This window comes from Salmo trutta, chromosome 35, assembly GCF_901001165.1.
Source record: "Salmo trutta chromosome 35, fSalTru1.1, whole genome shotgun sequence".
In the NCBI taxonomy this organism is placed as follows: Eukaryota; Metazoa; Chordata; class Actinopteri; order Salmoniformes; family Salmonidae; genus Salmo; species Salmo trutta.
This window is the reverse complement of record NC_042991.1, coordinates 12,440,619-12,512,707: the sequence shown is the minus strand read 5'-3', so window position 1 is coordinate 12,512,707 and position 72,089 is coordinate 12,440,619. Positions and strand designations below refer to the sequence as shown.

General features: G+C 41.3%; 3 protein-coding genes across 12 annotated transcripts in view; all 3 read left to right on the top strand.

Moving 5' to 3' along the window:
• Window positions 1-21,471, top strand: part of LOC115174628 (probable G-protein coupled receptor 132) — a 21,990-nt gene extending 519 nt beyond the window's left edge. Inside the window, exon 2 of the mRNA XM_029733356.1 lies at window positions 18,781-21,471. Coding sequence (XP_029589216.1) covers window positions 18,781-19,850 — 1,070 coding nt within the window. The 3' untranslated portion in view covers window positions 19,851-21,471. The remainder of the gene's footprint in view (window positions 1-18,780) is intronic.
• A 15,290-nt stretch (window positions 21,472-36,761) lies between these two features.
• cdca4 (cell division cycle associated 4) lies at window positions 36,762-46,206 on the top strand. Of its 8 annotated transcripts, XM_029733348.1 has the most exons (4): window positions 36,956-37,336; window positions 41,391-41,507; window positions 42,925-43,810; window positions 44,119-46,206. In XM_029733348.1, exons 3-4 carry the CDS (start codon window positions 43,746-43,748, stop codon window positions 44,930-44,932), a joined length of 879 nt encoding a protein of 292 aa, XP_029589208.1. In that variant the 5' UTR covers window positions 36,956-37,336; window positions 41,391-41,507; window positions 42,925-43,745; the 3' UTR covers window positions 44,933-46,206. The 8 variants fall into 8 exon arrangements, with proteins under 8 accessions (XP_029589210.1, XP_029589214.1, XP_029589208.1 ...); XM_029733350.1 differs by lacking the exons at window positions 36,956-37,336; window positions 41,391-41,507 and adding an exon at window positions 36,762-36,946 and having other exon boundaries at window positions 43,534-43,810; XM_029733349.1 differs by lacking the exons at window positions 36,956-37,336; window positions 41,391-41,507 and having other exon boundaries at window positions 41,514-43,016; window positions 43,534-43,810.
• Window positions 46,207-55,917: 9,711 nt separating this feature from the next.
• On the top strand, window positions 55,918-69,025 carry si:dkey-177p2.6 (SERTA domain-containing protein). Of its 3 annotated transcripts, XM_029733346.1 has the most exons (3): window positions 55,918-56,375; window positions 57,524-57,658; window positions 64,743-69,025. In XM_029733346.1, exons 2-3 carry the CDS (start codon window positions 57,633-57,635, stop codon window positions 65,419-65,421), a joined length of 705 nt encoding a protein of 234 aa, XP_029589206.1. In that variant the 5' UTR covers window positions 55,918-56,375; window positions 57,524-57,632; the 3' UTR covers window positions 65,422-69,025. The 3 variants fall into 3 exon arrangements, 2 of the variants coding, with proteins under 2 accessions (XP_029589206.1, XP_029589205.1); XM_029733345.1 differs by lacking the exon at window positions 57,524-57,658 and having other exon boundaries at window positions 55,919-56,375; XR_003871810.1 differs by lacking the exons at window positions 57,524-57,658; window positions 64,743-69,025 and adding an exon at window positions 58,920-59,435 and having other exon boundaries at window positions 56,236-56,375.
• Window positions 69,026-72,089: the final 3,064 nt, after the last annotated feature.

Here is a 72,089-nt window from a genome sequence, read left to right as displayed (position 1 = left end):
GGTAGTTTGCTGTTATTGTAGCCTACATTTGCGTAAGGACATGAAAGAAAATTGTGAGTTTATTGTTGGTTATTTGTTATTTATATTTTATTATAATACTATTAAAAAGCAACTGTGATTAATCATACCAGACGGCTTTAATTATTAAGTGTTCAATAAGCAAAGCATAGCTGTTCACCAGGCCACCTTGTTCGACTCAGTGGGTAGTTAAATGTTGTATACATTTTTTTGTAAACAACGAGATGATCAATATTTAATGAATAGTTTAAATGGTGAAAATATTTTAAATCAGTCATGTTGTTTTAGGAACCTTGCAGTGCATGTTGTTTATGCCAATTCATGTGATTACATCTGTCGCACGAGCGCTCCCGCACACTCAGCCGGTTATATCTCAACCATAGTCTCAGAATATTGTGTGCGCCTTCAGGTAGGCTACGCTAGCCTAGACATAAAATAAGATAATGTAGCACACCCACTTTAGGTCTCCCATACAAACTGTCAAGTGAGTTGAAAGAGGCGCCTCCTCAAAAATCCCCGGAGCACCGAGATTAACGGGGGTGAAATGAATGTGCGCTACCGTCACTAATGGCAGGCGACACATAGAGCAAAGGTTTCATTTTCTCCTAGAGTCATCGTGTTCATCCTTAACATAAATGTATGTCAGGAAAGAGGGCATGTGACACAATGAAGACAAAGCCTTACAGCAGGCGGAGGAGCCAGCCCCTCTTTCAATATCGATCAAAAGTGTCTAGTCGGGTGGTAGATTCCCTTTCAGCACACAAACTCAGTTTCAGAGAAAATGGTCCAATAGATATATGTAGGCTATGCACTTACTGAACCAGTGTGCTGGTCCATGGTTCTGTAGAAGCTACAGCTTCTGGGCTATAATTTATACATTCTGAATTGTAAATGCCATGCTAAATGCGTAGGTTCCTTGTACTACTATGCATTAATGATTCAAATTTGCATTTGTTTTATATAGCCTATCTCCTAGTCTCGTTTGTCAGGCAGCAGTTCCCTGATGCCTATTTTCCCAGCCTGGTTTCATAGACTAGACGAACATGGTAGACGTCACATAGTAAATGTAAATCCGAGATACTCAAATTAGGGAGTTTCGAGTTCCAATCTCATCACTGACAATTTTAGCTAATGAGCAACTTTTCAACTACTACTTTGCAACTACTTAGCATGTTAGCTAACCCTTCTCCTAACCCTAATTTGTAACACTATAACACAGCGTTTAATTTGTAACATATACCAAATGGGTGATGGACATCCAAAAATGAATACATACCATACGAAACATAACATATCATCTTAAATGGGGCGTCTCGGATTTACATACAGAATAATACAGAATGCTCTGAGACCAGGTTGATTTTCCCAGTGCTCTAGTGATCCATTCATTCACCCCTCTCATCATAAATGTGACCGACCAGCTTGATTCGGTCTTATGTAGCAAAAATTGAAATTGTGTTTTTACATTGGATAAAAGTAGAGACTCAGAGCTAGAAAATTGTATATCATATACTACAGTTAAGGAACAATGGGAAAGTAATTATGCTTTGAAAGTTGATGAACTTGTAACCCCACTTTTGAGAAAATGGCCCTTGAATGTTTTGGTGCACCTACTGGAGAGCTGTTCTTTGTCTACACACATTCAAATCAAAAACAAATCAAATTGTATTGGTCACATGCGCCGAATACAACAGGTGTAGACTTTACAGTGAAATGCTTACTTACAAGCCCCTAACCAACAATGCAGTTTAAAAAAGTATGGATAAGAATAAGAAATAAAAGTAGCAAGTAATTAAAGAGCAGTAGTAAAATAACAATAGTGAGACTATATAAATGGGGGGTACTGGTACGGAGTCAATGTGCAGGGGCACTGGTTAGTTGAGGTAATATGTACATGAAGGTAGAGTTATTAAAGAGACTATGCATAGATAATAACAACAGAGAGTAGCACCGGTGTAAAAGAGGGGGAGAGTGTGGGGGGGCAATGCAAATAGTCTGGGTAGCCATTTGATTAGGTGTTCAGGAGTCTTATGGATTGGGGGGTAGAAGCTGTTTAGAAGCCTCTTGGATCTAGACTTGGCGCTCCGGTACCGCTTGCCGTGCGGTAGCAGAGAGAACAGTCTATGACTAGGGTGGCTGGAGTCTTTGACAAGTTTTAGGGCCTTCCTCTGACACCGCCTGGTATAGAGGTTCTGGATGGCAGGAGGCTTGGCCCCAGTGATGTACTGGGCCGTTCACACTACCCTCTGTAGTGCCTTGCGGTCGGACGCCGAGCAGTTGCCATACCAGGTAGTGATGCAACCAGTCAGGATACTCTCGATGATGCAGCTGTAGAACCTTTTGAGGATCTGAGGACCCATGCCAAATCTTTTCAGTCTCCTGAGGGGGAATAGGTTTTGTTGTGCCCTCTTCACGACTGTCTTGGTGTGCTAGGACCATGTTAGTTTGTTGGTGATGTGGACACCAAGGAACTTGAAGCTCTCAACCTGCTCCACTGCAGCCCCGTCGATGAGAATGGGGGCATGCTCGGTCCTCTTTTTCCTGTAGTCCACAATCATCTCCTTTGCTTTGATCACGTTGAGGGAGAGGTTGTTGTCCTAGCACCACACGGCCAGGTCTCTGACCTCCTCCCTATAGGCTGCCTCGTTGTTGTCGATGATCAGGCCTACCACTGTTGTGTCATCGGCAAATTTAATGATGGTGTTAGTGTCGTGCCTGGCCGTGCAGTCATGAGTGAACAGTACAAGAGGGGACTGAGCACGCACCCCTGAGGGGCCCCTGTGTTGAGGATCAGCGCGGCGGATGTGTTGTTACCTACCCTTACCACCTGGTGTCGGCCCGTCAGGAAGTCCAGGATCCAGTCGCAGAGGGAGGTGTTTAGTCCCAGGGTCCTTAGCTTATTGATGAGCTTTGAGGGCACTATGGTGTTGAACGCTGAGCTGTAGTCAATGAACAACATTCTCACATAGGTGTTCCTTTTGTCCAGGTGGGAAAGGGCAGTGTTGAGTGCAATAGAGATTGCATCATCTGTGGATCTGTTGGGGCGGTATGCAAATTGAAGTGGGTCTAGGGTTTCTGGGATAATGGTGTTGAGGTGAGCCATGACCAGCATTTCAAAGCACTTCATTACTACAGACGTGAGTGCTATGGGCTGGTAGTCATTTAGGCAGGTTACCTTCGTGTTCTTGGGCACAGGCACTATGGTGGTCTGCTTGAAACATGTTGGTATTACAGACTCGGACAGGGAGAGGTTGAAAATGGCAGTGAAGACACTTGCCAGTTGGTCAGCGCATGCTCACAGTACACGTCCTGGTAATCCATCTGGCCCTGCGGCCTTGTGAATGTTGACCTGTTTAACCTCCCTTGGCAAGGTGGGACATTTGCGTCCCACCTAGTCAACAGCCAGTGGAATCGCGTGGCGCGAAATACAAATACCTCAAAAATGCTATAACTTCAATTTCTCAAACATATTACTATTTTACACCATTTTAAAGACTTGACTCTCGTTAATCTAACCACATTGTCCGATTTCAAAAAGGCTTTACAGCGAAAGCAAAACATTAGATTATGTCAGGATAGTACCCTGCCAAAAATAATCACACAGCCATTTTCAAAGCAAGCATATATGTCACAAAAACCAAAACCACAGCTAAATGCAGCACTAACCTTTGATGATCTTCATCAGATGACAGTCCTAGGACATTATGTTATACAATACATGCATGTTTTGTTCAATGAAGTTCATATTTATAATCAAAAACCAGCTTTTTACATTAGCATGTGATGTTCAGAACTAGCATACCCACCGGAAACTTCCGGTGAATTTACTAAATTACTCACGATTAACGTTCACAAAATACATAACAATTATTTTAAGAATTATAGATACAGAACTATTTTATGCAATCGCGGTGTCAGATTTTAAAATAGCCTTTCGGCGAAAGCACATTTTTCAATATTCTGAGTACATAGCCCGGCCATCACGGCTAGCTAATTTGACACCCACCAAGTTTGGCCCTCACCAAACTCAGATTTACTATAAGAAAAATTGGATTACCTTTGCTGTTCTTCATCAGAATGCACTCCCAGGACTTCTACTTCAACAACAAATGTTGTTTTGGTTCCAAATAATCCATAGTTATATTCAAATACCTCCGTTTTGTTCGTGCGTTCAGGTCAGTATCCAAAGGGTGACGCGCGAGCGCATTTCGTGACAAAAATGTCAAAATATTCCATTACTGTACTTCGAAGCATGTCAAACGCTGTTTAAAATACATTTTTATGCTATTTTTCTCGTAAAATAGCGATAATATTCCACCCGGGCGAAGTTGTATTCATTCAAAGGCTGAAAGAAAAAAATTGAGAATTCACATGAACGTGCATCTCCAGTGTCACTGTTCTCAGCCTGACCACTCACAAAATCTCCTGCTGTTTTTCGCCCAGAGACAGGAGACAGGACGTCATCGATGCAGAGACAGGACATCATCGATGCACTTATTGATGAAGCCGAAGACTGATGTGGTGTACTCCTCAATGCCATCGGAGGAATCCCGGAACATATTCCAGTCTGTGCTAGTAAAACAGTCCTGTAGCTTAGTATCACTTTCATCTGACCACTTTTTTATTGATCTAGTAACTGGTGCCTCCTGCTTTAATTTTGGCTTGTAAGCAAGAATCAGGAGAATATAATTATGACCAGATTTGCCATATGGAGGGCGAGGGAGAGCTTTGTATGCGTCTCTGTGTGTGGAGTAAAGGTGGTCCAGAGGTTTTTTTCCCTCTGGTTGCACATGTAACGTGCTGATAGAAATTTGGTGAAACGTTTTTAAGTTTCCCTGCATTAAAGTCCCCGGCTACTAGGAGAGTTTTCTTGTTTGCTTATGGCGGAATACAGCTCATTCAATGCTGTCTTAGTGCCAGCCTCTGACTGTGGTGGTATTTAAACAGCTACAAAAAATACAGATAACTCTCTAGGTAGATGGTGTGGTCTAAAGCTTATCATGGGATACTCTACCTCAGGCGAGCAAAACCTCGAGACTTCCTTAGATATCGGGCACTAGCTGTTATTTGCAAAAATACATAGTCCGCCACCCCTTGTCTTACCAGACGCCGCTGTTCTATCCTGCCGGTGCAGCGTATAACCAGCCAGCTGTATGTTGATAGTGTCGTTGTTCAGCCATGACTCCGTGAAGCATAAAATATTACAGTTTTGAATGTCCCGTTGGTAGTTTAATCTTCCGCGTTGGTCGTCAATTTTATTGTCCAAAGATTGCACGTTTGCTAGCAGAATGGAAGGAAGTGGGGGTTTATTCGATCGCCTATGAATTCTCAAAGGCAGCCCACCCTCTGGCCCCTTTTTCTCCGCCTCCTCTTCACTCAAATCACGGGGATCCTGGGCCTGTTCCCGAGAAAGCAGTATATAGTTTGCGTGTGTTGGACTCGTCAAACGAAAAAAAGGATTCTGCCAGTCAGTGGTGAGTAATCGCAGTCCAGATATCCAGAAGTTATTTTCAGTCATAAGAGACGGTAGCGGCAACATTATGTACAAAATAAGTAAAAAAATAAGTTACAAACAAAAAAATTATCAGTTGGGGGCACGTAAAACGTCTGCCTTCTTTTCTGGTGCCATTTTAGTGCAGGGAGCTATGATATGGTCATTCAGCATTGTTCACACCCTCTTAAACCTTAGCCCCAGCCATCTCTTTAAGGATTCACATAGGAGGCCATGTGCTAAACAGAGTGAATATGGTAGTGTACTGAACAACCAACGATGTCAAGACTAAAGGCTGGTTTATACTACTTCTATCGACATGTCTGTAGAGGGTTGTCGCAGTGACATCATGAACATTCTATTGTCGCCAGACATCAAACTTGTTGTTATAAAAAAGTATTAACTCAAAATGACAGGCAGTCTGTTGGTCCAAAACATCATAATTGGTGTATTTTAACACCAATAAACCTATCCTTTTAAAATTGTATTTAGAATATGTCAATCTAGCAAACCAGGCAACTAAAATAAACCTTCTAAACAAGGTTTTGGTTAGTTTCTAGTTTGTTAGCCAGTTCAAATAATGACCATATCATAGATCACAACGCCTTAACTATAACACATTTTTATTAATTATTACAGTAAAATAAACTCACAACAAGATAAATATTTCAAGTTAATGGCGAGCTAATTATAGAAAATAGCTTACGGTTGTGAGTGTGACAAAATAAAAGCAGGGCATTTTACTGGAGCATTTTAGAACTTGGACACTGTCTAGTTGGCCTAACATTATATCCTAATTTGACTTTGGTGCAGGTCATGTTTTTCTTCACATTACTGTCTCTGGTAAACACATACTATATCAAATAAAATACAAGTTTATTTGTCACATGCACAGGATACAGAAGGTGTAAACGGTACAGTGAAATGGTTACTTGCATAGTGGAGCCTTTTGTTTAGACATGTAGGTAGGTAGCTAGATAGCTGTCCCAACTCATAACCTTACTACCATGGATGAATCTGCAGGTAGCTAAAGCTAACCAACCTGGTTCAATGTTAGCTAGCTGGCTAACATTAGGCTATAACTAGCAATGCAAATGGCTTTGAGATGAGATGCAAATAATATTACTAACATTAGCTAGCTAGCTAACAGTATTCTTTAACTTGCAATGTAAACGTCTATCTGAAAACGTATGTAGCTAGACTCTCTTACCTGTGTGTATAGAAAGTGAACACCCCCTTTAAAAATGCTTTGTTGCCTAAAAAAACATTTTAAAAAACCCTCTAATAAACAGTAAAATACCCTATTTGGATAACACCCCCCAGAGTTAATACTTGGTGGAACCATCTTTTGCTTGAATTACAGCCATGAGTCTTTGAATACGTCTCTACTAACTTTGCAGACCTAGACTGTGCAATATTTGCCCATTCTTCTTTGCAGAATTGTTTAAGCTCAGTCAAATTGCATGGAAATTGCTCATGGACTGCACTCTTCAAGTCCTTCCACAGATTCTCAATAGGATTTATGTCAGGGTTCTGACTAGGCCACTCAAGGACTTTCACCTTATTTTCCTTCAGCCACTGTACGGTTGCTTTGGCAGTGTGCTTTGTTTCATTGTCATGTTGAAAGGTGAATCATCTTTCCATTTTTAACTTCCTGGCAGAGAGCTGCAGGTTCTCCTCAAGAATCTGTCGGTATTTTGCACTGTCCATTTTCCCTTCTATCCTGACAAGTGCTCCAGTTCCTGCTGAAGAGAAACACCCCCACAACAGGATGCTGCCACCGCTGTGCTGTGCTGTTGGCATGGTGTTCTTTGAGTGGGAAGATTTATTGGGTTTTCACCAAATATATCGTTTTGCTTTCAGGCCAAAAAGTTCAATTTTGGTCTCCTCTGACCACAGCACCTTTTGCCACTTAGCCTTGGAATCTATAATGTGCTTTTTGACAAAGCTCAAACGAGACTTGAAGTGGCTTTTTATGAGGACAGTTTTTTTTATTGCCACCCTCCCATAGAGGCCAGATTTGTGGAGCGCTTGTGATATTGTGGTCACATACACACATTGACCAGTCTTTGCCATAAAGGCCTGAAGCTCCTTCAAAGTCGCTATTGGCTTCTTGGTAGCCTCTGTGATCAGTCTCCTCCTTGCCCAGTCATCCAGTTTGGAGGGATGGCCTGAACTTTGCAGGTTCTGGGTGGTGGCATATGCCTTCAATTTCTTAATAATGGTCTTAACTGTGCTCCGAGGTATAGACAAAGCCTTTTAAATTGTTTTATATCCATCCCCTGACATGTGCCTTTCCACAACTTTATCTCATAGATCTTTTGAAAGTACCTTTCCGCCCGTAGTGGATTCTTTGCTTTGAATTGCACTACTAAGCAGTGGAGTCCTCTACGAACAACTGCTTTTATTCTGAACTAATCAAAGTCACTAAAATTGATCACAGATGGAAGCCAATTAGCCTGATTTGTGATCTGGAAGGTGTTTGATTATACTTCAGAAAGTTTGAAATTGCAATTCTAAAGGGGGGGGGGGGGTTCACTTATTCAAGTATGGTATTTTACTGTTTTACTTTTAATACATTTAAATATATTTTTTCTCTACTTGGATATTGTGGGTTACTGTGTGTAAATAAAGCCTGAAAAAGTCAAATGTTATGTGTTTTCATTTCAGGCTCTAAAGCAACAAAAGGTGAACATTTTGAAAGGGGGTGGTGACTTTCTATACCCACTGTACATGGATGAACGCTTCTCCCTCTCTGTCACGGATGCCATGGTTGCCCTTAGTTTGAAGATGTAATCCGGAGACAGGTGTTTTATACAACAGCCTTCTGTGTGTTCTCTTTTCAACTCCCTCCGCATATTTGCAATCAAACGGCAGAATTTTCTCCATCTCTTTAGCTGTCATACTCTGCTTCCACCGGGCAGAGCTAGCAGGAAGGTTCTTGTCTTTTTCTGTGGTTAAACCAACAAGGCTTGCAATTTTAACAATTTTATTCATATTTACAGATGGCAATACAAGTTTGTTATTAAGGCAAATGAAAGTTCACATCTTCCAGAAGGCATTTTTGCCAAAAAACACATTTTGATTAAAAAATATATATGTTAAAGTCAAATGCATACACTTAATTTCCTGAAACAAGTCACAAATGTAACTGGGAAATAAACAATTTATTATTTAAGCATCCATCTTGAACAGCTATAGGGTAAAAAGTATGCTCTGCCACACAGGAGAGTGTTGCTTTAGTGTTGCTCTTGTAAAAATGTAAATGGTTTAACAAGGCTTCTTGACCCACACTCATTTCAGAAGTATTTTTTGGTCAAGTAAAGACTGGGCTGGTCCAATTTGTTAATTTCTCCTCTGCACATCACAGGGACTGAGTCAACTGTGTAGCTGCAGGGTTAAATCTTTTTCAGTTAAAAAGACAAAAGCAAGATGTAACACACTCTTTGGCTGAGTCTTTGCCTTAGAGTGCAGTTTAATTATATAACTGCTTTGACACAAGTCACTCAACAATTACACTGTATAGAATTACACAAGTCACTCTCTAATATTAAGGAAGTCTTGGTTCTGCTCACCTGAGTTCGAATACCTCATGATAAGCTGTAGACCACACTATTTACCAAGATAATATGTATGCATATTTTTTGTAGTATTTATTATTTACCACCACAAACTGATGCTGGCACTAAGACCGCACTCAACGAGCTGTATAGGCCATAAGCAAAAAATAAATAAATACTCACCAAGAGGCGGTGCAGGAAAACTAAAATCTGTTTGATCTAATTTTTACCAGCATGTTACCTGTGCAACTAGAAAAACCTCTAGATCACCTTTCATCCACACACAGAGAAGCATACAAAGCTCTCCCTCACCCTCCATTTGGCAAATCTGACAACAACTCTATCCTCCTGATTCCTGCTTACAAGCAAAAACTCAAACAGGAAGTACCAACTCAATATGGAAGTGGTTTGATGAAGCGGATGCTAAACTACACGACTGTTTCGCTGAGATTCATCCGATGGCATTGAAGAGTTTAGCACATCAGTCAATGCTTTCATTAATAAGTGCATCGACGACGTTGTCCCCACATTGACCAAACGTACATATCCCAACCAAAAGCCATGGATTACAGGCAACATCCGCACAGAGCTAAAGGCTAACATTGCCGCTTTCAATGAGCGGGACACTAATCCAGACCCTTATAAGAAATCCTGCTACGCCCTCCAACGAACCGTCAATACAGGACCAAGATCGAATCCTACTACACCGGCTCTGACGCTCGTCGGATGTGGCAGGGTTTGCAAACTATCACGGATTACAAAAGGAAAACCAGCCCGAAGCTATCCAATGGCATGAGCCTACCAGACAAGCAAAATACGTGTACCTTCTAAGCACGCTTCTAGGCTAGCAACACTGAACTATGCATGAGAGCACCAACTGTTCCGGAAGACTGTGTGATCACGCTCTCCGTAGCCGATGTAAATAAGATCTTTAAACAGGTTAACATTCACAAGGCAGCAGGGCCAGACGGATTACCAGGACACATACTCAGAGCATACGCTGACCAGTTGGCAAGTGTCTTCACTGACATTTTCAACCTCTCCCTGAACCAGTCTGTAATACCTATATGTTTTAAGCAGACCACCATAGTCCCTGTGCCCAAGAACGCCAAGGTAATCTATCTAAATGACTATCACCCCGTAGCAATCATAGCCATGAAATGTTTGAAAGTCTGGTCATGGTTCACATCAACAACATCATCCAAGACACTCTGGACCCACTCCAATTTGCATACCGCCCCAACAGATCCACAGATAAGGCAATCTCTATTGCACTCCACACTGCCATTTCCCACCTGGACAATAAGATCACCTATGTGAGAATGCTGTTCATTGACTACAGCTCAGCGTTCAACACCATTGTGCCCTCCAAGCTCATCACTAAGCTAAGGACCCTGGGATTAAACACCTCCCTCTACATCTGGATCCTGGACTTCCTGACGGGCCGACACCAGGTGGTGAAGGTAGGCAGCCACACATCCGCCACGCTGACCCTCAACACGGAGGCCCCTCAGGGGTGCATGCTTAGTCCCCTCCTGTACTCCCTGTTCACCCACGTCTGAATGGCTGCACATGACTCCAACACATCATTAAGTTTGCAGACGACAAAACAGTGGTAGGCCTGATCACCGACAACAATGAGACAGCGGAGGAGGTCAGAGACAGCAACCCCCCTCTCAAATTCAGCAAGAGAAAGGAGCTGATTGTGGACTACAGGTTTTCGGTTCTGTTCCCTGTACTGGTTTTAACCCCTGATCTAATCAAATATATTTGATTAGTTTTTAGGCAACAACACAACTCCACGAGGTGAGATCTTGCATGGTGCCCCAGGCCGTGGAAGATTGACAGTTCTTTTGTGTTTCTTCCATTTGCGAATAACCGCACCAACTGTTGTCACCTTCTCACCAAGCTGCTTGGCAATGGTCTTGTAGCCCATTCCAGCCTTGTGTAGGTCTACAATCTTGTCCCTGTCATCCTTGGAGAGCTCTTTGGTCTTGGCCATGGTGGAGAGTTTGGAATCTGATTGATTGATTGCTTCTGTGGACAGGTGTCTTTTATACAGGTAACAAACTGAGATTAGGAGCACTCCCTTTAAGAGTGTGCTCCTAATCTCAGCTCGTTACCTGTAAAAAAGACACCTGGGAGCCAGAAATCTTTCTGATTGAGAGGGGGTAAAATACTTATTTCCCTCATTAAAATGCAAATAATTTTATAACATTTTTGACATGCGTTTTTCTGGATTTTTTTGTTGTTATTCTGTCTCTCACTGTTCAAATAAACCTACTATTAAAATTATAGACTGATCATTTCTTTCTCAGTGGGCAAACGTACAAAATCAGCAGGGGATCAAATACTTTTTTCCCTCACTGTATATAGACAGGTATGTGCCTTTCCAAATAATGTTCAATCATTTGAATTTAACACAGTCAAGTTGTAAAAACATCTCAAGGATGATCAATGGAAACAGGATGCACCTGAGCTCAATCTCAATTTCGAATACTTATCTAAATACGGTATTTAAAAAAATAATAATCTAAAAATCTGTTTTCGCTTTGCCATTATGGGGTATTGTGTGTAGATTGATGAGGGGAAAAAATATTTTATCAATTTTAAAATAAGGTTGTAACCTAAGAAAATGTGGAAAAAGTCAAGGGATCTGAATACTTTCCGAATGCACTGTGAATTGTCCATAGTTGTCTGTCAATGGAGGTCTGGTGTTCCTCCTCCCTGGGGCCTGTGCCTCTTGGGGGGTTCGGTCTCTCCTGGCATGGCAAATTTCCTGAACCAGTTCTTCCTGCTAAGGAAGCCATCTTCTGATTTGTGTCTTGGAGGCCCTCTAAAGCTATAGAAGATGACGGCGCTCGCCGTGCCTCGCGATTTGTTGGGGGGGTTGGGGTTGTTTTTCCTCTTCTTACCAGGTGATGGCCACATTAATCATATCAATGAAGGGCAACTTTTTTTCTGTTAGGACCATCTTCATCTCCCGATGAAGGCCATCCTCACGGAATTCCAACATCAGCTGTTTCTTGAGTATTTCTTCCGGCTCTGTAACATAGTTGGGATTTTTTTTTATCACTCTGTCCAACTTTGTCTGCAGGTCATATGCATAGGCCCAAATGGTCTCATCAGCTCCTTGTGTCTTCCCATGCAACTCCTTAACCTCTTGCATCTAGACGTTCCGCTAGCGGAACCCCTAGCCAACAGCCAATGGCATCGCACGGCGCAAAATACAAAACCAACTAAAATACCACAATTCAATTTTCTCAAACGATCAACTATTTTACACCATTTTAAAGACAAGACTCTCGTTAATCTAACCACATTGTCCGATTTCAAAAAGGCTTTACAGCGAAAGCAAAACATTAGATTATGTTAGGAGAGTACATAGACACAAATAATCACACAGCCATTTTCCAAGCAAGCATATATGTCACATAAACCCAAACCACAGCTAAATGCAGCACTAACCTTTGATGATCTTCATCAGATGACACTCCTAGGACATTATGTTATACAATACATGCATGTTTTCTTCAATCAAGTTCATATTTATATCAAAAAACAGCTTTTTACATTAGCATGTGATGTTCAGAACTAGCATACCCACCGGAAACTTCCGGTGAATTCACTAAATTACTCATGATAAATGTTGACAAAATACATAACAATTATTTTAAGAATTATAGATACAGAACTCCTTTATGCAATCGCTATGTCCGATTTTAAAATAGCTTTTCGGCGAAAGCACACTTTGCAATATTCTGAGTACATAGCTCGGCCATCAAGGCTAGCTATTCAGACCCGCCAACGTCGGGGCTCAGTAAACTCAGAATTACTATTAGAAAAATTGGATTACCTTTGCTGTTCTTCATCAGAATGCACTCCCAGGACTTCTACTTCAACAACAAATGTTGTTTTGGTTCCAAATAATCCATAGTTATATCCAAATACCTCCGTTTTGTTCGTGCGTTCAGGTCACTATCCGAAGGGTAACGCGCAAGCGCATTTCGTGACAAAACATTTAAAATATTCCATTACCGTACTTAGAAGCATGTCAAACGCTGTTTAAAATCAATTTTTATGCTATTTTTCTCATAAAATAGCGATAATATTCCAACCGGGCAACGTTGTATTCATTCAACGAGAGAAAGAAAAAAATGGCGAGTTCTCGTGACCGCGCATCTCCAGTCTCACTGTCCCCAGGCTGACCACTTAAACTCTGCTCCTATACTTTGCCCAGAGACAGCAGACACCCCATTCCACTTTCTGGCGGCTTTAGAGAGCCAATGGAAGCCTTAGAAAGTGTCACGTAACAGCACAAATGCTGTAATTTCGATAGAGATGCAACAGAAGGACAACAAATTGTGACAGGGCACTTCCTGCATGGAATCTTCTCAGGTTTTTGCCTGCCATATGAGTTCTGTTATACTCACAGACACCATTCAAACAGTTTTAGAAACTTTAGAGTGTTTTCTATCCAAATCTACTAATTATATACATATTCTAGTTTCTGGGCAGGAGTAGTAACCAGATTAAATCGGGTACGTTTTTTATCCGGCCGTGAAAATACTGCCCCCTATCCCAAAGAAGTTAAACAAGGTCCCCAGAGGAACCTTACCCCCGTACATGTCCAAATGTAACGCAAAGATGCCGGCAACATCCTCTTCATCCTCCTCTACCATCAGCTTCACCGTTTCACTGGCCTCTCCTTTCAGGTGCTGTCTGATTAGCTCCGCCCAATCACTTACCAGCACACAGGAGACCCGTAAGCTCAACTTCACCAGGGCTATCCATTTCTCAAGTATCTGCTCCCAAGAGGCCCCACTGAAGTCTGATAGTTTTAGGTCATAAGGAATATACACAGTTGGTGCAGCAGTTAGGCTTGGGCGGTATCCAGATTGTCATACCTTCATACCGACCTTGTGCCATAACAAGATATTCAATAAAACCGACACTGGGGGCGCTGTTTTCAAACCCCACTGATACTCTGAAATCCAGAGGTTAGCAATTCAAACAAGAACATATGACATAGAGAGATGCTAACGAGCGCATTGCGAACATTTTGTACAGTTTCTAACCTAAACTATACAAGTAACTCAAAAATGCTGCACAAAACAAATATTAGCCAGCAAGGCTATTGATCCAGGAGGGGATTCTCTGCTGTTACGAAGCGAATATTTGATTTTGGGAGAAGCTAACCACTTAGCTAGATAGCTAACTAGCTACTAAATTAGCAAACCAAATGCAAAACTGCAGAGCATTTAGCACATTTTAGACTGTTAACTTAATAGTTGTAAGATGGCAAACATTTAGTTTTGAATTCCATACTGTAATTATATCACCTGGCGCATACTGCACAACAGTGAGTGACTCACAAGGCTCCAGTCTCTCGTTGTTGTGTGCTTGCAAACAAACACCACGTGACTGGTGATTATTGTAAGCTTCATAATAATGTGACAGGTGAAATTAAAAACTCAATGTTCTTTATCTCCTAACATATTACACATATTAACTGCAGGTATTTACTTAAAAAGTAGCTACAAATATTCAAATGTACAAAAAAAAACTTCAAAGAAATAGTTTCAACGGTATTGACAGTATTGAAAAACCATCCCGTGGATTTTTCCAAATAACCCGGTATACAGTATATACTGTATACCACCCAAGCCTAGCAGCAGCCTTCTTTTGCTGCTCAATTATTGCGTGTGCAAGTGGCACAGCTTCACGCTGATCCACACAGGCCTGCTGAAGTGCTCTGGATTGCTCTTGCGATCTCTCTGTCAACTCAGCAACTTCTTTAATTCTTCAGTTAGGGCTGTTATGACCTTTCCATTTGGGCTGTTATGACCTTTCCATTAGGGCTGTTATGACCTTTCCATTAGGGCTGTTATGACCTTTCCATTAGGGCTGTTATGATGACCTTATTACCGCCACTCCGGCAGTCACAAGTCATGACCGCAGTCAAATTCCACGTGACCGTTTACTCACGGTAACTAGGCTTCTCTAAATGATTCTGCTGATGCTAGTAGCCTACCAAACTTGCTAACTGCCTGGTCTTCAGCACTCTATTGTCCCTCTAATCACTCTCACATCAATGCAAATATAATTGAAAATCAAATCAAACACTTCATATGAGCTCATATTGCGCAACATGTCAATAGGCTCTGCAATTGCATGAGAAAACAGAGTGTTGGTGCCACAGAGTGTTGATGCATGATAATGGTCCATTCTAAATCAAAACTAATTTCACACATATATTATTTAGTATATGTAGAGACTGAAATATCACAAGATTAAATCAAGAATAGTGTGATGGGTGACAATATTAGCTTGTGAATTATATATTATCACTTGTGAATGATGCCCAGCTTGTGTCCAGTAAGGCAAGAAACAGCACATGCATTTGTTTCCTCACTTTTTCAAATCATAGTCCCACACCTCATGTAGCCTAGCCCATGGCCTATATGTTTTGATAAAGTGGCCAAATAACTTCATAAAATTAAGCACATTAATCCACTTTACAAACAGTGGAGAGCCTAACTGGCATACATTGGCAGTGTGAGTTTCAAGTTTGGGGAAGATCATTTTCACCATAAAAATGTACCTTTATAATAAAGCATTACATGCATAATCGCATTTGCGGTCACTTTTGAGAATGGTGTTTTCCTGATAATTTATTGCATTTTGGAACATTCGCGCTAATAGCCTACTGCCGCGTGTGCATTGCAGTGCATACAACGTGAAGAAATAGCCTAATAGTTTATCAACATTTTAAGCTAAACGTTCTGATCTTTCTCGCACAGAAGGACAAGTTGACCAATAGAATAGGTCAACTTTTGTACTATGGGGGATAGTAGATTGACATAGGCTAGTGCTTTTGCTGTTCATTAGGCCTACTCATCTTGTTACTTTGGAGCTGAGATGCCTGTCAGAAGAAGAACCCGATCACGTGACAGGCATTGGCTAATAAGAATTGAGGTATCTGAGAGAGCCATGTGAGTGAGTGGTGCTTCGGAGCACACAGCTGGGAGAAGGGAATTATAATTATTATATTCAGCTCATGGGTACAATGACCACTGGCCGCAAAAGGCATGGATCTTTTTGGGGCATTATGGCCACACAAGGGGGATGGCGCTGGGAAATTTGAGGCATTATCAAGTGCTTGTCAAATTGTGAATGAGAGACTGATGAAGTGTGTGCAGCCTGTGCAAGAAACAAATCAGAGCTCATGCCTTTCATGCAACGTTTTTCAAATCATTAGTCGCATCATGAAGCATTAAAACGAATAAAAAATTAAAACATATATCCCAATGTTTGTAGAACAACTAAAGTCACATTAATAACTCTAAATTAAGCATTTAGGAGGACCAGTTTTTTTGTTAACCGCTCAACACAGAATAGCCACATGTGCACACTCCCTCAGAAATCGTTTGGAGAAAATATCCTTTCTATTTAATTCAGCTATCTTCAATTGTATTTTTAATAATATCTCTTACCTTTATTTAACTAGGCAAGTCAGTTAAGAACAAATTCTTATTTACAATGACGGCCTACCCTGGCCAATTGTGCACCGCCCTATGGGACTCCCAATCACGGCCAGATGTGATGCAGCCTGGATTTGAACCAGGGACTGCAGTAATGCCTCTTGCACTGAGATGCAATGCCTTAGACCACTGCGCCACCCGGGTGCATAATAATAATAATAATAATAATAATAATAATAATAATAATAATAATAATAATAATAATAATAATAATAATAATAATAATAATAATAATAATAATAATTCTCAGAAAATCTTGTCTGCTAAATTAATTAGCATAGCCCACAGCCAGATAAGGGCCTAACATAAGGACAACTCAGAGTATGCTATTCTTTTCTTCTGAAATAGACTACATTTTCTTCATATCATGTTTCTTTAGACCTGTCTAAAATAAACAATGGATTTATTATGATGGTGCAGGCTATATTACATGGATTTATTAGACTTTTTAAAATGTAGATATTCCAAAGGTCTACATCAGTGGCTTGTAGGATATGTGTGGAAGCCAGGAGATGTTAAATGTGTTTATGTTAATTAACGGTCAATTATCATGAGACCGGCAGTTAATTGCTTGACAATCACCTGGTGACAAAATGTCATGACCGCCACATCATCCAACTTAGACTGGGACCCCTTTTAGTTTAGTTTAGTTTATCTAAAAGGGGTCACAGAATAGTTCACAAAATAGCGTACTGTAACCTACCTCTCGTGCACGTGTAGCCTAGTTTAAAGCCAACCAATGAAAACATACCAATACCACCTAGAAGTCTTAGAGCATTTATATCAGATAGCTCAATATCAAAACAAAACAATAGGGAAAGCCACATCTCTCAACTCCGACACACATATCTATAGGCACCTTTACAGGTGTTTTCCCATTGAGAGACTTCAGAGTTGTTGCAGGTAAATTATATTCATTACTCACAAAGAATTGTCTGGGTTGTCACACAGTTCCAGGCTGATAAATGGAAAAACAAACAATATAGTCCGGGGGTTCTAACAGGTTCCAAGATGGTAATGATGTCAAAAAAAGTTAAACCCATGAATGTAAAAAAAAAAGAATGCAAGATAAATTAAATGGTTTACATGGTTGAAAGCTGTTTCTCTTTGGCATCTTCCATACAGGTCTCCTACACTTCTTCCAATTATACTGAGGCCATCTTTACCCATAATCCCTTTATGCTGTCCAACAAGCCATTAGGTGTCGCAATAGTCATATAGTTGGGTTTCTGTACATACAATAAACAGTTGTCATACAATTCTATATTCAATAACAAATCAACCCAAATATTTTATACTGTACATTTTCTTTATGTACCAAAATGGGTCTAACAATGACCATCAAGGTTGATGACTAGATGAGTCGTCATGGTTAGTCAACAGAAAGTAGTTTTCAGTTGAGATGCACCAACTGGGAGTTGTGGTATTACTTGTCCATTGTGTGGTTTTTGGTTGCTTGCTAATTGATTCTCAGCAAAGAAGCACTTTAACATGCAAATGACTCAACATGCTAAGGGCCTTGACAAATCAGATGTACATTTCCATAAAGCCGAGGGCTGACTTTAAACCATGTTGCCGCTTTTGGACAGTCGCACATAGTCATGTATGTGTGACTCACTATGCACATAACTCAGCTTGTGTCCTTCGAGCAACTCACTCACTCATTCTTCCTTTAGTGGCCCCTAAGGGTTTTTCTGTGAATACAGAGTAATTATGTTTCTGTCTCTGTATGTGTGTGTAAGTAAGGTAAAGTCTATCACATTAGACTACAGTGGCTGTAGAGTAGACAAACCACGAGAATGAATGGATGTGGCTTACATATTAGGGGCCTACTGTAGGTCTAGAATTTTGTAAAACACAAAGCTGTGAAGCAAGCCAGAAAAACGCCTTTTGCGATCAAAATTAAAAAGCCCTTGTTAGTTTGCTTACTAGGCCAATAGGCCATCTTCAAGCATGATTTGTTCCAGAGATATCCAACCAATATGAATGACATGTAAACATCTGCGGAAAAATGCTCTGCAAATAGAGTGATTTAGAGTTAATCTTGTGATTTCCTCATTTGTGTTTGCATACATTCAAAGGTTTTATATATCACACAACCTGCATACCAAAATCGGAAATGTGACTTTGCTTTTTCTCTCTTTCCCTCTCTCTCTCTACCCTCCAGACACTATGCATGAGACGACCGTGACTCAGATCAGCGTTGGGGCCACCAACTGCAACCTGACCTACTTTGATGACCGCGTGCCCCTGGTTGTGCTTTACAGTGTGGTACTGATTATCGGGCTGCCCGCCAATATCGTTACTGTCTACCTGACCTTCCTCCAGGTGCGCCGCAAAAACGTCCTGGGCATCTATCTGTTGAGCCTGTCCGTGTGCGACCTCATCTACCTCTGCACCCTGCCCATGTGGGCCGACTACGCGAACATGGGCCACCAGTGGCGCTGGAGCTCCATGGCTTGCAAGGTGACGGGCTACTTCTTCTTCAACAACATGTACATCAGCATCTTCCTGCTGTGCTGCATCTCCAGCGACCGATATGTGGCCGTGGTCTACGCCGTGGAGTCGCGCGGCCTTCGCCAGCAGAGGCTGGCAGTTGCGGTTACCATGGTAATCGTCTTGGTGGTGTTCATGGGCCACGTGCCAGTTTTTACCATGATGGAGGGCAACACGGTAGAGAAGAAATGCTTCGAGCCGGGCCAGAGCACGCTCACCGTGACGGGTTTCAACTACGCACGCTTCGTCATTGGCTTCTTGGCCCCGCTGGTCGTGCTGGTGGTCACCAACCGTGCCATCCTGGCCAGCGTGCAGGCCAGCACGGGGCTGCAGCCGTGCCAGAAGGAGCGGGTGCGCTACTTGGCGATTGCCGTGGTTATCCTCTTCCTGGTGTGCTTTGCGCCGTACCACATCATCCTGCTGCTTCGCGCGGTCACCTTCCACATCCCTAAGCTGCAGAAGACATGCAACTTCGAGGAAAGCATCTACACCCCTTACACTATCTCTTTGGGCCTGTCCACCTTAAACAGCGCTATCAACCCCATCCTCTACGTGCTCTCCAGCGACAACATTCGCAAGGAGCTGCGTTGCGGCCTGAAATACCTCCGGGGGCGGGCCACCCTGCAGGCACGTTCCACCGACAGCAGCCAGCACAAGATGCACAACTCCAAGAACTCGTCAGAAGTGGCGGCCGCCATACTGGATGTGGCGAAGAATGGCAGAGAAAGGGTAGGAGTTTGATATGGGAGCCAGAGGGGTATGCAGATATGACTGCTGAAGGAACCCTGGACTGGTGACTTGCAGGTACTCTGGAATATTAAACAGACTCAGCATAGAGCCAGGTGGAGCCCCAAACATAGCAAGAGCAATGGGAGACAACGTATTCCAGCCATCCCAGAAACTGACTGGAATGTAAATGATTGAAATGTGTCAAGCAGGACTTCAACCCAGCTTTAAGTTAATTTCTGCCTCATTTTTTGCTGTTCGTCTCCGGTTGAAGAAATTTGGTCATTCCTGCTATGCGGTATCCTTTGGACCTCATAACTTTTGTATTATATTTTTAGTGTACTATCAGAAAAAGGGAAACATATTGGTCAAGCTCAGGCACTTACATTTTTTCAGGTGCATAATCATAACAGGGTGGAACATAACAGGGTGGAAATGTGGAGCCTATATTAGCCATAGCGCTGGGAGTGAGCAAGATTGAGCTAGCATAATGGTGAACACTTGAACAGGATTTTAAATTCTCTTAAACATATTTTAACATTTGTAAATGTTTTGATTTCCTCTAATTTAGCCTAACAGGGTGGAAATGTATGAGTGGCACATGCAGACTATTAATATTTATTTAGCCATGCACCATTGTTTCCCCACCAAAGAAATGATGACTCTTCCTAAATATGGTGTCATTGTAGGAAGGGGTTGTTTTCTTAAGTGGAGAATTAGGACAAACTAACAGGATGGAAAGTGAAATCAGGGACATACAGAAATAAAGAAAATGATAATAAATAAAGTAATCATGAAAAAAACGTTATTGATGCGAGATAATTTAACTAGGAGTATAAAATAATGAAAACATATTTTAAATAGTGTATTTTATGGCTAATATTTCTCATGGAAGTTGATGAATAACAACCGGGGACAAAAAATGCCTACATCTACTGAAGAAAAGTGTTCAAAATGCATAGAATTCCCTTTCAATATCCATATTTTTGTGTTAAGGTAAAGGACACCTGACTTTATATTTAAAGCCTTTTAGAATTCACATTTTACACTGAATAAGAAGTAATATACTGAATTCTGGGTGACAGAAAAGGCACCACGTAGTTGTAGGAATGAACCAATTGTCAATGTTTGCCAAATTCAGCATTTATTTGTGTCCATGTGAAAGAAAAGTTTGAAACTTGACTGCTCTGGTGCTAATGTTGGAGTGAGAAACAGATTTTCTATGAATGGAAAAATTGTGTTTTCCTTTGGACAAACAGTATTCGTTAAAGAAATTGTGCAAAATGTGATACGCTGCAATACATATTATACATATATTGTGTTTGTCTCTAGAAACATAGGTGATTTCACTGTAGATGATACATAGATCAACAGCATGCTCTTACAGTTTAATATTTTATTTTGAAAACAAACATTTTTAGTGTTCGTCATGTTTTTGGTGTTGTGTTTTGCAACATGAAGATATAATCTTCCTATAACCTTTTTATATACATTTAGTATTTTTCATCCTGTTGCAGACCTTTTTAAAAGTTTGTAAAAAGCAAAGGCTTGTTCTTTTTATTGAAACATTTCATCTCGATTAATATTATTTATACTGTTTCTGTACATTTTTAAATAAACATTTGAAGTAAAATGTGACATTTCAGTATCATTATTGAAGTCTGTCCAGATTTGAGACGTGGTGAGACATGATTTTCACACTATAAGGGGAACAAACAAAGAGGGAGAGTGCATAGGCACTTCAAAGTATTGACACAAAAAAATAGCATAATAAAAGCTTTATTCCACTAATACACTGTCAGGTTTTTTTAGTTTGCACGCATAGCCTATATTATGTGGGGTTTTAGTGTTGTGACATAGAAAAACTGCGTTTGATGTTAAAAGAATCTGAACATGCAGATGAAAGTGTGTTTAGGAGCTGTCTCAATAGAAAGAGCATCCGGTAAGCTTGTGGTTTGGAACGTCGTTATTCGCGGCCCAAAACATGCATAAAAGTCACGTCTAGCTGTTCTTGGGCATTCATTTTGGTTGACACAGTCACGGATGAAAAGTGCATGAGGTGGAGAGATTGCGCAGAAACATGAGAGATGTGGGCCATAAAGTTGCAGGAATTCTTACCATTCTTAACCCATTGAATGGTTTCTCTTGTGATGCTCTGTGTGTATGAACATGGTTGCTATTTGACATGCGGGAGTAGCGACACCTGCAAAAACATCTGCTAAATATGTGTATGTGACCAATACAATTTGATTTGATTTAGTTCATCAAAGGCAAATGCACACAAAGTGGTGACTACCATTGAAGAAATCCCAGCATAGATGTTTCCACATGTAGTCTAAACTAGACCAAGTTATTATCAATCAATCACATTTATTTATAAAGCCCTTTTTACATCAGTCGATGTCACAAAGTGCTGTACAGAAACCCAGCCTAAAACCCCAAATAGCAAGCTATGTAGATGTAGAAGCACGGTGGCTAGGAAAAACTCCCTAGAAAGGCCGGATCTTAGGAAGAAACCTAGAGATGAACCAGGCTATGAGGGGTGGCCAGTCCTCTTCTGGCTGTGCCGGGTGGAGATTATAACAGTACATGTTAAGATCTTCAAACGTTCATAGATGACCAGCAGGGTCAGATAATAATAATCACAGTGGTTGTAGAGGGTGCAACAGGTCAGCACCTCAGGAGTAAATGTGTTGGCTTTTCATAGCCAATCATTCAGAGTTAGAGACAGCAGGTGCGGTAGAGAGAGAGTCCAAAACAGCAGGTCCGGGACAAGGTAGCACGTCCAGTGAACAGGTCAGTGTTCCATAGCCACAGGCAAAACAGTTGAAACTGGAGCAGCAGCATGACCAGGTGGACTGGGGACAGCAAGGAGTCATCGGGCCAGGTAGTCCTATTACAGCTTTGTATATCAATCAATTTATTTTTTTACCTTGATATATGTATAGGGCCATGAAAGGTGTTATGAAAACAGACTGCTATATTCAAATTCAAACAGACACAGGATGTAGGTGTCTGATGGTGCTGTATACTGTGGCTCTATATAGTCTGTTGCAAATACAAAAAAGAAATTTGCTAATGTTTTTTTTATACAAAAACAATTTAATAGAGTAATATAATATGGAGTAATATAATAGTCAGAACAGTTAACAGGGTCTGTTTCCTGTACTTCTAAGACATGCCAGGGTAAGATATGTGTCACACGAGTTCACACTTTGCTGACGTGGAAGAGACAAGCTCGGTGAATACACTGTGTGTGTGTGTGTAACTAGAGCTTGTAGTCTCAGTTTTTACAAGTAGCTGTCTAGTCAGTATACAGGATGTAAGAAAGTACCTGATTTGCATAGCAGACACAAATTCCTGACATCTAAAGTTTTTTTTCTAAAGTCTTAAAATACATTTGGGAGGAACTTCAAATTAAATAATTTTAGGCTACTTCACATGAAATATCGATAGAGAAAAAAATACATCTACAGAGGAAATCGCAAATAATTTAAAAAAAAAAATCAATCTTTTCATTTTGTCAACAGATTTCACTGCAACTGCATTTCTCATGGGAAACATGTCTATATTAAATAATGGCTAAATAAACTTCCATTGTGAAAGAAAACTATGCACAATGGCAGCTCTGTGTACTATCCTCCAAAAAGGATAAGCACACGCATCAAAATGAATTGAATATATCTGTTTAAGAGAAATCTTTCTCACTTGCCAATCATCCTTGTGCCCTGCTTGTGTTGTTGAGCATACATAACACAAGCGCAGTCACTCTGTGAGATTTCAGACCTTCGCCACGTCAATAAAACATGCCTCACCTCTTTCACTAGCATAACACCCGTTTATACCAGTTATAGCTCAGCCCTGTTGCTATTACAGCCAATCCATCCAGGCTAAAAATACATCATTTGGAAAATGATATGACTATGACTAACGTTTTTTCTTCAGTTTGCTGATGTTGTTTTATGACCAACAGTTTATTTGTTAGACTGACAGCTTTTCTCTGTGGTTTAGTAGCTGCACATTCGAGTGTGAACTTATGAGCTGTGTTTTTCTGCATTTTCTATGTGTCTGTTTCCTCCCACAGAATCACAAACACTGTCCAAGCAGCATTAACATTATTTTTAAGTTATTTTGCTGCGAGGTTGATGGACTGACTACTCTCACCAAACAGCCTTTCCACCTCGTCAGCCTGATTCCAGTAATAAGCCCTGAATATACTGTACAGTGCTCATAAATAATAGCTTTTAAAATGGAAACCTTGGCAATTTGTTTTTACTGTATCAAACACAATAGGACAAGGAGGCAAAAGGGCAACTCTTATGTATAGCATCTTGCCAACAGGTAAGATCACACAAATGGCTTCGGGTAAATAGAAAAGCAGTCGGTAATGCCATGACACGCGTAATCTGGAGAGAGTATTACATAAAGAGACGGATATGACAATAACGATATTCAGAGGGTTGATATCTTTATTTCGTGATGACACATAGTAATACTGATAGAGCGTGATCACATATCAGACTATAGAGAATGGCCAATGGGATACAAAAGACCATACCCACCATCACATACGGACATATTCAACCTCCCTGTCCTAGTCTGTAATCCCCTCATGCTTCAAGATGTCCACCATTGTCCCTGTACCCAAGCAAGCAAAGGTAACCTGCCTAAATGACTATCGCCCTCCATGTCATCAAATCAAATGTAATTTGTCACATGCGCCGAATACAACAGGTGTATCCTTACTGTGAAATACTTACTTACAAGCCCTTAACCAACAATGCAGTTTAAAAAAATAGAGTCAAGAAAATATGTACTAAATAAAAAAGTAACAATTAAATAACAATAATGAGGCTATATTCAGGGGGTACCGGTACCAAGTTAGTGTGCGGGGGTACAGGTTAGAGGTCATTTGTACATGTAGGTAGGGGTAAAGTGAGGGGGGGGGGGGGGTCAATGTAATATAGTCCGGGTGGCCATTTGATACATTTTTCAGCAGTTTTATGGCTTGGTGGTAGAAGCTGTTAAGGAGCCTTTTGGACCTAGACTTGGTGCTCCGGTACCGCTTGCCGTGCGGTAGCAGAGAGAACAGTCTATGGCTTAGGTGACTGGAGTCATTGACAATTTTTTGGGCCTTCCTCTGACACCGCCTAGTAAATACGCTACCGTTCAAAAGTTTGGGGTCACTTAGAAATGTCCTTGTTTTTGAAAGAAAAGCATGTTTTTTTGTCCATTAAAATAAAATACAGTGTAGACATTGTTAATATTGTAAATGACTATTGTAGCTGGAAACGGTTGAATTTTAATGGAATATTTACATAGGTGTACAGAGGCCCATTATCAGCAACCATCACTCCTGTGTTCCAATGGCACGTTGTGTTAGCTAATCCAAGTTTATCATTTTAAAAGGCTAATTGATCATTAGAAAAGCCTTTTGCAATTATGTTAGCACAGCTGAAAACTGTTGTCCTGATTAAAGAAGCAATAAAACTGGCCTTCTTTAGACTAGTCTGGAGCATCAGAATTTGTGGGTTCGATGAAAGGCTCAAAATGGCCAGAAACAAAGAACTTTCTTCTGAAACTCGTCAGTCTATTGTTGTTCTGAGAAATGAAGGCTATTCTATGCGAGAAATTGCCAAGAAACTGAAGATCTTGTACAATGCTGTGTACTACCCCTTTCACAGAACAGCGCAAGCTGGCTCTAACCAGAATAGAAAGAGTGGGAGGCCCCGGTGCACAACTGAGCAAGAGGACAAGTACATTAGAGTGTCTAGTTTGAGAAACACCAGTCTCAACGTCAGCAGTGAAGAGGCGACTCCGGGATGCTGGCCTTCTAGGCAGAGTTCCTCTGTCCAGTGTCTGTGTTCTTTTGCCTTATAAATAATAAAAATCTTTTATTTTTATTGGCCAGTCTGAGATATGGGTTTTTCTTTGCAACTCTGCCTAGAAGGCCAGCATCCCGGAGTCGCCTCTTCACTGTTGATGTTGAGACTGGTGTTTTGTGGGTACTATTTAATGAAGTTGCGTGGCAGATGTGTTGTTGTCTACCCTTACCACCTGGGGACGGCCCATCAGGAAATCCAGGATTCAGTTGCAGAGGGAGGTGTTTAGTCCCAGGGTCCTTAGCTTAGTGCTTTGAGAGGCTGATTAAACTCCACCTCACCCTGGACCCATTACAATTTGCATACCAACCCAACAGATCCACAGATGACGCAATCGCCATTGCATTGCACACTGCCATATCCCACCTGGACAAGAGATATACCTATGTGAGAATGCTGTTCACTGACTACAGATCAGCTTCCAACACCATAGTCCCTTCCAAGCTCATCATTAAGCTTGGAGGCCTGAGTATGAATACTTCCCTCTGCAACTGGATCCTGGACTTCCTGAAGGGCAGACCACAGGCGTGGGGGTAGGCAACAACATCTCTGCCACGCTGACTGTCAACATGGGATCCCCCCAGGGGCGTGTGTTTAGCCCCCTCCTGTACTCCCTGTACAATCACGAATCTGTGGCCATGCATGACTCCAACACCATCATTAAGTTGGCCAACGAAACGACGGTGGTGGGCCTTATCGTCGACGGCGACAAGACAGCCTACCGGGAAGAGGTTAGAGCCCTGGCAGAGTGATGCCAGGAAAACACAACGTCAGCAAAAATAAGTAGCTGATCGTGGACTACAGAAAACGGGGGTGAGCATGCCTCCATCTGCATCGACGGGGCTGAAGTGGAGGGTCAAAATCTTCATGTTCCTCAGCATGTACATGTAGGAGGATCTGACATGGACCAATCACACCAACACTGTAGTGAAGAATGCGCAACAGCGCATCTCCAACCACAGGCAACTGAAGAAATTGATCCTCAAGAAATTCTACAGCTGCACCATCGAGAGCATCTTGACCGGCTATATCAACAACTGGTATGGCAACTGCACGGCCCTCAACTGCAAGACTCTACAGAGGGTGGTGTGGACCGCCTAATACATCACTGGGGTCGAGCTCCCTGCCCTCCAGGACATTTATGCCAGGCGGTGTCTGAGGAAGGTCCGGAAGATTGACAAGGACTCCAGTCACATGAACTACGGACCAACAGGCCCCCGAGACGGCTTCTACCACCAGGCCATCAGACTGCTGAACAGCTAAGCAGTCTACCTGCGCAGACCTGCACCGTAAAAACTATTTGCACCTTAAAGACTATCTGCACCAATGACTCTCCACACATCCAAACCTTACACAAAAGCACACACATACACAAACACACACACAAATATGCACACACACACACACACACGCATACTCACACAAACACACACACAGTCAATGCTGCTGTTCTATTATATACTATTTAGTTAACTGTGCGGCCAAGTCACTATTCGCTTTACATTTCTAAGTACAATCAGACTTGACATAGCACATTCATAATCTATACTGTATATCCTACTGTGTACATATCCGTTTATTACTTTGCAAACTACCTTCTAATTACTTAATATTTTTTATTTGACTTTTTATTATTGATATTGATTATTGTACTGCGATGTTGAGGGATCTAGCACACAAGCATTTCACTGCACCTTTCATACATGCTGTAAACTGTGTACATTTTATTTCATGCTGAAAACAAATCATTTTATTTCATTACCCTAATAAATTGCAGCAAGATGGGATCCATTTTGGAATAACGACAGAGGTCATACGGCGTCACAGGGACAGTGAGACGGTCATCTGGTGCATAGGCCCTCTCCTTCCACCACACTCTCATCATTAATAATTAATCCACTCAATGACCAAGGCAGCCTGCTTAATTGGACCTTGATGAATCATTAAGTACCCAGCACCTGGCAAGAGCCAACCACAGCCCCTTCCCTTTGCCCCCATTGTCCTTGGCCTGGTTGGTGTTTGTTAATGTACCCGTCTGTCTGAGTCTGAGAGCTGGGTGGCGGCAGCGGTGGCACGGGCAACTGTCGGGACAACCTAACGGCCTACGGGGCTTTGGGGGTCCTGTCTGTCTGTGGGGCTGATAGGTGACCTGGGCCTCAATCTCAGAAGGTGGCCATTTACGCATCATTCACCTGACTACACCGTTCAGCCCTGCCCCTCTCTGAACTCTTGTCGGCAGGCTAGGATAGGTCTGGGAGAGTGAGATAAACAGAGCAGAGCGGGCTGGAAAAGGTAGTGGCGTGTGGGTGTGTTGGGGAAGAGTGGGGAGGGAATAGTTGTTGACAAGGTTCCCCTGTCCTGTTTCTAATTTGTTTTAAGGGCTTGTCTGGGTCACGTTCAGTGAGGGTACAACATTATAGACAGTTCAGAAGGGTCAGTATGGGCCTTGGTAAAAAGTAGTACACTAAAAGTAGTGCACTCTATAGGGAATAGGGTGCCATTTGGGGCACAAACAGCATCTCATCAGAGAGTATATCATTCCAAGGATCCTAATCTGAAAGTTGGCCCCATGTCAAAGTCTCATCACTTACACCCAATCACAAATCAACCCCAAATCCACTACCTGGAGCCAGGTTCATAAACCTAGTCCTAGGGACCCATAGGGGTTCACATTTGAGCCTTTTCCCAGCAATAACTCACCTGATTCAGCTAATGAAATGCTTGAGGAGACTTGTGTAGATCTTCAATTATTTGATAGGTATAGGCAATATTGTCCGAGGCCCTCTAGGTCTGTTTTCAACATTTTCCTTCTATCAAATTTGTTCAGATGTACACAACAGCCAACAGGGCGTGGCTAGGGGTTGTTTCTGGAAAGGACCATTGACAAATTCCATTCTGTCTGCTACTGATTTGGCATTACGGCTCTATGCTTAATAAAACAGGGAATATATGTAACTCATTTCTGAGGTCTGTATTGTGAAATATTCTGGCTGTGTCTGTGAGAAAAATATCAGTGAGAGTTCTGGGTAAATTTTTTTTTAAAAAAGACTTAATGAATTGAGGCAGAACAAGTTCTTTTGATTCATTGTATGGAATTGTTACCGAATAGACAGAAGCAAACCAATACTTCATAACTTGGTTCTGGAAATTCAAAGTAAAAAAAAAACTTGCTAATAAGAAGAAGTCTCAACCTGACCGCATGTGGAGATACTTAACACCAAACATGTCTCTTCATTGGTTAACCATAAATATTCAACCTCACATCCTTGTATGGCAATGTCTATAAACGTGGCCCAGTAATGTCAATCATGACCACATTTCCATTTTAGTCATTCAGCAGATGTTATTTTCCAGTGCGATTTACAGTAATGAGTGCATACATTTTCATTCATGCTGGTCCCTTCTGGGAATCAAACTCCCAACCCTGGTATTGCAAGTGCCATGCTCTACCAACTGATCCACACTGGACCACTTGTGAGTGAATTGTCACCAAACACATCATTTTGTTGCATTTAGGGCTATTGATTCGTTAAGTGAGCCCACAAACCAAAGTCTCACACATTATGCAAAGGTCCGCGCATCATTTACCATATCCCCACATGGGGGAAAACACAGTTATCATAGACCACCAGTAAAAAAAACATCCATTTACATATTCATTTCACACTACTTTTTCAATATATTTTTATTTTAAGGCTCGTATGAATGTCTTTCTTAATATAATGTGTCACCGTCGCAAATCAACTGCATTATACTTTAAAAAACACTTAAACTTCAACCAGTAACATGGCTCTTTGGCTAGCTTTTCTTCGTGCCCATGTCAATGAGCGTTAGCGTTCTAGCTATCAACTGCTGCATCCAAAATAGATATTTTGTAACTATCACAACCAAATATAAGCTTAGTGACTTTTGAAGCAATAATCAAAACATTGTAAACCTGAGAACCCCTAAATAGTTATTACTTCTAAACAAATAACTATGTGTCACGGGTGTCGTAGGGTTTAGACCAAGACGCAGCGGGAAAATGTATACTCATCTTCTTTTCTTAACGGACAAAGAAGGAAAACCAAAATAAACACGTATACCAAAAAAAATAAAAAAATGATGACAAAGAACAGGCCGGTAAGGCACAAAGGTATACACAGCAACAATCTCCCACAAAATCCCATGACAAACAAACTCCTAATTATAGGACCCTCAATCAGAGGCAACGATAACCAGCTGCCTCCAATTGAAGGTCCAACCCCAATTAACTAAACATAGAACTACAATAGACTAGACAGAACATAGAAATACACTAACATAGACTAACAAACCCCGGACCACATAAACCAAACACCCCTCTACCTAAATACATAGCCCGAACCACATAAAACAAACACCCCCTGCCACGTCCTGACCAAACTACAATAACAAATAACCCCTTTTACTGGTCAGGACGTGACACTATGTAAATCTAAGCTATGTTTAATGGAAAGTTGTTTTCCCCCACGGTGACCGTTGTACTTGTTTATGATGTGAATAGTGACTCAAAATATTGGTACATTCAACCTGTTACAACAGTGGCAGGTTGACTGTTTTGTTGTTGTTTGAACTGCAGATTGCCCATTTAAAGCCAATTCTGGAAGACTCCAAGCCAAACCGGGAGGATTAGCAACCCTAGTTCCTTGTTCAAAAGGAATATCCTATCTATCACGTAGGGCCATACATTTCCCATGAAGAGCTGCAGGTCAAACTGTATAACCTGGCTTCTTAGTTTGATACTTGTAATTCAAAGGGAACAATTTCCTTAATTGTGACCTGTTTCAACTTCTCACATAACAGTCCATGATGAAGAGTCCAATCTTGGCTTGATCATACCATAATGCATGAATGGTGGAATTCTTAAAGCAGGGTTTCTCTATAGGGACCCACAGGAGTGCACATCTTCCAATACAGCACTTAGACAGGTCAAGGGCTTGCTTGATGATGGTTCAATAGAATGAAAGTTCATAGACTGATCTGTATGGTACAGATGGAAAACATATTCAAAAACTAGAATAATAACCGGTTTCTAAAGTAGCTATGTACAGTATGTGATGTGCTGGGAGGGGTCTTTTTAAGGACCTGCCTTGGCATGAAACTCTCTTTAACTCTTCCTCTTCCCACAGAAGGCATCTGCTTGCTCTGCATAGTGGTGACATCTCACACTGACCCACTTCTCTGCTGTTTGAGGTCAAGTTTGTCAGTTTACTAAGGTGTTTGTTTTACACACTCTCTCTTCCCTACTCCTACTGATCTCTCTTGTCTCTGAGGCTTTTTTGTTCTTTCTGCTGCTTCTCTATCTATTATGTCTTCCTTTTTCCTGAAAGGCATGCATTTTTAATGCACAAACAAGCGTGTGCTCCCACTGACTTTAGCCCCGGGAAACACAATCTCACTCTCGGATCCTCTGTTATTCCTTAGAAAAAGCTTCCCACTTTCCCAAAGGATGATTCCCCAAATGCACCGGATCTCAGGCAAGCCTGAACAACTGTGAAATGAGCATGCAAATGCTACAGATACTATCTGTATGTAAAGAATATGCTTCAGGTACAGTATATCATAGATAGACTATTCAGTCATTGCATAAGAAAAGAAGATATTTCAATAATGTCTTTATATTTCTGCTGTTTAACATAAAATAAATAGCAAAAAAGGGCACAAAGCCAGGTGTGCTCGATAGAAAGTTGCTTAATAATATAGATGATGGAAGGATAGATTGTCAATTGGGGACCACCGGGACCAACTTGATGTTCTTACTCAGTTTTGCATTTTACGTCCAAGATGATACAGCAAACATCCGCCAACCCAACCCAAATCCCAGATGTGTGCTTATGGGGAAACCTTTATGTATTGGCTGCATTGTAATGAGAAACAAAGATCACAATAGTCTTTAGGAAGAGAAAATTGGGTCAAATATATTTCTACATTTTATTATCTTATGGACCTGTTTCTCCCCCTACTGGCTAACCGAGGTACAAGCAGTACCAGTATGTGTTGACAATGACATGTGGTGGTGTTAGTTAATTGTTCTTCAGCCTGAACCTGGGGAACAATAACAAGGTGTGCAGGTTTTTGTTACAACCAAGTACTAACACACCTGATTAAACAAATCGACTAATCATCAACCCCTTAATTAGCTGGTGTGTTAATACTTCTTGACTGGAACAAAAGCACGCACAACCTATCCTGACAGGATTTAGGTTGGAGACAGTTACCTCACGAAACGAGAAAAAAAATCCTTGGCAAAAGAACACACACCGATAAATACATGGGTGGGTGGATGGACAGATGGATGAGTGGACTGATGGAAAATTGATAAATTAATAGGTATATATTGTAATTGTATTTATTATCACCGACCTATCATTAGAAAGTACATCAAATACAAACCAATACCTCTGTCCAGCTCGGGTAACTGTTTGTCCTTCCCCTGTTCTGAGGTGTTTAGGCTAACAGTGTCTGAGTTGAAGAATGTACATGAAGTTGTTATCATGCCACTCGATGGAGACAGAAAACAAATTGGTAACTCATAACTAAATGGCTTGCCCTCATTTCAGGGCTGGTGTGGTTGCTCTTAATTTGTTCTCTTAGTCCAATACAGGTATAGACAGAATATATGAGAACAATGAAGTTGGGCTCCTCAAAACATTATCTATTCAACGTTGTCTACCTCAAATAGGCTTAGTTCCTGCTCAAAACTGTCACATTTTCACGAATGTTTCAAACCCGATAAGGAGTGAGCAGGCCGTTTGGTGCCATTCAGACATTCCGTAGAGTCTAATCATTGGGCTACTAAAGTGGTACTAAAAGAGAGGTATAGCACATCCTGTCTTAAACGCTGTGTAGTGTGAGTAGCGCAAATGCTTACTCGCTTCTTCTAGTCTGCAGGTTGGATGATGAGTGAGTCTGAAGCAAACAGGCAGCTAGCGCATAATAATAATGCAAAGTAACCACGTCAGGCAAATACTAAGACTTAGAAAACTTGTTCAGCCAGCTCCCAACCGGCATCCATTCAGTTAGACTGATATTTTTCAGGAACGCTGTCGACAACTTGGGGCAGACGTCTTTTTTTGTTGTTTATTTATTAGACATTTAGCAGGATAAAATCTCTTGAGATGTCTGTCCCCTGTCTTTTTCAAGTCTCCAAATGAAAAAACTCAAAACAATACTTAGTAACAAGAATACAGTGCATTCGGAAAGTATTCAGACCCCTTCACTTTTTCAAAATGTTGTTACATTACAGCCTTATTCTAAACTGGATTCAATTGTCCCCCCCCCCCCTCAATCTACACACAATACTCCATAATGACAAAGCAAAAACAGATTTTTTTTACATTTTGCACATTTATAAAAAAATTAAAACTGAAATATCATATTTACATAAGTATTCAGACCCTTTACTCAGTACTTTGTTGAAGCACCTTTGGCAGCGATTACAGCCTGAAGTCTCTTGGGTATGACGCTACAAGCTTGGCACACCTGTGTTTGGGAAGTTTCTCCCATTCTTCTCTGCAGATCCTCTCAAGCTATGTCAAGTTGGATGGGGAGTGTCCCTGCATAGCTATTTTCAGGTCTATCCAGAGATGTTCGATCGGGTGCAAGTCTGGGATCTGGATGGGCCACTCAAGGACATTCAGAGACTTGTCCCGAAGTCACTCCTGTGTTGTCTTGGCTGTGTGCTTAGGATCGATGTTCTGTTGGAAGGGGATCCTTCACCCCAGTCCGAGGTCCTGAGTGCTCTGGAGCAGGTTTTCATCAAAGATCTCTCTGTACTTTGCTACGTTCATCTAACCCTTGATCCTGACTGGTCTCCTTGCCGTGCCGCTGAAAAACATCCCCACAGCATGATGCTGCCACCACCACGCTTCACCGTAAGGATGGTATTGGCCAGATGATGAGCGGCGCTAGGTTTCCTCCAGACATGACCCTTGGCATTCAGGCCAAAGAGTTCAATGTTGGTTTCATCAGACCAAGAATCTTGTTTCTCATAGTCTGAGAGTCCTTTAGGTGCCTTTTGGCAAACTCAGAGTGGGCTGTCATGTGCCTTTTACTGAGGAGTGGTTTCCGTCTGGCCACTCTACCATAAAGGCCTGATTGGTGGAGGGCTGCAGAGATGGTTGTCTTTCTGTAGGGTTCTCCCATCTCCACAGAAAAACTCTGGAGCTCTGTCAGAGTAACCATCGGGTTCATGGTCACCTCCCTGACCAAGGCCCTTCTCCCCAATTGCTCTTTTTGGCCGGACGGCCAGCTCTAGGAAGAGTCTTGGTGGTTCCAAACTTCTTCCATTTAAGAATGATGGAGGCCAATGTGTTCTTGGGGACCTTCAATGATGCTCGACATAATCCTGACTCTGAGCTGTTTTCGCTTTGTCGGGTATTGTGTGTAGATGGATTAAATACACATTTTTCTCATCAATTTTAGAATGAGGCTGTAACGTAACAAAATGTGGAAAAAGTGAAGGGGGTCTGAATACTTTCCGAATGCACTATAATATGGGAACTGTCTAATAATAATAACAATGACATTTTTTTAAATGAAAGACAAGTTGTAAAACTAGGCCTAGGTCTACTGTAACCATTGTTGAGCCACTTCTGACCTCAAGTTCAGATTGTCTTTAAATAGGTGCCTTGTGTTTTTGTTCTGTATTAGCAGTTGCACACAGTTTTTTTTTTTTATATATCTCAGGAATTATGAGACTTTATTTAATGACAATATCCCACAGATTGTTTTTTTAATTGAAAAGTTGTCCGAGCGTTTGGTGGGATTGGCCTTAGATCAGTGGTTCCCAACCAGGGGCACTAGGACTTGGCGTATCCACGGGTGGGTACTTGAGAAGATTCATGAGAGCATAGGCCTACTGGTAAATGCAAATGAGGGGGTACTTCAGGAGTACTCCAGGCAGAGCAAAATTCAGTTGGTGGTACAGTAACGGAAAAAGGTTGGGAACCACTGCCTTAGACCAATCGTCATACAGTACATACAACGCTAGACTTTCTTCATGGTCCTTGCAATCCGGCATCCTTGGGACGTACAACTCTGACGTCACCCCATAGAAGTAGAAATGTGAAATCATTAAGGTTAGGTAATGGTTAGGGTAGGGTAGGGATGTCCCAAGGATTCCGGGTAGCACTAACCCTTTCTTCACGTCTTTCTTTCTCTATGATCCATTTCAAATATTATCCTCATGGCCACTGACAATACTTGTATAACCAATTAGGTTCAGTAATGTTGTGTAGTCGAGGGATTTTAGCAGAATGTCTAAAGACTCATATGAAATAAGTAGACAACAGAATAGCCACAATATTTTGTTTCAAATCAGCATGATTCAATTGAATACACAAACTGACGTTTGTGTCAAATCTGTCAAATTTCCTGGGCCACTTTTATGGATGTGCACCGTTAAGCTTACTGTATGCTTCCCAGTAGAAACAGTTTGTGTGTATATTTTCGATCTTCAGCAGGGTTTTTTTCCGGATTTTCCTGCACTATTTTTTTCTTGAGGCAAGTCGGAGTTCAGTAGCCAAAGTCTACACCCCTTTGCCGGGTATTGGTCAGCAATATGTAGTGTTTGTTGTCATTCAACTAGAGATTACTAGTTTTCATGCAAATGTTTTCACTTGAGAAGTACTGCACCAAAGATAGTTAGATGTAAAATTGCAAGACTAAAGACCTCCTCTGCAAACACATCAAAATGAATGGCAAATGTATTGATTTATCTTAGATTCATTCTGACCATTTTAAGGAAGTGTTTCTTTATGTGTTGTTGGAATGGTGTTGCAAGAGGGACAAACAGTAATATTGCCGCTTTTTTCTAGTTTTTCCAACCAAAGGCCTTTTTAATGGAATATGCGAGGCACAGACGTTCGCTTCGCCTTGTTGAGTTCTGCTAGGTGCAATCTTAACCTAGTTTGAGGACGCCTTTATGCTAATAAAAAAGGTGTTAATAATGTTCTTTATTGCTGTCAGGAGCATCCCACACAAGCCGTCTCTCGCTTTACAGCCAATTTATGCTTGATACGAAAACGTGGTCGGGGGCGCCGTATGGATAGTGTGACACAATGCGGAGCCTCCGGAGGCATGCAGAGGCCAAATTGAGCACCATGCCGCATCGCCTTGCACCTCTAAAATTTTGTAACAATGCGGAGGGCTCCGTATAGCTCGGCATTGAAATGATTGGTTGACGGTAGGTGTGGGCGGGAGGTCCTGTATAAACACAAACTTACTTCCTTGACAACTTCCTTCACAACAACTGGGCTGCTCCGCGAAGCGCAAAAAGCATGTTTGGTCTGACTTCAGCGGAGGCCGCTTCGCAGTAAATGCTGTATGGCAAATGCAGAAGTCGGATTGACCATGTAGCGCCTTTTAGTGTCGCCTTTGTTGTCGCACCTCAGCCTTGTCCGTGGTTCTGCTGTCATTGCCCTTTCTGTGTGCTGACAGGCAAAGATGGGACATATGTTGGGGGGTTGCGAGGGTGTAATCACTACTCACACAATAAGAATAGCTTAATATGCATTTTTAAGCAAATACAGTCCTGAACAGACTAATGAAAACCCAATTTTTGGAGGATTTACAAATTACACAGTGGTCATTTTCTAATATACTATCTGGTCAGACCCGTTTGGTTGGACAGTGACCCAGAATGCAGCCTAGTTTCATCACATTTTGCTTATGTTTTGATATATGTATGTTTATTGAGGTATTGAAAGAATAACAAGATTGTTTGATTTTGTTAACTGTTGAATTTCTTGATACTTTGTAAAGGTCGGTGTCCTATATTTAGGCTATGTAGCCTGGCCCGGAGTTAAAATAGTTTATTTACCTATTACTTGGCTGATAAATATTTCTACCTTAATGTTCAATCTCTTCCTTCATTTTCGTCCAAGCTAGTTGTGTTTAATTTTAGATTCAGTAAGTCTCAAATGTTTCCCTAACAGAGCGGGTATTGTGTCAGATGTCTGTGGACCCGTGGTGCAATCTGTTTATTCAGTGTTGCTTTTGTTCATGTTTTCCCCAGTTCAAGCGACGGCCTGTCGATCAAGATCCATGTGTCCGCCCACTTCACCCTTCCCTCTGCTGCATCTGGCTGCCTGGCAGCAGTGCCTCGAATACAATCTGTATCCAGGGAAGCTGAGAGAGCTGCGCCTTTAATTCGTTTATTCACGAAGAGCACATGAACCCTCGGCTAAAAAAGCTGATTCTGTAAAGGTAAGACAAATAAATAGAAATATTAATTACGTAATGTGTGTTGAGTGTAACGAGTTAATGGTCTTTTTTTACATGTATTTTTTATAAATAAAATACCATTCGAATGTGTTACAAATGCGCGGTCGATTTCGAACGCAAGTGCTCAATGCGGAAGTTGACGAGCGGTATTTCTCGCTCAACGTTCCATAGATGTGTGTTACATTGTAACCTCTTGTCACCAGTAGCCTGGAAATCAGCACTTTGATGTGCTTCACCCAGACGTGGTCTAGCGGGATACATCTTAACTGGTGTTTAACGAACAGAAGTTAACAAAAGTAGATGGTACATTCAAAATGGCTTCCTCTCTGTCGCTTCCCTTTCCCTGTAAGTTCCTATGTTTGCGTCTGGAAAGTAAGTTAACGACACACAAACCATTATTAAGTACACTGTCGTGTTGGACCAAGTTTTGTTGTTTCATAATATTGCTCAGTTAAGGCGCCCGCATATCAGGTTAAGTGTGTTTATAGCACAACTCAGCACGGTGTCACGAACGTTTGTATCTCGTATACTCTCTTAAAACACATTTGCTTGAAAAATATTACATTGCCTCTTGAGACGCCGTAGCAACAACAGCCAGCCACTTCCTCAAAATAGTAAGAATGAATTGAAGATAAATCAAGAAATCTGTAATTCATTTTGACCTTATTTCTAAGTGTCTTAAGGCTTCTGAATGCTTTGGTTTGCCTGGCGCCTAGTCAAACAGAAACGAGTGCGCTTGAAAAAGACTTTTGCTTGAGAAATGAGAAAAGCAGCAATAGTACTGTTTATCCATCTTGAGACGCTGTAGCCGGTATACGCTTCCTCAAAATAGTCAGAATTCATCTAAGATAACTCAACAAATCGGGCACACATATTTAAGGTTATGCCGAGGAGATCTTAGTTGCTCAATTTTACATCTAACCAGTTGCAGTGCATGGGTAAGATCACTGGGGAAGCCCCCGTAATTGTTTAATTGCAGTGTTTGCTGTTAATTCATATGCCTTGCTACAGTTTTATATATATATATATATATATTTATATATATATATATATAATATATAATATATATATATATATATATTATATATATATATGCCTAAAGGCAGAGACAATAAGAAGACAGTGGCAGAATAAATTCAACCACACCTTTGTTTTATAACAAAACCGGATAACAACCTATGTCCGGTGAAGTCGACACATTTCATGTAACAGTCAGTTACATTACCTACAGCATGGTTAAGCAAGTTAATGTTTCCAACATTTTTGGACCACTAAACTACTGGATTTAGAACCACAGTTACCACAAGTCGCAAAGAAAACAGGAGCTGCTTCCACTATTCCAGCACCATTTCAACATCATCAAATCACCTCTGCTTAGTCTAATACAGTGACAACTAAAAGATACCAAAAAACTATTTCATCCAATCAACATCAGCTAAATATGATGTGGCTGTCCATGGTTCTGATTTCTGTTTGCGCGTGCGTTGTGCAAGTAGAAAAACATGTTGACTCACCCTACTTGTAGAGAAACGCCAATGTCATCCTCTCTTTCATGTTGATGAAACGGTATATCACTCTGTCATACAGTACACGCTTGTATTTTTTGTTGTCCTAGGCTAGCCTTCTCCATCTAGCTACTGCACATATTGAACTTCCATCCTCTCAAGCCAGGGGCACAACAATGTATGAATTAAAGGTTGGATCACAATCACCATTATAATCATTGGCCAGTATGGAGAATTAAGTAAAACCACAAGTCCAAATCCCTATAAAGGTTCAATAATTATAAAAAAAAAACAATTAAAAAAAATCTCAATCCATGGCTAATTATAGGAAGGGTCAATTTTAGCTACCTAGCCACCGGAGGACAACACAATGAGATGCAACAATTCAAGTTGTTTCTGTTAATGACGTATGGTCAAAGGAATTTGATAGGAAAGAAGCCAAATCCAAGCTGGCTTCCCTTGACACTTAATATTTTTTTATTTTTCGCCAGCACCATTCACAGTTGAGCTTGCTCAGTTTAGCTCAACGCTGATTGGCTAATCTGTTTCGATCACTCGGAAGCTTTCTCCTGTGAGATACATTCAGCCTCTTGCGAATTGAAGGAGAATTATGAAACTCAGAGAGACGAAAGATAAATAATTTGATGTTATATTTCTGAGGGGGTTACATTTCTGGGGGAAGCCTGGCTTCCCTTGGCGTCAATGAATACACGCCACTGCATCTAACTAAGATGTTTAATGCAGTATTTCTCATCTATCGTAGAAAGACAAACACTTAATTGAAGAATCCCTACTGTTGACCAATGACCGACAAAAGGGTGTAGACTTCGGCTACCGAAGTTCAGCTTGCCTGGAGAATTGTTTTTTGTGCACGAACAGCCCAAAAAAACAAAGACCAAAACTACCAAAAACGTAAAATGTCATAATCCAGTGCATTCGGAAAGTATTCAGACCCCTTGACATTTTCCACATTGTTACGTTACAGCCTTATTCTAAAATGGATTAAATAAATAAAAAATCCTCAATCTACACACGATACCTTATAATGACAAAGCAAAAATAGTTTAAGAATTGAGCTCAGATGAATCCTGTTTCCATTGATCGTCCTTGAGATGTTTCTACAACTTGGAGTCCACCTGTGGTAAATTCAATTGATTGGACATTATTTGGAAAGGCACACACCTGTCTATATAAGGTCCCAAGGTTGACAGTGCATGTCAGAGCAAAAACCAAGCCATGATGTCAAAGGAATTGTCCGTAGAGCTCCAAGACAGGATTGTGTCAAGGCACAGATCTGGTGAAGGGTACCAAAACATGTCTGCAGCATTGAAGGTCCCCAAGAACACAGTGGCCTCCATCATTCTTAAATGGAAGATGTTTTGAACAACCAAGACTCTTCCAAGAGCTGGCCCCTGGCCAAACTGAGCAATCAGGGGAGAAGGGCCTTGGTCAGGGAGGTGACCAAGAAGCCAATGGTCACTCAGACAGAGTTCCTCTGTGGAGATGGGAGAACCTTCCAGAAGGACAACCATCTCTGCAACACTCCACCAATCAGGCCTTTATGGTAGAGTAAAAGGCACATGACAGCCCGCTGCTTGGAGTTTGCCAAAAGGCACCTAAGAACTCTCAGATGGTCTGATGAAACCAAGATTGAACTCTTTGGCCTGAATGCTAAGCGTCACATATGGAGGAAACCTGGCACCAACCCTACGGTGAAGCATGGTGGTTGCAGCATCATGCTGTGGGAATGTTTTTCAGCGGCAGGGACTGGGAGACTTGTCAGGATTGAGCGAAAGATGAATTAAGCAAAGTACAGCGAGATACTTGATGAAAACCTGCTCCAGACCTCAGACTGGGGCAAAAGTTAAATTTCCAAGTAGGACAACGACCCTAAGTACACATCCAAGACAACGCAGGAGTGGCCTCGGGACAAGTCTCTGAATGTCCTTGAGTAACCAAGCCAGAGCCTGGACTTGAAACCAGAGAGACCTGAAAATAGCTGTGCAGCAACACTTCCCATCCAACCTGACAGAGCTTGAGAGGATCTGTGGATAAGAACGGGAGAAACTCACCAAATACAGGTGTGCCAAGCTTGTAGTGTCATACCCAATAAGACTTTAGGCTGTAATTGCTGCCGAAGGTGCTTCAACAAAGTACTGAGTAAATGGTCTGAATACTTATGTAAATGTGATATTTCTGGGGATTTAAAAAATATATACATTTACTAACATTTCTAAAACGTGTTTTTTTGTCATTATAGGTTATTGTGGGTAGATTGATGGAAAAAAATATTCAAGCCATTTTAGAATGAGGCAAGGTCTTAATACTTTCCTAATGCACTCTCACTCTGATGGGAAGCATGCGGGCAATTAAACATTTTACTAAGATTTTTGTGCAGTATTTCTCAAGTGAAAAAAATGCATAAACTAAAAACGAGTAGTCTCTCGTTGAATGACAACAAACACTTTAAAAAATCCCGTCCCTAGTTCCCACTCCTACTAGGAGTAGTACTGTTGACCAATAACCGACGAAGGGGCGTAGAATTCGGCTACCGAAGTTCGAACTGCAGCAATAATTTGTGTGCATGAACAACCAGAAAAAAACCTAAAGAACACCAAAACGAAGAAAAACGCCACAAAATTGTCATATATATATATATATATATATATATATATATATATATATATATATATATATATATATATATATATATGCGAACTGTTTAGACAGGAAAGCATGCGACATTTACCCCGCTTCTAGTCTCACGTCGATTCATTTGTATTTTTTTTACTGCTATTTTACTATGTTCGCGTTCCCCTGCTCAGACATTGCGTCCATCAATCACGGGTTGTGTGCCACATTATCGACTGACAGATTGCTATAACATATGTGGTTAGCTGATAAGTCAAATACCTATCCAGGCGTTGTAAGATCTGGCAGGCGTCAGCAACGCCTGGGCAGAGGAATGCGCTGATTGTAGCCAGAGAGAGCGGTAGGCCTATTCGTCATCCGGCCGGCGATGAATCAGCATTGTGACTGTAAGTATGGTGGGGGGAAGGGAGGAGTAACTTTAACTGGGTGGAACTTCCACGGGAGGGAGGCATGTTTGTTTGTGCTATCTGGGGTCCTTGGGACATCTCTACCCTAAACCATAACCCAACCCACGATAACCAGTTTACATTTCAATGGGATGATGCCAGAGTTGGACGTCACAAGGATCCCGGATAGCAAGCACCATGTTGGTTTGATAGAAATGTCGGTATTTGTATGCGTCAGACACAGTTGTATGTTATTCACCACTCTGCCACTGCCAATGTAACGGGCCTGGAGGATGGCATGGTGGGATTTATGTTTTTACTTTACAAGACAAAAACTGAAGATACTAGGTTTAATTTGTGTAAGTGTAGGCCGTCATTTGTGAATAAGAATTTGTTCTTAACTGACTTGCCTAGTTAAATAAAATAAAAAGTGTAATTTACATCCACTTGTGTAGAGGTAAAATTATCATCTGGGGCCAGAAGACTAGTTGCTTATTGTAGACATGTTGAATTTTTGTTCTATAACTACTACAGTATAAGGTTGATTTCAAACTAATGGTTTGAAAATATTTGTAAAAAAAATCATGATTCAGGCAATCATTTTTCAAGCCCATCAATCCTTTATTGCCCTCTTGGAGTTTAATGTCACTGTCAAAGCAAACTCAGAGGAAACTCTGCTGTCCTATTTTACAAGGAACATTTTCACTTAAAAAAAACACAGTTTGTTACAAACAAATTCCAATCCACTGCAGGCAATTTGAAAATAATTCATGATAATCATCTTTTTGCTGTGATTTGCCATACACGAGGTAGCTGGGGGTTTACTTACCATGGAAAATGCTCATCATTTGCAGACTTCGCCATTTCAGAAGTGTGGCAAAAATGGGGTCATATTTGTGTCAGGTAGGCTGATCTCCCATATGCCTTCATCTCAACCGTGACTGACCCCTCAACGCGTTATCCTTATAGTTATCCTTATAGCGAACAAGATCTTCTCCTGTGATCTTTGTGACTGTCAAACAAATCAGTTCCATCTGCATACAAATTCCACCCTTCAATATGAAAATATTTTTTTGCATTACGTATGTGATTCTTTGTTTTTGCCTGCAACTAACATTTTGTTGGTTTGGTCTACAAAACGATGCATACTGCCCCTTGTCCTTCCATCATCCTGAAGCTCGAGCAACCTTCAGGTTCTAACCCAATGCAATGTGACACAAACAATTTGCATTGAGGAGGTAAAAGCGGGCATTATTATTTGTAGCTGCTCATAGCCTTTTACAGTTTCTCAGCACCTGGTCCCAGTAGCCGAGTTCTAGCGTGTCTCCCCCTTCTGCACACACACGAGTCACCCAGTGACTTTGGATGTAATGTGCATTGACGTGCTGGTGACTATCATGTGTTCTCCCTGCTCTAGCTGGATGTTTGTCACTTTTAGGCTCCCGCAGCCCTTGTTGGCTGGCCGCCGTGGCTGGAGGCAAGTGTCCAACACTCGTCTCAGTACTGGATGTATGTACAAAGTGCTGTTTAGCCATTAGCCATTTTCAGTGTGTGTGTCTGCCATTTTATCTTTACTCAGCTGAATATTTTGGGTTAATATTACAAAATGCTTGCATCGGGAGTGGGATCTCTTTTTCTGTTTAAGGCACTATGCTAGAATTGATCAAGGTCCAATTTCTACTTCATGTTTCACTTTTCTTGCAAATGGCTCCAGCAAGTCTGTGTTCATATTTGTTTTAGGGATATGTACTTATGATAATGATTTACAAATACTGACATTGGTCGGAATATGCTCTTGATACGTTAACTAAGAAGTTTTTTTTTTATAATCCTGGTTTGAAGTTGATGTCACTCTGTTTTGTCTGTAAACACAAATGTATTTTTGAATCCCTTTGTCTTAACAGGCATTTACTAAAATGTCATATTGGAAGATGTGCTCAATGGATGTTGGATAATCAACAAAGATCCTATCACTTCAGATGAATGCCTTTCTGGCATTGTTCCTCTTTCTTTCTCTCTACTGTAGCACACAAACAAGCCCTGAGTTTGCTTCCCGTTTCAAGACTGGAGAGCTAGAGTGTGCTCCAATCCCAAGAATTATGGTAGCAAACTGTACCATCTTATCAGTGTGGCGATCTAAGTTGGATGTTCCACTCAGCAGGCACCTTGCACGTCGGTCTGAAAAGACTTGAAAGAGAGTTAAGAACAGAAGCGTTTTTTCAGTAACATGAGGAAGCAATGAGAAAAAGAGGAAGCCGTCCCATATATATGCCTGTGCGTCGCCGTAGGAAAGGTAGAGAAAAGTAAATGAACACACAAGTACATTATTCATAATATCTTAGATTTTCAGGTGCACTCAAGTTGAACATTTCAATTCTAGCATTAGCAAATTGTCATAACCTTTTTAAATCCTAATCCTGATATTCTAGTGTGTTTTATGAAGAAATATTATTACTGTAAGTAAATAGGACGTGCACTTTTGGCATCTTTACCGAACAATATAAAACACTGAAATAACTAAGCATAACTTGCAAAACAACTGAATGGAAAAAGTTACTTCTTAAAAAGCTTTATATGTTCTAACCAAAGTGCTACTTGGCTCCCCCCACAGGGCCAACATGTACTCCAAGGGCACCAAACGCAAGTTCTCTGATGGTGTGGACAACAAGGCAGTGGCGGCATCCTATAGCCTGCAGCGCCAGTCCCTGCTGGACATGTCCCTGCTCAAGCTGCAGCTGTGCCACATGCTGGCGGAGCCCAACCTGTGTCGCTCGGTGCTCATCGCCAACACGGTGCGCCAGATCCAGGAGGAGATGTCCCACGACGGCAGCTGGCAGGTGGTCACAGAGGCCTTAGGTGGCTCTGGCCATGGCCCATCTGACCACTTGGTGGACACCGAGGTTCTGTGCCAGTCGCCGGAGCAGCAGGACGGTGGGCCTAAGCTCTACTCAGTGATGGGTTACGACGGCTGCCGTGAGGAGGAAGTGGTGACCGACAAGGCACTGTGTTCTGTGGTTGTTGGCGACAGGGCCCCGGCCCTCCTGTTGGGGACCATTGGCCACTGCTGGGACAGGGGGGAACTGAGAGTGGAGGATGGGGTCAGCAAAGACTCAGGTACGGGGGGCGAGGAGGGGACGAGATCTGGGGAGGGGGCTAAAATGGCAACAGGGCAGGTGTTTGGGACGTTCGAGATCAAGAACGGTGCCCCCGGGTCAGACCCGGCACTAGAGGAGCTGTTCTCTGACGTTGATGCCTCGTATTATGACTTGGACACCATGCTGACAGGCATGCAGAGTTCCCCCAAGATGGGGCCTTACGACTTTCTGGACAGCTTGGCCTCCTCACACGGCCCTGTGTCCAACTCCAGCTGTAGAGCCGATCTCAATGAACTTGACCACATTATGGAGATCATTGTGGGCTCATAGCTTACAGATTTAAAACTCGAATACTGTTTCATTGATCTTGTGCCACTGCCTTTTTGTCTTGTATGTGCGAACATACAATATTTACACGCTTTCCTCTGTATGGAAACTGAGTGAAATCCATCTCCGTGCAATGAAATGTTCATCTGAAAAGGTTCACGCTTTCTCAAGTTCACCATCCTTTTTCTTATGTATACTTTCTTTATGTTTGTATTTGAGTGTGTTCTCTCTTCTGTTTTTTTTATGTAGTTTCTGGTTTAATTTATTGTACTTATTACACTACATGAATTCAGAGCAGCACAACATATTTACATGAACTATACATATTTTCTTCAAAAAGATATATAAGATTGTTAAAACATTTCTGTATAAATATACACGTATATATTTTTTTACAAGAGAGACCGTCTGGGAATTGTTCCAGACTGTCTGTCTTTTTTTTCTATATTTCTAAATACAGAACAATTGCACAAAAGCTCAGTGTGATTGGGACTAATTTACCTGTTGTCTTCCAAAGATGCATTGTCGAAAACATGAATTGCGTTCAGTATGCTCACAATGTGATGCACCCTTGTCTTGGTCTATGGTTTGGTGCTACAGTATATGCACCGTGTACAGTATTCCTTATAAACACATTTCCTTCTTGAGCCATACAGTTAGTTCTTGCACCACGGCTAGCTTAACCTCACAGGCTAGCATGTGGTGCCATTTGTTTGCTATTAGAAATAACGTATGTTCTTATATTTGTCTCATTACAAATGAAGAATTGTAATGGGTATTTTTCTCATTTTATATTATGACTTTTAGCCTATTTAATTTATTAAGTGCAAACATATGGTGGCGTTAAACCTTGGTAATACTTAAGGTTGTAGAAGCTTTTCAGCTTTCTGACATTAATTGATATTTTGGAATCATAATGAGTTTCCGGACTTTCATGCATACTTTTAGTGAAGTAATTACTTTCTTATTCAAAACAAACTGAGAACATGTAAAGAATTGTGCTATTCAGCTGACCTATTCCAACAAAATAATGTATTTTTTTTTATCGCGTTCAAAGCCTGCACTCAGGCACAAGATAATATTGTGAGTAAACAACTGATTGCTGATTAAACAGACATGAGGTGGGAGATCTGACATTTCTTTTTTATAAATAAGTACTGTACATTTGACATTCGTGACCATGAGCTAGAGTAAATTTAGCATTTTGTTTTTATACAAGTAAACTGTAGCAGTTTTTACAATTTTTAATAAAGGTTACAACATTATCGTAATATGAATGAATTGTGTGGTTATCTGTTTTCTGAGGACATTTGAAATATTAATTGATGTTGGATTGCCATTCCAAATTAGTTTCCCTGCCAATCTTTCAGGTAAATCAAACACTCACATCTCTGATTCAAAGTATGTCAAAGAGAAAGCTATAGAGTGAAAATATTGCAATTGAGCTAAAACTACTTTTACTCAATCAAAACATAGCTGCTAGACCTAAAGGTGTAATCTGTCAGATTTGCTGCTGATGTACCCATAGATTTTTTTTAAGAATATGACTTCAAAGACACTGCAGTGAATTCAGGGAAAGCCCTAACCGACTGAATCCCGGTCCCATGTCAACCCGATACCTTAGCCATTATGCTAAGTTCCTGTTTAGGTTGCTCATCACTTCTGCCATTCAGCAAATGTTTGGGGTAAACGCTTTTACACCGTTAAACTGGTAGATCTGAACCTCCTAAAAGTTGCTACAATCAAATAGTCATCTCCAAAATTATTGGTACAATTGCTAAAGATGGGCAAAAAATACTATGAAATAGATAATACAAATACTGAGCTATATTGTATAATTTAAAAATATATATAATTATTTTACACTAATACAATTGCTCAATGTGCATATTGTAAAAAATTCTCTAAAAGATATGCGTCAATGATTTGCACCCCTAATGATTCTTATAAATAAATAAAACAAAATAGAATCTGTGTTATAATGTCTTACTTTTTTAAGTTAATCTAATTTTAAGGAACTGCATTGTGGCCTTTCATGGCTTCCTGTTTCACAGTGGGTTATAAAAATCTGGTAAGACGCGTGTAAAATCCATTTGTCATCCATTACCATTGAGAAAGGCAAAGAACTCACAAATGAAAAGAGACATGGTTGTTGACTTTCATAAATCAGGCAACGGGTACAAAAAACGACTGAAGAGCAAATGTACCGCTTTTTGGGCACCAATTTAAGAAGTTTAAAAACCACTGGGACAGTGGTAAACTTGCCTGGTAGAGGACGGAAGTGTATCTTGTCTCTACGCAAAGTGAGGAAGATGGTTTGGGAGGCAAAGAAAAGACCAAGGGCCACAGTGGGAGAATTACAGAACTTGGTCGTATCTTAGGGTCTACAATTAGACGCCACCTTCATGCCAATAGGCCATTTGGAAGGGTTGCCATAAAAAAAAAACGTAATTGAGAGCAACCAGCAAATGTAAATGGCATTGACACTTGGATTGGAACCGGGTGCTATGGTCAGATGAGATGAAAATAGAGGCCTCAAAATGGACTCAAAATAAGGATTCATATGCAGAAAATAACCTAATACCTACTGTAAAATATAGTGGTGGATCTTTGATATTGTAGGACTGTTTCTTTCACTGGTCCTGGGGCCCTTGTTAAGGTCAACGGCATCATGAACTCTACTAAGTACCAGGACATTTTAGCCAAAAACCTGGTTGCCTCTGCCAGGAGGCTGAAAGTTGGCTGCAAGTGGATCTTCCAGCAAGACAGTGACCCAAGAACACAATCCACAAAGAAATGGTTAATTGACCAGAAAATCCACATTTTCCAATGGCCGTCTCAGTGTCCGGACTTGAACCCCATTGAAAACCTGTGGTTTGAATTAAAGAGGGTAGTCCATAAGCACATACCAAATGATATCAAGGATCTGGTCTAAGATCCCTCCCAATGTGTTCTCCAATCTCATAAAACATTATAGAAAAAGTGGTGTTATCCACGTAAGGGGAGGGTGCACAAAGTATTGAAAAAAGGGTGCATATACCATGCATATACAATTTCATATCACAAAATAAAAAATACAATACAGAACAACACAAATATTCAAGAAAAACTATTGCATTTCTTAATAAGAAGATTCCCAATCAATATTTTTAATTGCTCGAGCCGCACAAGAACATCCAATTGTCATTTGTAGTTGGTTCCAGAAATGAGGTGTTTTAACACTAAAAGCGGATTTATCTACGTCGGTGGAGACCCGAGGAACCTCAAGAGTTAACCACCCTTGTGAACGGGTTTGGTATCTCATGTTTTTATATTTTAACAGCGACCTTAGGTAAGTCGGAAGCTTTTGTAGTAGAGTTTTATAAACAAAAAGGGAAGAATTAAGGGATCTACGGGACTTTAATGAGGACCAGACAACCTTTTGATACAGGATGGAGTGGTGAGTATTAAAACTGTCACCTGTGATAAAGCGAAGGGCGCTATGGTAGACGGCATCCAAAGGTTTAAGAGTAGTGGCTCATGCAATCTGGTAAATGGTGTCACCACAGTCAAGAACTGGCAGGAAAGTTGACTGTACAATCTGCTTCCTGCTATTTACGGAGAGGCAAGATCTATTTCTTTAAAAAAAAAGCCCACTTTAAATCTTAGCTTTTCAACTAGCTCATCCATATGTTTCTTAAACATTACATCTTTGTCAATCAATATGCCCAGATATTTAAAGGCGGAAACTCGATCAATGGGAGAACCATCTAATGAATAAATATGTCCATCTGAAACATTTTTGTGAGAATTAGTGAACAACAGATATTTAGTCTTGCCCGCATTAAGTAAATCCTGTGTGGCTCAGTTGGTAGAGCATGACACTTGCAATGCCAGGGTTGTGGGTTTGATTCCCATGGGGGACCAGTATGAATGAAAATGTATGGGCTCACTACTGTATATCACTCTGGATAAGAGTGTCTGTTAAATGACAAAAAAATGTACATGTCTTAAACCAACCAGGGCTTTCTGTAAGGCAACAAAGTCACATTGCAGCACTAACATAGCCTCGTCAACAGTTGGGGCAATGGAATATATACCAGTGTCTTCTGCATACAGATGAATATTACAAGTTAACAGATATGTATTTCTCAAACCGGTTGCTAGAAGCCTGATCCAGGCCTATTTCAGTCAGCCTTTGAATGCAATGGTCAACAGTGTCGAAGGCTGTGGAAAAGTCTATAAATAAGGCGGCACAATGTTTTTTTATGATCTAAGCAATTTAACACATCATCTAGATTAGAACAAGCGTAGCAGCTGAGGTGCTATGTCAACGTCTAAAACCAGACTGGTGCACATTTAGAATAGAATGAGAAATTAAAAACTGATTAGCTGACAGTTGGCCAGGGATTCTGAAACTTTGAAAAGGCAAGATTACTTGGAAAATGGACAGTAGTTATCTAATTGAGAAGGATTTCCTCCTTTGTGTAGCGGGAGGACGAGCCACTTTCCAGATCTTGGGGATAACACCAGAAACAATTGTCAAGTAAAAAATATAGGTTAATGATTCTGCAATAAGTAGGGCAGAGAGCTGCTGCATTAAGAAGGTATCAAGAGAATCAGCCCATGTGAGGGGGGGTTACATCGATTTTTATCAAGGCACTTAGTAAATCATAGATATAAAATGGTTGAAATCAAAGTAGAGAATGTGTATCTGGGAGTGCATCATTCTCTGAAGTCTGTTTCGCGGTGAATATAAGGGGGGAGAGTTTTGTTTCTGAATTTTGACTACTTTCCAGAAGTTCCCTGGATTCCCACCATTCTCAGATACAGTTCAAGAAGTATATTGACTTTGCTTTTCTAACCAGAGATAGACATCTACAGTATTTCTCAAATGTCTGAAAGACTGCTAGTCAGACATAGTATCAGTCAATCTAACCTTAGCCCAAGCAAAATTACGTTGCTGTCATTTTTCAGACAATTCATGTGTGAACCAAGGGTTTGAGCTATCGTTTACACTTAGTTTTTAATACGGAGCATGCTTATCTGCAACAGTGTTAAACAGAGAAGTAAAACATTTAAGGGCCTGATCTGAGTCAGAGATAGATGATACAATCCCCCAGTAAAACAACCCCAGATCAGACATTAAATGTTGCTGATTAAAATTCCTAAAATGTATCTTTGTAATAATGCGTAGGCGGGATTTAGGTATTTTAGCATCTCTTATGGTCACTGAGCTCATTAGCAAAAATTCCATTGGCAGTATACCTACGAGGGCCATTTGTTAGAATAATATCTAAAAGAGTAGATTTTTCAGGGTGTTTAAAGTTGAGGCGAGTTAGATTTAGCTCAGTACAAATACCTTTCAGCCTATCTGATACTGGCATTAACCAATCCAGATTAAGATCACCCAATATTAATAATTCAGACATAGCATAGTCAGACAGTAATTCAAACAATTTGTTTTGAGAACAAGGCGGAGCAGAGGGAGGGCGATAAATTCCCACTAGTGTCAATGGGGCATTATTACCAAGACCCACATTTAGGATTAGGCTTTCAAATTGCTTAGGGACAGAGGTGGAAAGGGACACAGAACATTTAAATGGCTCTTTACGAATAAGGCGACACCCCCACCTCTGTCAGATCGAAATACTGTATATTATAACCAGTCTGAGAGACACATCAGAATTCGGCATAGACTTCTATTTGCTAAGATTCAGTAATAATCTAAATATCTGCGTTGGTTTGAGAAGCCAGAGTTACAATACAATAACATTTCTAAATCATACTTCTGGCATTTACATGAATCAGTCCAAGATTTTTCATGACTGTGCCATTAGGCCTATGCCTTGAACGAGGACGTGACTTAAAACAAGAGTCAATGAGGATAAGGGCCGGCTCCAGGCATATAATGTTACTAGCTACAGTGACCAGATAGCTAGTTTGGTAAAGCATTTAGTGTTGTGTGCATTGTGCTGCACTTACCACCCCATTTATTTTATATTAAGTGTATGTGTCACTGCCTTGCTCAGTTAGCAAACTAACATTAGCTAACTAATAAGATATAATGCACATTATCAAACCTAATCCTTCTTCAGGCACAAAGCTCCTTAGCTAGAGGTAAAAGATTTAAAGACTTGCTCTAGAAAAAAAGATGTACTATGCAGCTTTAATGTTTAGTTAGAACAATTCTGATGATGAGGGTGGATTAGTCCGGAAAAGTGCCTTCTTGTTTCCTTTTTCTTGTCACTCCTGTCAGCTTCCCCAAGGGGAGGTTCATGTCTTATTGGCTCAAAGTCAAGTTGTTGGCCACTTCTTCTACTATAGTATATTGGCGATTGCACAATTGAATGTATTATAGGGAGCATTATCATTTTTTATTTTTAAATCATAATACTCCCTACTAATTTCTACCAAACCCTTCCAAGACCCCCAATCCATAAAACTGTATCTACTGTATATCATGCTGAAACAATCTACCTTTAGGATTATTCAGCATGTCAACGACCATTTGAACAGTAACATCTGTTACCCCCAAAAAACTATTTAGCTGTATCCACTATAACCTTTAACCTGACATTTCTTCGTTCCACAACCCGAGTCGTGTTGATGATCTTACCAATGAAAGCTATGAAGTTAACTTTATTCACTATGTGTCCTTTGACACAGCACATTCATGATCACAAAATTTCTGAGCATGTCTCAAAACCATGCCAGGAGCAGCAGAAGCACCAGCCCCGGCAGTAGGTCCACTTAGTACAGGAGCAGCCATGGAAGCTCCATTAGTCCGCACTGTAGTTCCACCGATCTGTCTTACAGCCTCTGCATATGATACATCATGACTGATTCTATAACTCTGAGCCTCTCTAGCCTCTCTTTGCACCTAGCATGCACCAAATGCTGCACTGTGTTCCCCCCCACAATTACAACACTTAACCTTCACATTGCTCCCACGTTCACCATAATCATGTTCCCCTCCACACTTGGCACATCTTTTCTTTCCTTTACACTGAACAGCTAGCTACATGTCCCATTCTTTGGTATTTAAAACACTGTAATGGGGAAGGGACAAATGCTATGACATTGAAACTAAGGAATCCCATCTGTACTTTTCCAGGCAAAACCTTCTCAAACCTCAGCAGCACTGATAAGCTTTCACTTTTTTGACACTCTTTCCTACTGATCATCCTTTTGGCCTCAATCCCTCTACCTTCCTTCACATTTTCTTTAATATCACGTATGGACATAGATATTGGGATCCCAATAATGACTCCCCTCAACCTAGCATACGCACCAGGGACATGGCTTTTAATCTTCTTCCCATTAAGCTTTTCCATTTGAAGAATCTTCCCTTGCTGAGCCTGGCTACCACAAAATATTTACCTTTTCCAATGAACCGGGCTAGTTTGACTTCACCTATCTCTTTCTCCAACCTTTTCTGCATTTCCTCCATTTTGTCCACACTACTCGCTGCCATTTCCAACCAGAGCGTGTTGCCAAGTCCTCTCTCCGTTGTTGATCACTGCCCATTGTGATTCTACAAGTGGAAACGGCCTCCATCTGTGATAAGTCCCTATCAGCAGTCAGATTATTGATGTGCTTTTTTTGAGTCAATAATATAAACGCAACATGTAATGTAACAATTTCAATGATTTTACTGGGTTACAGTTCATACAAGGAAATCAGTCAATTTAAATATATTCATTAGGCCCTAATCTATGGATTTCACATGACTGGGAACACAGATATGCATCTGTTGGTCACAGATACAGTACCTTAAAGAAAAGTTAGGGGCATTTTTCTGAAAACCAGTCAGTATTTGGTGTCCACCATTTGCCTCATGCAGTGTGACACAGAGTTGATCAGGCTGTTGATTGTGTCCTGTGGAATGTTGTCCCACTCCTCTTCAATGGCTGTGCGAAGTTTCAGGACATTGGCGGGACCTGGAACGCGCTGTCGAACACGTCAATCCAGAGCATCTCAAACATGCTCAATGGTTGACATATCTGTAAGTATGCAGGCCATGGAAGAACTGGGACATTTTCAGCTTCCAGGAATTATATACAGATCCTTGTAACATGGGGCCGTGAATTATCATGCTGAAACATGAGGTGAGGCCAGATGGACGTACTGCCAAATTCTCTAAAACGATGCTGGAGGTGGCTTATGGTAGAGAAATGAATTCTGTGGCAACAGCTCTGGTGGACATTCCTGCTGTTAGCATGCCAATTGCATGCTACCTCAAAACTTTAGACATCTGTGGCATTGTGTTGTGTGACAAAACTGCACATTTTTGAGTGGGCTTTTATTGCCCCAAGCAAAAGGTGCACCTGTGTAATGATCATGCTGTTTAATCAGCTTCTTGATATGTCACACCTGTCAGGTTAATTAATTATCTTGGCAATAGATAAATGCTCACTAATAGGGATGTAAACAAATCTGTTCACAAAATTTGAGAGAAATAAGCTTTTTGTGGTTATGGAACATTTCTGGGATATTTTATTTAAGCTCCTAAATACCTATAATGCCCTCCACTAATATTGGCACCCTGTCACGTCCTGGCCAGTATAAGGGTTAATTAGTATTGTAGTTTGGTCAGGACGTGGCAGAGGGTATTTGCTTTATGTGGTTCAGGGTGGTGTGTTTGTTTAAAGGGTGTTTGATTTAGTATTTCTGGGTTTTTGGTTGATGGTCTATGTTTATGTATTCTATGGTTAGTCTAGTGTGTGTGTTTCTATGTTTGGTTAATTGGGGTTGGGACTCTCAGTTGAAGGCAGGTGTTGTCTATCTGCCTTTGATTGAGAGTCCCATATATTAGGGTGTGTTTGTGATTCGTGGGTGATTGTTCTGTGTTGAGCCTTAGGCTTTGCCAGACTGTTTGTTGTTCGTTCGTTAGTTCTCGTGTTTTTGTTATTTTTTTATGTTCATTTTGAAAATAAATAATCATCAAGATGAGCATACACATACCTGCTGCGTTTTGGTCCTCCTTAACCGACGTCAACCGTGACACACCCTTGGTAAATATGAGCAAAACAGGCTGTGGAAAAAATATATATTGTTTATCCTCTTGGTCTTTCATTCAAAATATTCACAAATCTAAACTTCAATTAAAGTAAAATAATTGAAAGAAAAAAAATGTATTCTTATCGTAAAACAAATATTATTCTCAAATATATGTGTGCCACAATTATTGGCACCCCTTCATTCAATACTTTGTGGAACCTCCCTTTGCCAATATAACAGGTCTGAGTCTTCTCCTATAATGTGTAATGAGGTTGGAGAACACATGGCAAGGGATCTGAGACCATTCCTCATACAGAATCTCTCCAGATCCTTCAGATTCCGAGGTCCACACTTGTGGACTCTCCTCTTCAGCTCATCCCACAGGTTTTCTATGGGGTTTAGGACAGGGGGCTGGGATGGCCATGGCAAAACCTGGATATTGTGGTCAGGGAACCATTTTTGTGTTGATTTTGGAGTGTGCTTTGGATCATTGTCCTGCTGGAAGATCCTACCACGGCCCAGTTTAAGCTTCCTAGCTGAGGGAGTCTGGTTTTTATTTAATATCTGCTGGTGTTTGATGGAGTCCATGATACCATGTATCCTAAAAATTTGTCAAGGGCCTTTAGAAGAAAAACACAGCCACAACTTCAAATATCCACCACCATACTTCACAGTTGGGTTGAGGGACTTTTCTGCATGGCTATCTTTCTGTCTACATCAAACCCACCTCTGATGTTTGTTTCCAAAAAGCTCTATTTTGGTCTAATCTGACCATAGAACCCGGTTCCATTAAAAATTCCAGTAACGTTTGGCAAACTGTAGGAGCTTGAGTTTGTTGTTTGATGACAGCAAAGGCTTTTTTTTATGGCAACCCTCCCAAACAACTTGTGGTTATGTAGGTGCCATCTGATCGTAGTTTTGGAGACATTCTGACCCCAAGACCCAACTAACGTCTGCAATTCTCCAGTTGTGTTCCTTGGAGATGTTTTGGCCACTCTAACCATCCTCCTCACTGTGCGTGGGGTCAATATAGACACACGTCCTCTTCCAGGCTGATTGTTAACATCTCCAGTTGCTTTAAACTTCTTCATTATTGTCCTGATAGTGGAAATGTGCATTTTCAACCGTTGAGCTATTTTCTTATAGCCATTTCCTGATTTGTGCAGCTCAGCAACCTTTTGTCCAACATCATTACTGTATTCTCGGGTCTTTCCCATAGTGATGGATTACTTTGGGAACTTGGCCTGTGTGTCACCTCATATTTATACCCCAGTGAAATAGGAAATCATTGTTTACCGCTAATCACTCAGGTGAACTTAAAAACATAAAATATGAATGGGAATATACTTCAGTTAGATTTTACTCATCATAATTTATGGGGGTGCCAATAATTGTGGCACACGTTTCGGGGGAGAAAAATATTTATTTCACATCTCTTTTTTCCAATCATTTTACTTCAATTAAAGATGAGATTTTTGTGAATATTTTGAATGAAAGACCAAGAGGATAAACAACAAAGAAATGTTTTTCACAGCCCGTTTTGCTCATATTTACCAAGGGTGACAATATTATTGGAGGGCACCGTAGGTCCGGTTTTTGATGCTGAACAACGCTTTACACGATGTACTCCATTACCCATCCCCGTACCTTTTCCCTGGCCACTACTGGTTATGTGAGCATGTATTTCTTGTGGATTGCACCTGGCAAGGCTGCAGGATACTGTATTCTGGAAAAGTGAAAATGATTCAAAACCTTAGATTGGCAAATGCATTACACATCTTTCCTCAATCTTGCTCATCGCTATTATTTTGTGCCAAAAACGTAAATGCCATTTGAATCGTCTTCTTCAGCTAGTACAGTACCTTCGTTCGGTCACGTTTCCAGTATGTGAGCGCAAGGCGGCTAATTAGAACGAGAAGGCAGGGGTAGGGGGAAGTGTACTCTGCCAATCAGACGTAGTTACTAGGCGGGCCTGAAATTTCATTCGACCAATCAAAGTTCTCCCACCTGACGACCATCAATCAGCTGAGCCTCTTTCGGGTAGGTTCCACAATGTTGTAGCCAAAGTTTTGAACGGTAGTTCTTCAGTTAGCTAATAGCTAGTTCGATGTCTGCATTAGAGGACTTTGTCCAGGAATGGCCATACTTTTGGCAAGCATATTTCGACTTTCAAAGTCAGAGGATTTTATAATACGGCCTGTTAGCATAGCTAACAGTATATTCTTGCTAGCTAGATGTATTTTAGTTCTTAGCAGTCGGTCACAGTTTTCCTACTTTGCTGTGGCGAGAAATTTAACTAGATAGTTAGTACAACACAACATGATATGGGCCAACGGGATATTGTATCCTACGAGACGTCGGTGAGAAGAAAAAGCAGAATTCGAACTGCCTCAATGTGTCGTTTGGATGTGGAGTGTGCCGTGAAAGGACCTGAACAACATGTAAATGCCCTCCCTTCTCCAAGGTAATATACTTTATCCAATCAATATAATTGACTTGGTTTAGTACACCGTTTGTTGATGTTCGTAATAAAATAAAAAAAACTCAGTTTAACTCTGCCACAAACTTCATAACTAACCTAGCTAACGTTAGCATAGCTAGCTAGCCACTTGTCTTTAGCCAAGTTAGCCTGCTACTGTGTACTTCCTCTCATTTTCCTCCACAATAAGAAAAACACAACTTTAAAAATATGATTTAGACATGCCAATGCCAAGTATATATCCTATCTATACCTGAAACATTAGTCGAATAACTAAACTAGCTAAATTAACTAACAGTAGCTAGCTAACTAACCACATTTCGCCGACCATAGGTAACTAACGTTAGCGCGAGCTGTATCGGGAACCAAAACGAACATGGTTTGAATCGATAACTGGCAGCAGAATTGCTAGCCTCTGTTACTATAAATTGAGCGACTTCCTAGTTATGTTAATCGGTTGTTAATGTATTTGCCATTATGAAACGGGGACAAGGCGATTGTTCAGTTTTCACAACTAACGTTAACGTTAGTTCACGAAGTTCGTGTGCGCTGCTGCTGTGTAATGTGGGATGAACTTGGCTAGCTAAGTGAACTGGGGTAGCGCCAGCAAGCAACGTTGGCCGACACATCTGAAATGTGGAGTTATCTAGCTAACACGAGCCACTTCAACATAATGGTTTTGCAATTCTGACTGCTGGTGCATCATGTAGTTATGTCTGACACTTGCAGATAATCGTAGCCAGTATGTTTTTTTTTTTTTTTTTTTTTGCCATAAAATTTGATTTGGCGAAATGTAATTTAGGTTTCTGCCCTACACTGTTGTCTCTGACTTGAAGCAAGAGGTGTGACAGGAGCCGGACAGAATATATCTTATTTAGCGAAGATGCAACATTATGCAGAAAAGCCTCTACAGTTGTTCAGACATGACTTGTGCATATCAGTAATAAGAGGTCTCATGCTGTACTAGTGAAGTGGCCTTTCTGAAATGAGACTACAATTAATGGATATTGTTTTTGCTCTATTTCGACACTCAGAATCTGTGAGCATATTCATGTGCCATGAGTGTCCTTAATGATGTATACAACCAAGCAATTATCAACGACTTTTGACAATATTTGTTACATCTTCTCCAGGTTATTTACTAGGAGAAGAGTGGTAATGCCACAAATGTGTGTGATTTCCTCGGACACTTCAGAATGTAGGTAGGATGTTGCAGTGTTAGTTCCCCTCGACTGGATCTACATGCTCAACCCCAATGAAATCAGTAGGTGAGGACTTCTCCGTGTCTGGAAGAGTGACTAATCTGTTACCTAATGCACGTGACTCATTTGTCAGGGTGGTTCCGCCACCCAGTGACAAATCTGTCCATATAAAGACTTCCGCCAGAGCTGTCTGTCCGCTTAGCTGTTCATTACTCTGATCCTACTCTGCTTATCAATGGTTGTCTCCGCCTCCTCTTCCCTTCCACTCCCCGGCCATTATCCCCACTGCACTTCCTCGTTTTTCTTTCTCCTCCCACTTTTGCCCACAGCCTACCCCTCCTCGCTCTCTCCTGGCCATATATCTGTTGCCTCCAGGGCTGAGAGAGAGGGGGAGTGAGTGTGTAGAATCGTGACTTCACTCATGTGCCACCGACGCAGGGATGTCCATAGAGTGGGCAGAAAAGAGGCAAGAGACGCTGTTCTCCGTTTACAATTGGCTGACTGGTCCGTTGTTGCGTCAAGTTACAACCATTCCACATTTTCTGACGGATATTCTACATTTTAACTCAATCTTATGTCCTCCAATTTATTATCTTATTGAAAACTATTGAGTTGGCTCACTTGGCTGGGTTTTCCTACTCCATAATTTTTTCTTGTTTGAAAGTACCATAAAGCTTGGGACAGTCGTGCCCTTGGCACATGATTCCCCTGCCTGGGTAGCATTCCGGCCTCTACAGCCCCTACTCGTCTCCCCCGCATTTCACAAATTTACCTAAATGAAAAACAAAGTATTTAAGGAGAGTGGAACTGTCAGTAGTGTATCAACTCCCTGGCAAAAACTATTATCAAATCTTTAGTCACTGTTACAAGCCGACTACCACCCGGTACTCAACCTATACCTTAGACTGCCTCCCTATTTATGTACATAGTCATTGAACACTGGTCACTAATGTTTACATACTGTGTTTTACTCACTTCATATATGTACATACTGTATTCTAGTCATGGCTCATCTGATATAACTACTGCTATACACACACGTTTTCTATTCATATACTGTCCATAATGTCTATACACACCATTATATACATATTTATATTCCGGACTCTGACATGGCTTGTTCTAATATTTCTGTTTGTTAATTTGTTTTTCTTTTTGGGATTTACGTGTTAGGTATTACTGGAGCTAGGAACTTAAGCATTTCTCTGCACCCGTGATAACTGAAAAATACACTGTCTACAAGACCAATTAAATTGGATATGATTTACTAGATTTAGTTGCTAGTTTACCTGTCCACACTGAATCTTTTGAATCTTTTCTTCAACAGCCAGGGTCTACAACAGGGTTTCCAATTCTCGTCCTGGGGACCCCAGGGAGTGCTCGTTTTGGTTTTTGCACTGGCACTTCACAGCTGACTCAACTAATCATCAAGCTTTGATAACTTGAATCAGCTGTGTGTTGCTAGGGCAACAACCAAAACATGCACCCCTTGCGGTCCCCAGGACAGAGTTTGGGGAAACGCTGGTCTTCAAGGTCCTAGTTTCTGCCGAGTCCCCAACAACCGGAACATCCGGTTTTCAGGGGAAATGGAAAGAGCCTGTGATGCGACTTCCTCTTTTGGACGTTAAACAAGGCAAAACTCCATCTTAACTCCTCCTCCACATTTACTGGATTAGTTGAACCGTGCAGAAGAGAACCTCCCCAGACGTTTTTATTTTCTTGTCAATACCAGTATGTAGGGGATCTACACTGAACAAAAGTATAAACGCAACATGTAAAGTGTTGGTCCTATGTTTCATGAGCTGAAATAAAATATCCCCGAAATTTTTCATGTGCTCAAGAAGCTTATTTCTCTCAAATTTTGTGCACATATTTGTTAACTTCCCTGTTAGTGAGCATTTCTGCTTTGCCAAGCAGGCAATTGACATGCTCACTGCAGGAATGTCCATCGCAATTGTAGCCAGATAAAGAAATGAAAATTTGATTATAATAAGCCGCCTCCAATATTTTAGATAATTTGGCAGTATGTCCAACCGGTTTCACAACCACAGACGACGTGTGGTCAAGCGGTTTGCTGATATCAACATTGTGAACAGAGTGCCCCATGGTGGGGTTATGGTGTGGGCATGCATAAGCTACGGATGGCGAACAATTTGTGTTTTATCAATGTCAATTTGAGTGCACAGAGATACCGTGACAAGACCTTGAAGCCCATTGTCGTGCCATTAATCCGCCGCCATCCCCTCATATTTCAGCGTGATAATGCGCGGGCCCGTCGCAAGGATTTGTACACAATTCCTGGAAGCTGAAAATGTCAGTTCTTCCATGACCTGCATACTTACAGACATGTCACCCATTGAGCATGTTTGGGGTGCTCTGGATCAGTGTACGACAAGTGTACCAGTTCCCGCCAATATCTAGCAACTTCTTACAGCAATTGAGAAGTGGAACAACATTCCACAGGCCACAATCAACTGCCTGATCAACTCTATGCGAAGGAAATGTCGCGCTGCATGAGGCAAATGGTGGTCACGTCAGATACTGACTGGTTTTCTGATCCATGCCCCTTCCTTTTTTTAAGGTACTGTATCTGTGACCAACAGATTAATATCTGTATTCCCAGTCATGTGAAATCCATAGATTAGGACCTAATGAATTCATTTGAATTAACCAATTTCCTCATATGAACTGTAACTCAGTAAAATCATTGAAATTGTTCCATGTGTGTTTATTTTTGTTCAGTGTAGTTTCAGGTTTTTACGCCTGCTACGTTAGGTTAATGTCCAGAGCACAGTCAGCACAGGAGCAAAAAATAATCTGAAAGAAGCATTTAGTCATTTGGCCAAAGTCTGCAACAGATTAAAATGAAGGCCTCAGAGTAGGGGTGTCAAACTCATTCCAGTGTCTGATGGTTTTTAGTTTTTCCTTTCAATTAGGACTTAGACAACCAGGAGATGGGAGTTCCTTACTGATTCATCAATAAAGTACAAGGGAGGAGTAAACCTGCAGACAGTGGTTCCTCCGTGGTATGAGTTTACACATGGTTTAGAGGATATCCTTATGTCCCGTTATATTTTCACAACGCTGAACTGTGAAGGGTTTACTTAAAATTCCCTGATGCTGCACTGCCAATATCTCCGCTCCAACAGTCCTCTCTCTGAATCTAGGCCTATGCATCATTTGTGCACAATCCGGTCTAGTCTCGGTCTCTAGCTCTGGGCCTCTCATCCGGTACTGTTGCCATGGTAAGTAGGCTGTGGTGAAACTGGCTTTATACAGAGGCCCTGTATAAAGAATAGCTCACTGCCTCAACTGCTTACATATGAGAGGCACAGCTAGCTATTGCTCTGCTCAGAGTCCAAGCCACAGGTTTTTATCTGCAAATGAAAATCCACGTTACAACCGTGTAGTGCTAGGGAATTTTAATGGAGTAAGTTTGTTTTTCAAATTTGATTTAATGCGTTGGAACAAGTTAGCGGTCCAGTTAACATCACATTTATCACCCAGGAGCTTGGGTGTAATCCACACTGGGACGCTGCCTTTCTCCGTCTTGTTTTCACTGCAAAAATCACAGGATTGAATTAATTGGGCAGAGACATCATTGATACGATTTGTTGGACTCATTCCATTTATATACTTTTTTTGCTGCCAGACACAGGCTGCAGACTTCAGTTTCACCACCCATGTTTACAGTGTAGCCTATGTCTTTCAGATACCTCAAAATCACAGAGCTATAATCTATTCCTCAGCCTATGACTGTTTTGTGAACACCTAGCATATAGGGCAGGTTTGTAAGGAGCACTGCTCTTTGTGGTGGCGTATGCAGTTATGTAACCACTGGCCTCAGACGTGTAATTGGACCACTGCCTCCACACACAAACGTTGAAGCAACACTGCACAGTACAGCACCCTGAAGGTGGAAAATTATACGTTTAGATTAGAAGACGGCAGTACATAAAACGTATTTGAATACCAGCTATTCTTCATTTGTTACTCGTCTTTTAAGTTCACTATTGACTTTATTAAAAAGAGCATACTTATGTTGTGCAATGGCATTCCTTGCCACACTATCCTCAGTCAGTCATTCCCATTGCTGCTGCCTCTGCTGTAGAGGAGACCAGTGTGCACTGAGACCTGCGGAGGCTGCATGCAACCAGACATCCAAGTGATGGATCAGTTGTGAATGCAGAACCGCCTACAGCACGGAGTAGGCTGCTACAGCCCGGCTTCCTGTCGACGCCCCCTCAGCGCCAACACCACACACTGATTGGAAGAGAGGCGGTGCTCCAGGAACAGAGGGAGAGCGGAGAGCTCATCATATTGGCAGCATGCTGTGATCAAGGAATCACTGCAGAGGTAGCTCCTGTAATAGCTGTAATTATTATACAGTGTACACAGACAGTAGGAGATACGGCAAATCAAATGGTTGTCCCAGTGTTTTACTTCTGCCATTTACCCAACCTGTGTGTGGTGATTCTGCTCATTGTGCAAATAGAGTGAAAGGAGATGTGACGTGATGTGGACCGCTCTGTCAGCCAGCGCTCCGTCCTCAGACATGCTCTTGGGCTGACACTCGGGCAGGATAGATGGATATGGATCGTCATGGTGACTAGCAAGTCTAGCACCATACTCCCAACACTGCCTCATTCCCCCTGAGACGAGCGGGCCATGTGACCTACGTGCAGCGCTAGCTAGCGCCACAGCTCTCTCGTTCATGCTGCAGCAACCACTATAGCCAACAGGGTTTTTCCATCATCCCTGTGGAATGGACAGGGTTACAGCAATATACAGTGCATTCGTAAAGTATTCAGACCCCTTTTTCCACATTTGGTTTCGTTACAGCCTTATTCTAAAATGTATTTAATTATCTAGACATGATGACCAAGTGAAAACAGGTTTTTAGAAATGTTCGCAAATGTATAAAACATTTAAAACACACCTTATTTACGTAAGTATTCAGACCCTTTACTATGAGACTCAATTGAGTTCTGTTGCATCCTGTTTCCATTGATCATCCTTGGAGTCCACCTGTGTGGTAAATTCAATTGATTGGACATGATTTGGAAAGGCACACACCTGTCTAAATAAGGTCCCACAGTTGACTGTCCATGTCAGAGCAAAAACCAAGCCATTAAGGTCGAAGAAATTGTCCGTAGCGCTCCGAGACAGAAATGTGTCGAGGCACAGGGGGAAGGGTACCAAGAACAGTGGCCTCCATCATTCTTAAAAATTTGAAGAAGTTTGGAACCACCAAGACTTCCTGGAGCTGGCCACCCAGCCAAATGGAGTAATCATGAGGTGACCAAGAACCCAATGGTCACTCTGACAGAGTTCCTCTGTGAAGATGGGAGAACCTTCCAGAAGAACAACCATTTCTGCTGCACTCCACCAATCAGGCCTGTATGGTAGAGTGGCCAGACTGAAGCCCCACGCTTCAGTAAAAGGCACATGACAGCCCACTTGGAGTTTGCCAAAAGGCACCTAAAGGACTATCAGACCATGAGAAAAAAGATTCTCTGGTCTGATGAAACCAAGATTGATCTCTTTGGCCTGTATGCCAAGTGTCACGTCTGGAGGAAAACTGTCACCATCCCAACGGTGAAGCATGGTGGGGGCAGCATTATGCTGTAGGTATTTTCTTCAGTGGCAGGGTCTGGGATACTAGTCAGGATTGAGGGGAAAGATTAACAGAGCAAAGTACAGAGATCCTTGTTGAAAACCTGCTCCAGAGTTCTCAGGACCTCAGACTGGGGTGAAGGTTTATCCTCCAACAGGACAACGACCCTAAGCACACAGCCAAGACAACACAGGAATCTCTGAATGTCCTTTAGTGGCCCAGCCAGCCGGGACTTGAACCCGATCGAACATCTGTTATCGACCTGAAAATAGCTGTGCAGCAAAGCTCCCCATCCCACCTTGACAGAACTTGAGTGGATCTGCAGGGCAGAATGGGAGAAACTCCTCTAATACAGGTGTGCCAAGCTTGTAGCATTATACCCAAGAAGAATCGAGGCTGTAATCGCTGCCAAAGGTTTTTCAGCGAAGTACTGAGTAAAGGGTCTGAATACTTACGTAAATGTGAGAATTAATTTTTTTTTTTTTATACATTTGCAAACATTTCTAAAAAACAGTTTTTACTTTGTCATTATGGGGTATTGTGTGTAGATTGAGGGGGGGGAACACTATTTAATCAATTTTAGAATAAGGCTGTAACGTAACAAAGTGGAAGTCAAGGGGTCTGATTTACTTTCAGATATAAACGGTCCATGAATCGGTATATGCTAACGTGAGTAGATCATATTGAAATCAATGGTCGCAGTCTTTAGTTATTTTTGTATGAAAAAAAAAATATTCAAACACTACAAAACACACACAAACATCAACGACATCACATCTGTTCAGACCCAAATGTTCACAATCCCATCTCCAGCTCCTGCATCACTCTCTGCCACATGGCCTCAAATTGCACCATTTTGTTTCTCTCCTTCACCCCACACACTTTCAACATTTTAGATAAAGCATTTGACCTTTCTGTTGTCAAAAATTGAGGATTGGTTTGATTTTCCAGTTTTAAGTGTTTTTTTCAAAGTTGATATGAGAAGTATTGTCAAACCCATCGGGTATCTCACTGCACCCTCATGCTATTTCTTGAAATATGCAGACAGACGGATTAAAAGTTCTTTGACATTGTAATAGTTCTGACAGACAACTTTAACTCTGCCCTTAACTTTTGGACTTTATAGCATTCCTAGACGGCATGGATTATTGAGTCATTGTTAGTTTTACATTTGACATGCTGTTGTACTGTAGAAATTGTGATTTTAAAAAAAGTTTTATTTTAGTTCATACTGGATTAAGTGTACATTTTCATTAACTCTAATTTCGTTAGTTATTGTTTTATCTCAGTGGACTAGACTGTCTAACCAAAGATGGTGGTTAAATAAAGATGTCCCACTCAAACCAAAGACCATTGGAGAAAGAATTGTCACAATTCCAGTCTGCTTAAGAGGTGGCTCTCCCATAGGCATCATTGCATTAGCAGCTGGGTCTGTTCTGCTTAGTTTTAATTGACTTAGTTTAATTGTTCCTGAAGCAGGAAAAAGGGAGCTTCCTCTTCTCTAACATCCTTTTCTTCCTTTTCCCTCTACAGGTACATGGTGGGCCGTGGGGTGAAACGTAAGCTTAGTGACTGTGAGGATCAGATGCTGGACCTGCCCTACCCCCAGCAGAGGCAGCTGGTGCTGGACCTGTGCCTGGATAAACTCCAGAGTTGCCAGCGCCGAGCTGAACCCAGCCTGCACCGCTCGGTGCTGCTGGCTAACACTCTGCGCCAGATTCAACGGGAGATGAGGCAGGAGGGAGACCCGCATCCGGAGTCAGCCCCTCCAGCCCCCGCCACACCGCGCTACTCCCCGGATCTGCCGCCCGTGCCCTCGGACTGTACCTCCACCCCAGTGGCCGCGCTCTCATCCTCACTGCCGTGTGACGACGACGCTCAGTCAACCTGCACAGAGCTCCCCAAGGGACCGGGGTCGGAGGACGGCGGCAAGTCGCCGGATCTGCTGTTTGGATCCTTTGAAATCACCAACTCCACCAGCTACCTGTCGGACCTGCAGCTGGACGACATTTTTGAGGACATTGACACATCCATGTACGACCCGTCAGACTTCTCTGTTCTGCCCTGCCCCCCTCCTAGAGGGAGCAGCGGAGCCTCCTTGGGGAATGACTATAACCTCAAAGCATTCTCCACCTGCACCACCTCCAGCAGCACTCTGCAAATGTGTCTCAACGACCTCGACCACATCATGGAGATCCTGGTGCGCTCTTGACTGATTGGCACCACATTTTATGAGCTGGGGGTGGGAAGAATGACTTGATTTTTTATGTCTCTATTTTCATACAAAGAACTTGTTATATTTATACAAAAAGACTGATGGATACCTGCCTGATACACTTCTACTGTATGATAATGCACATTTTTGGTGGCCCGCTGAGGCCATCTTCTTTCCTATAGCAAGATGAAATGAATATGCAGGGACTTAAAGCAAGAAACACAAGTATTACCATTGAGACATATTTATACTGGATGGTTATTCACCAGTGCATTCTTCGCGGGGGGGAGGAATGACAACCTGTGGAACAAGGTGATGAAAAGGACATTGGGGGTGGATTCCATTAAGTATTTCTGGAGCATTACAATAATTTATCAAGAATGAATGAGATAGGACTTATTCAATACTCACTACCTCTCTCTAAAACTAAGAGCTCTGTCTCACTATTCAAAGAGATTCATGAACTCGCCACTTCACTAATTTTGTATTTCGATTGGTCTTGTTCCTTTAACGTAGAAAACTGGTTATTGTCAATAATGCAGATTTAACACCAGAAAGAATGCCTTCCTGCCGATATGAAACTCAAAACATAGCCGATAATTCCATGTTACACTGATGCCTTGTCCATCCATTTTGGTCATTTTAATCAGATGGTAGCGGACAACAAAATAATCAGCACTAGATTTTAATGAATATTTGTTTTGAGAATCTTGAGGATATTGCGTTGATTACTTGGAATGATCAGTGTGTTTTTGTTAGACTCTAGAATAGAAAATGCATGCATTTCAGCATTTCGTGGTTTGTCTCATTGAAGAACTGTACAATTTGAGTACTATGTATTTTTTCCCCCCCACTAACGGTTGTAAGAAAAATGCAGATGCCGTCGTATCCCTCTAAAGAACATAGTGCCTATAACGGAGGATGAAGACTGGTGATGGTGGAACTGCCCACTGTGGCCCCGCACATGGACACTAGCCTATGAAAAGGCGACAACCTGTGAGTTATTTCTCTAATTTATTTTTGATGTGGTACTCAGTCCTGAAAAGAAGCCATTCTGCCAGGTGTGGGCACATCTGCTTTTAACCCTTCACACTCCCCTCGCCTAAGACTGGACTGACACTGCAAAAAAGTAGACCTTGGATGTCGGTGCCTCGTGCTATGGTCGAGACTACGGTGTCCTAATGTTGAGTGAAACCGTCAGCCATCCGGTAGAATCCTCATCCAACATTTTGTTCTCTCGGAATCGCCTTTTCTCTTACAACAGACTGCGGGGTTGGACTCTACTCCCAAGAAAATGCAAGTCATGGATACAGATGTAGGATCTTAATTTGATCTCTCTCTGTTTCAGGATAACTTTCCTGCAATGCAGGAAATGTGTATTGTATTTGGGGTTTAAAAAGGCTTCTGATATTTAATTTCCACTTTGGAATTTCAGACTTGATTTTCCCTTAAGTATCAACTCCTACAAAAATGTCCATTAATTATAATTCACATTTCTTGTTGACGCAGGATTATTTTGCTGCTGTCGCAAACTGGCGCAAATTCCGATCCTACATGTGTAGGTAGTGAAAGGAGTTGCGTAACAAAAGGGTTGCCAGCTAGAGCCATTCCAAAAGTTACAGGATGCCATAACTCTTAAGGCGCTGATGGGACATCCCCACTAACTCTTAGCTCCTTCTGTCTAAGGGTCATACCTGTGCTGAGGGACTGTCCTGTATTGCTTGCAGGCTGTTTTCCCCTGAGACTGGAGAGAGGGAGGGAGGGAGGGGGGGGGGGCAGTAGCTCATCATGTGGAGACCCTTGCTTGTGGAAAAAGCTACACAGTTTCACAACAGCTGGTATGTGTGTGTCTCTGTGTATGCCAAGCTCTGTCCCCCAAAAGGGGCCCCCTTCTTCTGTCAGCCAATAAGAATGCTGAGGGAGGGGCTTTGTCAGCCTGTATGAAAGTGAATAACAAATGTAAGCAGCTAGATGCAGTTCCTTTTCTCACTGTGGTATGTGTTCCCTTCCTTGGCTCTTTTCACTGTTTATAACCAAGGGTTTGCACAATTTGACAAACTTCTGTTGTCCGTTAGTTCAACACCGTATATCTACCCGTATCCACAATTTATCATGGATCATGTGACTAAAACGGAATTATCTTGTGTCTGCATTGATCCACATATTCTGAAATAGGCTGATTTTTAGATAAGAGATTGGGACACAGGCTCCCGGCACTCTGGTGAAGCTCTCAAAGTAAACAAGTCCCTGGTGTTGATGCTCTGCCGTTGACACACAGACCCCTCCCGTCCTTCAAAAACCCCGGCACGACTGCACACAGACCCCACCCTAAGGACGGACTCGGCCTACCCTGAACATCATAACACATGGTACAATAAAACCAAGGAGGCTTATTTATCACACCATCTGCATTCTTCAGTGGGCCCTCCCTACTCACTGCTGAGAGCTGTGCATCGAATGAGTTGAGAATTTCTAAGCTTTGTAAGCTTTTTCTTGTACATATTTGTATTTATACATTTTCCTGTGTGATTGTTTATTTTGATGACCGCATTGAGATAATATATTGCATTTATTTAAGTAACTGGTCTGGGGGTTTTGTAGCAGAGTTCAGGACCCATTTTATTTTCATCTAAGAGGTAGTATTGTGAAAACCTGTCTGTAAATATTTGTTGCGGATCATGAAGAGATTGATATTTTAGATGTAACTGGGCCTACCTTTTTCGTGTCTACGATGGGATTCTAACAAAGTCTAGATGAAGAATACTATGGATCAGGCAGTTTTAAAACTGGCAGCTTTTCACACTGTTTTCAGCCTGCAGACACTTTGCGAAGTTTAACCAAAATATGAAATTGGCAGTACAAGTGGTACATGTACGTTTGTATAACCAATCAATATCCCTGGATTGAGCAATGGAATAGGCTAACGTGATGGCCTGTCTAATATTCTGGCCAGTTATGTAACTCACTAGCCCTCTGGTTCTTAGAAGATGTTTTGGAGATTTTTACCTAACGTGAAAGGACTGCAATCCCACTTTCGCTCGGCAGACTCCTAAGCTAACGGTCCGAATGCTTAAAATGAAGTGTGGAAAGGAGTAAATAAAGATCTGTTATAGCACATCTTTAAGTAGCCTAAGTGTTCCATTGACTTTTTTCATGTCTTCTCTGCAGTTTGCAAGGAGTTGCACTCTGTAGGGTGTTGACAAACCAATGTGAACTAATACTGATGTAGTTCTCTTGATAAAGAACAATGTCACAAATATCTATTTGTTAGAAAGGACTCTTTTTAATACTGAGAGGTCGACAAACACTTCACTTTTGGAATGGTCTTACTAGAGTTGGAGCATTACACAATGGACGAGGTGGAGTCCATCTCTTACATCTTTTGGGTTTTTACCACTTGTGTGGGTGACCCTTCTGGAGTCAAGTTATTTTCAAAAACATTCTACTGAAAACCAGAGTGCTTCAGAATTATCACTTTTGTCCCAAGTGCAATATGAGTGTTTGTTGGTGATCTATATTTAGTAGAAATGTCTAACATTTGTTTTTATACTCTATGCAATACTATAGCAATTCAGTAAGTGAATAAAATGCAAAAGAGGAATGTCTTGGATTTCTTCATTTTTGTCCATATCAGTGCAGTGCAATAGTTGGCTCTTAAAAAGCTGATCATATCACTTGTGTTATCAGGAAAAATACAAAAGATAATGGAACAGGAGTTTCCTGGCATCATTAGGCCAGCCAGAGCAGCAGGGAAAAACAAGACTTGTCAGTGACTGACTGCCTGCCCCCTTGTGGTCAGATCTAAATCAAATATGAAACCAGGAGTAGTGTTTTCCTCATCAAAGGCAACCACTGAGAAAAGGAGGGAATTCATCATAGGGATAGTGTTGTAATGGTTGTAAAGCATCTTGGCAGATATAAAGCCAATATTTGCGAGGATGCAAAAGGTCTAGTTCATATACAAGATGCTGATCCATCTGGGGCTCCCGCGTGGCGCAGCTAAGACACTGCATCTCAGTGCTAGAGGTGTCACTACAGACCCTGGTTCGATTCCAGGCTGTATCACAACTGGCCGTGATTGGGAGTCCCATAGGGCGGCGCACAATTGTCTCAGCATCGTTAGGGTTTAGTAGTCATTGTAAATAAGAATGTTATTAATTGACTTACCTATTTAAATAAAGGTTAAATAAATACATCTGCATCTTATCTCTTTATGTAAGACCCACCACACAACCTTAATCAGTTTTCCCTAAATTAAGTATGAAAGCTTATCCTACATTGCAGATTCTGTTGAATATGCTGACGGACAGGAAAGGCATCAAAATGACTTGAACACATTTCTATGGTGGCTCTCTCCCCCTGTGCAGAGGAAGCCCTCAGAGGTATAAACCATGGCTGACGGTTAAGGGGAAAAACTGCATCTGGATTAAACCTCCCCTCAGACTCTCTGTGTACACCCTGGAGTGCCACTGAGGAAGCTCCCTGTTTGTAGTCAGCATTTGAAATGACAGCATTTGCAAATGCAGCATTTTCTTACAGCTTCAGATTTCCTTTCAAATTCTGGTGCATCATATTGCTCTCCCAAAAATTGGGAGAAATAGGTATGAACCCCTGCTGGCTAATCCAGATTTTGGTGTGAAAATGACCCACCGTCAATTTGAAGTTGCATATTGTGAGTTCGGCAAAGGACTTGGCATACTGCAAAGATACAGACAAAATATAATAACTGTGCCCTCTGTTTTCATCAAGACCCAGTAAGTCACCAAACACGTTTGTCCATGTGGAATTACCACAGGTTAACATGAATCAAGTTCCTCTGAGTGACTCCATAATGGAACCATTTTAGGTTCTCTGAAGAACCCTTTGCAGAAGGTTGAACCTAGAACTTCTGTGGAGGAGGGATCTTCCTAAAACCGTTTTAACGCAACACAATTTTGTTTAGGACCCCCAAAAGGCTAGGGCCGGTTCTGACTGCACGTGTGGGTAAACAGAGCCACCGCAGCCCCTCATGAGTTCAGATTTCATTTGTGGTCTGCCTGTTTAAAGGCAGCCTCAGACTCCTTTCTATTGTACTCTGCTCAATGAAATCACAGAAAATACTAATTTGAAATGAATAAATATTAGCAAAGATATCAAATGTCAGTACGGTAAATGTACAATTATTAATTAAGGGAATGCCAGATAGATACATGTACAAATATTCCAATGTGGCGGCAGTTTAAAACATTCTCTATCTTTTTAAACTTATCAGATCACTCAAACTCCTGTTCAAGTTTAAACACTGAGGTAAACACTAATGTTCAGACACTATTTAAAAGAAAGGAAATGACAAAAAGGAATATTCAAATTCAGATGGGTTCTATGTACAACCCTTCTTGAACTTTGGTCTCCCAAAAAGGTTTCTTCAGATCAAAACAGTTTTTGGTAGAACCCTATACCTTAGCAAATAACCCTTTTTTTGCTAAGGTATAGGGTTCTAAAAAAAAAAAAGGAGGAAGGCGCAGCTTTTATATGAAGAAGCCAGCCAGTGATTCACCAGCGTTGTTGATCGCTTCAGCTGAAAAAAGGGTTATGTTCTGTTCTTTGCCAATGCTATTGCACCCACGTGCCGTTTAATTTCAAAAGCACCCACAAAGCATACCGTAGTTACCAATTTCATAGAGGAATCTATACACTGTGATGGTTCAGGCTGGATGTTAGATCAAATATGAGCATCCAGTACATAAAAACATAGGGAATAACAAACTGATGTCGTTTCCTAATTAAATCAGGAAACATACACTCACTGTGAACTAGGAGAATTGTTAAAGGCTCTCTGAGAATCATCATGGTGACTCGTGTTTCATTACTACCAGACAATTACATATAACCCCACAGCACAACCTAGTGGACAAAATGCAAACATGCAGAGCTTGAATTACAAAACATTCCACATTGTGCAACTCCAAAACCTAAAAATATCCCACATGTGCTGCTTTACAAAAGACAGGATGAATTCCATGTTGAAAATGTAGGTCTTACTCATAGTCCACACAACACAGCAAGATTAAAAAGAATACAAAGAGAATAAAAAGCTTATTTCGCCAGGAAAATATATGCATCTTAAGGTATTCCAACTACAGTTTGGTGTTTCTACTAAATGTTTCCCTGCTCAAGTTAAATAAGCAATACTGTGCTCACAGTGAAGCAATCACAGTGTTTTGGCTCTGTACTCCATTAGTTTAGATATGAGATCAGATGATGAATATGAGGCAAATGTACAAAATGTCAGCTTTTATTTGAGGTTATTAAAATGGCTTTGAACGTTTTAGGGAACCAAAACTGTTTGATGACAGGCTGACAGGTGTCTCTTGTTGGTAGGGTGTGTCCTGTTGCATTGATTGAGCATGCTTAGAAGAGGTGATAGTGTTAACCTACTAAACTCAAAAAAAGAACGTCCTCTCACTGTCAACTGCGTTTATTTTCAGCAAACTAAAGACGTAAATATTTGTATAAACATAAGATTCAACAACTGAGACATAAACTGAACAAGTTCCACAGACATGTGACTAACAGAAACGGATTAATGTGTCCCTGAACAAAGGGGGGGGGGGTCAAAATCAAAAGTAACAGTCAGTATCTGGTGTGGCCACCAGCTGCATTAAGTACTGCAGTGCATCTCCTAC

Bases quoted from the DNA above. Each gene is read 5' to 3' on its own strand.
- cdca4 (XM_029733350.1), top strand. From the start codon at position 43,746: ATGAGAAAAAGAGGAAGCCGTCCCATATATATGCCTGTGCGTCGCCGT. The intron at 43,811-44,118 runs GTAAATGAACAC...CTCCCCCCACAG, and splicing joins CGTAGGAAAGGTAGAGAAAA to GGCCAACATGTACTCCAAGG.
- si:dkey-177p2.6 (XM_029733345.1), top strand. From the start codon at position 56,236: ATGGGCCAACGGGATATTGTATCCTACGAGACGTCGGTGAGAAGAAAA. The intron at 56,376-64,742 runs GTAATATACTTT...TTCCCTCTACAG, and splicing joins AATGCCCTCCCTTCTCCAAG to GTACATGGTGGGCCGTGGGG.